At 45.9% G+C, this 61,590-nt stretch overlaps 1 protein-coding gene across 1 annotated transcript; it reads left to right on the top strand.

Annotated features, from left to right (window-relative positions):
- Nucleotides 1-29,845: 29,845 nt before the first annotated feature.
- On the top strand, nt 29,846-35,832 carry PTGS2 (prostaglandin-endoperoxide synthase 2; the record flags this gene model as incomplete). Its single annotated transcript, XM_084265943.1, has 10 exons — nt 29,846-29,897; nt 30,369-30,485; nt 30,597-30,740; nt 31,217-31,360; nt 31,726-31,907; nt 32,693-32,776; nt 32,964-33,210; nt 34,132-34,418; nt 34,582-34,729; nt 34,888-35,832. 10 exons carry the CDS (start codon nt 29,846-29,848, stop codon nt 35,292-35,294), a joined length of 1,812 nt encoding a protein of 603 aa, XP_084122069.1. The 3' UTR covers nt 35,295-35,832.
- Between the last annotated feature and the right edge of the window lie 25,758 nt (nt 35,833-61,590).

Genomic DNA, 61,590 nt, shown 5'->3' with positions numbered 1-61,590 from the left:
TAGATGTCCTACGATTTGCTCCCTCCCTTGAGTGCTCCTGTTAGACCCTGCATGCCTCTAAAACAATAGAATAAGTCAGTGTAAACAGAAAACCGCATGAAACACATTTTTTCTTTGAAATTCAAACTAAAAATCAGTAAGTAGCAAAGACTTTGTGATTTGAAAAAAATGCATCAAGCCAGGAATCAAAAGAAGTTAATCCAACCCTGCTACTAAATACCACAGTGGTTCAAAATACTCAAAGCCAAACATCCAGGTGTGTGGACGGGCACATTGGTGAAAGGCAGAGAAGTATGTGTTGGGACTGTCCTCTTCATCACAGCAATAACCAGAATAGGGTGTTCAGGGACGTCCTCATGTGTCATCCTCTACAGTTGTGTTCCTTCTGACCAACCTTGATTCGCAGATGCTGTTCATATAAAGATGCTGCTTCTCTTAGGAATACACATTTGCAGGGCTCACTGCTTATTCAGTTTTTGGAAGTGTTTCATGTGTAAAGAGAATGGTGGAAAATCTGCAGAAATAAAATAAATAAAAAAAAAAAGAAGGAAATTTTGGAAATAAATTTCCAACATTGACAGAATGGAGAGACCTGAACACTTGTGTGCTTGGGTACATAGTCCTGGAGAGGGCAAAGGCTTCCAGCTGGCAGATGGTGCTTTCCACAGAGAAGTCATGCTGGGATGGCAAGAAAATGGAAAGGAACCCCTAGGTGATATTTAGGAGGCACTCTTCAGAAGGCAAAACCTTTCTGCTGAAAACCTGAAGGTAGTGTTTGGACAACCTTGTTTGCCCTTTTGAGAATTATTGCATAATAAATGTTCTCTTGACACACTATTATTAACATCACGGGTCGCTGGTTCTCTGCATACTTCATTGAGGTTCTTCAAAGGCAGCACTCCAGTTAAAGGGTAACTTGGGTATTTCCTCTGCTAAATTAGTGTTTCTGTTACAATGCCCTTTTTCTTCCCCCTTTTCCTTTTTGTGATGGCAAATACTGTGTTATTTATGACAACATTCCCACTGCAGTAACATGTCACTGTAAGCAAATCTCCAGGGTTACTTCTTGGCATTAATTTTCCTTCTGAAGTAATTTTTTTAAAATGTTCCTTCTTTTGCAGTAAAATATCTGTTTCAGTTAAACATTTAAAATGCTCCAGAAATGCCTTTCTCATACAGATTAAGGGAAACGCCTTTCTTATACAGATTAGGGAAGGGTTAGATGAGATATTAGGGGGAAGTTCTTTCCAGAGAGAGTGGTGAGGGGCTGGAACAGGCTGCTCAGAGAGGGGGTGGATGTCCTGTCCTTGGGGGTATTCAAGGCCAGGTTGGCTGGGGCCCTGGGCAACCTTGTGTAGATCCAGGCCTGGAGGTTGTTGGCCCTGCCTGTGGCAGGGGGTTGGAGCTCTGTGATCCTTGGGGTCCCTTCTAACCCAATCTGTTATTCTATGATTCATACAGTTCTGTTTGTCATGGGGATGTGTGCTCGGGCAGTTAAGAACATCAAAATGTGTGACAAGAGGGCTAATCACCTTTTTCAGCTGCATCCTTGTCAATGAACATTTCAGCTCCAGTCTCCTCTGCTGTCTTTGATTCTAAGTCCAGATTTCCAATTTATCCTGCATGCTAAAATATTTATTTATGATTTTTTTTTCATAATGCCCGTTCCTCTTCTGCTTCTCCTTTGGCTAAAACCAATCTGAGCTTTGCTGTTGCCACAAGAAGAGACTCAACACCCGTATCAGAAGTTAAAATGAAGGCCTAGGAGTAGCCAAAAATCTCAGGTGCTACTTCCAAAGTGCTGCCTGCTGCTGAAGAGCTGAGAATTCTCCAGGGAGTGCTCACCACCCAGAAATCCAGGTGTGACAGACCAAGGTGAAGATGCTCTTGGGAAATGTGTTTGCTGAGTACTGCATCCTCTGCAGTGACAAATTCTGCTTTCAATTCCTTGGGTTATTTTGTCTTCATTTTCCTGAATGTTTCCTTATTAGACATTAAAAACCCTACATCAAAGACCAGGATGAGAAAGTGCACCAGGCAGGCAGAGAGGCAGTTTTATTTTTTAATGTGTTCTAATATTCAGGAAAGTTCCTAGATACCATTAAAGAGTCTCCAGCTGTCAGGAAACCTCATTCTCTAATGCCCTGAATCTCCTGTATTATTTGCACAAAAGCAAAACATATAAAACCTTCCCCTAACCACAGAGAAACACTCAATAAATCAAGTTAAACACAAAACAGGAAGCTGTGCCATCAGTAAGAGCTACGGGCCCACAGTCCTTTCCAGCTGGCAGGGGAACGAAGGCGTTTCGGTGTGCTGGGGCTGTATTTGCATGTTCAGTGTACTCTGAGAGCCACTGAACCTCCACGTACAAATGCTGCCTGGTCCCAAGAACCTCATCATCAAAACCAAGCCTTGCATGGAACGATCTCCCATGCTGCAGTTCTTTAAAGCTGTGGAAGGTCTGAGTCCAAATTTGCAACATGCACACAGAGTGAAACCACTTTTGTATCTGCAGTGTGAGAAAATTGTGTATTGTCCTGGCTTTGGTTTTGATTTGCGCTGCAGGGAATAGATCACCTGAAAGTAAAACGTGGCTCAAACTCTTGCATTAATATACAGAGAAACCCAAGAAAATCGGGAGCCAGCTGTTGCTCAGAGATCACAGAATCACAAGGTTGGAAAAGACCTTTAAAGATCATCAAGTCCAACCATTCCCATACTGAGCTAAACCATATCCCTAAGTACCTCATCTACCCTTTTTTAAAACACATCCAGGGAAGGTGACTCAGCCCCCTCCCTGGGCAGCCTGTACCGTGCCCCCGACAACTCTTTCAGAATTGTTTTTTTTCTAATATCCAATCTAAACCTGTCCTGGCACAGCTTGAGCCCATTCCCCCTTGTCCTGTCTCCTGTCCCCTGGCTGAAGAAACCATTGCCCACCTCTCTACACCCTCCTGTCACGTCAGTGTAGGTGCTGATAAGGTCTCCCCTCAGCCTCCTCTTCTCCAGGCTGAACACCCCCAGCTTCCTCAGTGGCTCCTCATAGGATTTGCCCTCCAGCCCCTTCCCCAGCCTGGTTGCCCTTCTCTGGACTCGTTCAAGCACCTCAATGTCCTTCTTGTAGTTGTGTCTTGAACTGAACCCAGCACTCAAGGTGCAGCCTCACCAATGCCAAGTGACAGGGGCACAGTCACTTCCCTGGACCAACTGGCCACACTATTTTTGATACAAAAACAGATTATGCCAACTTAACTCATGGTTCACCGAGAATTTATTCAATCCTTTCTTTATCTTCTAAGTGGTCAAAGGCACTCCTGCCTAAGAGTAAACCTGAAGACTGGCTATTTGAAAGCTGAATTTTTGAGTTGCTGTTACTTATCTCATTGATCTGGCAGTTAAGTGTATGGACTGTTAGGAACACTTCCGTTATTTATTTCTGAATGATTAAAGACATCTGCTCCCAGCAATTGCTGGAAGACATTAAGGCCACACAAGTATCACCAACACCACCCCACCCAGCAGCAATCTGTCACAGTCCTCAGAACAACAAAGTCATGGTCAATTTTGCAAATAGAAGTTCAGAAATAGAAGTAAAATGTGGAAATCTCCAAAGTAAGCAACGCAGGGAGCAACACAAAAGAGCTGATAAACACATGATGCATTCATAAATACTTCTTTACAATGCTGCAGACAAACCTGGGTGACCCAATAAGGGAAGAAGAAAAGTATTTATTTAATTTCTCAGAACCTGGGGCTTGGGAATACCTCGGATAGCTTCTTTGCACAACTCTGAGTTACAAATACACTCCGGGTAATTTTTCCTATACCTCCCCTCGCTTTCTTAAAGCTTTCAGTTAATGCTTTAACCCTAGAGATAATCTCTAAAGCAGGACCCTTGCCCCAGTCTCGCATCCCTAGTGCTGCTGCTCAGGTCCATATGAGACAAGAAAAGGCTTTCAGCCAGATGAACCCTGTCCTGCAGCTCTGAAGCTCCGAAGACACATGCTCTGTGCTGGGACACATGTCTGGGGGCATCTGTCGTAGCTAAATCAGTAAAGAACTAAAATCTCTGTGGTGGATGATTCCTAAAGCAAGGTGGGTTGTGCCAGTGGCTTCTCCCTCACCATGTCTCACAGTCCTGAACTACACCTGTTCAGAACCAGGTAGGCTTTGTCACATTAGCAGTCTGTGGAGATCCCTACCAGAATATACAGTAGAGGTCCAAAGCCTAAGTGAGCTCAGAGAAATGCATGAAGGAATGAAGGTTGCGCCCGTGTCCACCCATTACTTGCAATTCTACAGGCATCACCCTCACTCCAACAAGTTATTAAACCATTGCTTGCTCAGTCCTGGAAAGGGTCTTTGACCTTTTCAGATCTTCTCTTCTCCAGCATTCACCAACGACCAATGCCAGTGAGGCAGCAGTGAGCGAAGGCGCAACCATCTCATCGAGCACTGCTTCCTCCCACTCAGGCAGTGTCCCTGGGAGGGTCTCCCTCCCTAATCCTTCCTTTAAGCTGGAAGCCTCACTTTCCCATTGCCTCACAGGATAACCAAAAATCAGATTGCAGGAGACCAGAAAAATAGGTTTCTTGCCTGGAAAAGAACAGGTTGCAAACCCCCATTTGAGTAAATGCAGCCTGACTGTATCAAAGGATGGTGTTGCAATGTTTGAAATACCCTTTAGCTCCAGGCCTAATCTATTTGCCCCTTACAGCTACGGCTGTCTACTGGAAAAGAATTTACACTGATTTGCCAAGAAAAACAAACCTTACACGTGATTTAGTAGAGGATGTTATTATTGTTTGATAGACCATAATCCCTTTTATTAATGACTGAGTGGGTGCAACAGCTTTGTTCTCCGTGATTGTGCTGCTTCACATTCCTGGCTGTGCCCAAATTAAATTCTCTCAAGGGATGCAACTCCCTGTTCGCCACCGGTACAAACAGGGCTTGTTCCTGCCAAGTTCAACGGCTGAAGAAATTGAAATATAAACTAGATGTTTGTTAATGCATGATAGTGGAAGGTTTCACCAAAACAAACCAGCCCGTTTCTGCAGAAGGACATAGTCAGGATACTTGGAGGAGCAGCCATGGAAATTAAATAGCTAAGAAAAGCTGCAGATATCAGTGCATTCAGGAAGAACCCAGTGAGGAAATATTATGGTAGCAAGGAGCTCAAGCATGCAATTTATTATCAGGAGTAAAGAAAGAGAATACAAAAGAGAACAAAGGAGTTCTTATGCTTGAGACATTTCCAGAATTTATCTTTCCTTCGTTCTTCCTTTTATTTGATGGAGTTCTGCATAGCAGCACTTGTGAAAACAGCCCTGGCTGGAGCCAGGTGCCACAACTGCAGTTGCACTCTTCACTCCTGGGCTTACAGACCCCGACCCTTCTGCTTTTGTTCTGCTTCCTTTCCCTAAACTGCAGAAGCAGCATAAATCATTGCCAGCCTTCAGCAAGCATGGACAGTGCTCAGATCTCGGGAAGCAGAACTCTTCTTGCTCAACAACAGCAAACCGGATTTGACAGCAAGTTCAGCGCAGTTCCTATCAGCGCTCCCCTGATGCCAAGAACACAGAGCTCACTCCAGATTCCCGCTTATCAGAATAAAAAACGTGGTTTCCTTGCTGGCTCCCTCTTTCCCTTTTCATGTGGCAGGACACCACCTAATCTGACCAGTGTAACAACCGTCCCTGCTGTCACTCCCCTAATGAAACATCTTCTGTACATCCCCAAGGGAAGCGTCCCTGTGTGGAAAAGTGTGTGAAAACTATATTAAAAATTCAAAATAAATAATCCAGCTACTTCTGGTTCCAAATATTGCTGCATTTATATTCTTCTGGTCACATATTTGCCAGTAGAACTTTAATACCATACCCAAGGGCACTCGGGCTGTAAGGACTTCTGCTTCAGTCCAGTTTTAAATCCGCAAAAGCATGAGGTGATGGGAGATTCTCAGATCTGGACATCACTTAAGCCCTATTGAAGTCCTACTGACGTCAAAGCAATTTAAGCATGTGCTTTATTTTAATTGTACACTTACAGGCTGGTCTGAAATGGGTCACAGATGGCCACCTTCTACGTTCATTCAGAATCCTATGGGATCTTGCACTTCCCTCCGGGGAATTAATTCTTGTGTTCACACATTCATTTTTTCCAAGACAAAATCCTTTCTCCATTCTGCATGTGAAAACCATCCTAAGCCTAAATGGGAGGAATTTCCACAGCTTGAATAACAATTCATTAAAATACCACTATTCTTATAACAAACTGTCGAAAGCAAATCATTGTTGTAGTTAATGATTAATTTGCCACGTCTTTGGTCTTAAGCTTTGCCTAGGGCTCAAAACTTCTCTTTCAGGCTATTATTTTTTCAAAAAAGCAATTTCCTAGGTGTATTTCCTTTGAATCTATTATAACACCACCAGTTAGTAAAGATCACCAAATGAATCCTTCTCCTTTTTCCACTCACACTCCACTCCATCTCTCCAGTTCTGCTCTCAAGCCTTATGATCTCTTTTCTCTTAGCCCAGGAGGAACATAGCCCACCACTAAAGGACAGGCATGGAACATTTCCGAAATGACTACCTGATGAGTTACTGTCACTGTAGGCAAGGGGCACTTCTTGCTCTGACTACTCTGGCTGAGCATGCATCCCCTCTGGTCCCAGGCCAACCTTGAATTCAGGCCCTCTTAACATCACAAAGCTCCTTGTTACCGATCACTTGGAAAAAAAAAGGCAATTAATGTGTTGGCTGCTAACTAAAAATCTGCTGTCATTCATAGGGAATGTATGTTCTAAGCAGGACTGAATGAATTCTCAGCTGCTGAGATAAAATGTTCAAATAAGCTGGACCTGGTAGATGAAACCACCACTGCTCAGCAGAAGGGTTGACCTCTAGAAGTCAATTCCAGCGTACTAACGAGAGGACTGTCCAAGCATGGCTGGGAAGAGAACAGGACCCTTCTTTTCCCTCCTCCTCTCCTGTGCATGCCTGCTTTGCTTCTCACTACCAGGCCTCCCCCCACCCCTCCTCCGACTCCTGGTGCTGCTCAGCACCCTCCTACATCTCAAGCACTTCCCAGAAGGGAACGTGTCAGCCTGCAAGACATCATTGTTAAAGGATCCCCTCCCCTTTATCCAGATGGATGTTTCCTCCATTACTTTGCCTGCTATTTTTAAAGACACCTGAAACTCTTCTCTCAGCCTCCTGTATGAACCCTTCCAATGTCCATAGATAGTTAGCTGTCCAGGGAGTTGTCATTTAGCCAAGTTATGCAGTATATTTACCTACTTCAATATGCCCTCCTAACCCAAACCTTCCAGCCAATTACCTTTTATATTCCTGGGTTTGCTCTGAACTTCTTCCAGCTGTCTTCTGCTCAGAAGGGAATGCTGTGATCTAGGTGCTCTAAAAATCACTGCGTCCCATTCAGGCACATGATGGGACTAGCTTCAAAGTCATACTGGGTTGTTTGGGGATTCCTGAGAAGCTTGCTGTATATCATTATACCAGCATTCAGTTTTGGTTGGGGTTCTATTCTCTCTATATATATACACACCAGAATTGTATTTAAATTTATATATATATATGTGTACCCCAGAACAGTGTAATTGTTCCCTTATTTCTCTCTTTTACTCTATACTTTTCAGATTATTTTCTTTTGGCTGCAAATCTCTGAGGTTTCCATCCTGAATTTCATTTTGTGTGGGTTTTCCCTGATTTCTTCATTGCTGTTCATTACTGCATGTTCATTACATGCCTTCCTGTCCTCACGAGAATACTTCATTGTATGAAGCCACCACTGGCAATCAGTTTTCAGTTTAAAAACAATCATATTCCTCATCAAAACAGTTTAATCCTTGTGTTTTTTCCAAATGTCTGAAATGTAATTAGCATTCACTTGGATATAATAAACTAACTAATAACTGGCTGGGTAGTTACCTCTGTAAGTAAACTATCATCATTGATTATCTTTGATTTACTACTCATGAACCCGTTATCAGTCTACTGGAAATTTCAAGAAGTTTTATACTTGAGATGTCAGGATTTCATTTTTAAATTTCTTTTGACAATATTTTACTTGAACTTTGTTTTATAATATGCCATCACCTCCTCGTTTTGTAAAGCTCACTTAAGAGGGATTGTCAGTATTTTTGGAGGGGCAGGTTACTATTCCTGGGACTAAAGTGGGGTTGAACCAAACAACATGTGAAGTTTTGAAAATTTGATTCACTTTTTAAGTCTTAAAATATATATCTCAGATCCAGACCCTTTTTGCCCTGCACATTTTTCTCTTGAAATTATTCTTCTTCTGTGTGAAAACATCAAGATGTTTAACTCCTCCTAAGAAGCAAGGAAGAAAGTGAAGCTTGCAACTGTTACAGTTAAAACTCAGCATAGTTTATAAATCCAGGGCAACAGTCCTTGCTTTTCTTGTCAGAAAACGATGCTTGCCAAAATGAACCCACTCTTCCTGACACGCTTCCTGAGGCTTAGGAGAATCTTCAGTAAAAATAACTCCTACTGCCCACAAAGGCCCCTTATTTCCCCCTAGGAATACCAGTTATCAGTAGGGTTTTTACATACACAGTACATTTTATCCAGCTGCCTGGCACGTCTAATGACTCACAGAGAAAACACTGAGGAGTTCTGCAGACTCAGAAGGGTGTTAGCAAGAGAGATTAGGTAGAAGAACCCTAACTGCTTCTTTCCCAATAACTGAATGGAAAGGCTATTTCCAATTTAAATTTAGCAGAGAGGTAAAGGCTGGATAGAATTAAAAGACTCTCAGGGACACCATCCCCCTGTGTCTTAATAGGGAACTGTTTGTTCTAGCAGAGCACGCTGTTTCTCTTCGATGCCAACTCTGACAAGCCCAGAGCAGCTCTGTGTGTTTCTATCGCCGTTATGCAATGCCAGGGATTGCGCTGCCGAGCGCACGCTCCGAGGGACACGCACTGCTCTGCCGGGTTCTTCTAGGATCACAGGACCAGAGAATGGTCAGGGCTGGAAGGGACCTCAAAGATCATCAAGTTCTAAGCCCCCTGCCATGGGCAGGGATGCACCAGACCAGGCTGCTCAAGGCCCCATCCAACCTGGCCTTGAACATCTCCAGGGAAGGGGCAGCCATCACCTCCCTGGGCACCCTGTGCCAGTGTCTCACCTCCCTCATAGTGAAGAACTTCTTCCTAATACCCAATCTAAATCTACCCCCTTCCAATCTAAAACCATTCCCCCTCATCCTATCACTACCTGCCCTTCTAAAAAGTCCCTGCCCAGCTTTCTTATAGACCTTTTCAGGTACTGGAAGGCCGCTGTAAGATCTCTCCAGAGCCTTCTCTTCTCTGGGTGAACAACACCAACTCTCTCAGCCTGTCTTCATAGCAGAGGTGCTCCAGCCCTCCAGTCATTTTCATGGCCCTCTTCTGGATCTGGTCAAATAGTTCCATGTCCTTCTTATGTTGGGGACTCCAGAACTGGACACAGCACTCCAGGTGGGGCCTTACCAGTGCTGAGTCCAGGGGCACAATCCCTGCCCTGGCCCTTTTGGCCATGTTGGGTCTGACACAAGCCAGGATGCCATTGGCCTTCTTGGTCTCATGAGAGCAGAGCAGAGGGGAAGAATCACCTCCCTTGACCTGCTGGCCACACTGACTCCTTTTGATGCAGCCCAGGATGGGGTTGGTCTTCTGGGCTGTGAGCACACATTGTCAGCTCATGTCAAGCTTCTCGCCCACCAGCACCCCCAAGTCCTTCTCTGCAGGGCTGCTCTCTAGCACATCATCTCCCAGCCTGTATTGATGAGGAGGATTACTGCAATCCAGGTGCAGGACCTTGCACTTGTCCTTGTTGAACCTCAAAGGTTCACCTGGGCCCACTTCATCCACAGAATGAAGTGTTTGGATGAAAATTGGATGAGAAGGAAGGCCAGAAAATAGATCTGCCATCACTAATTTTACCCTCTTTCAGTGCAACAAGACCCTGGGGCAAATGGGATCCACAGATCACAGTGACCCTTGAAAGCATCAGCACAACACACAGCCTCTGCATTCACATGAATCACTTGGTCTATTAGCTTGAAATCATCTACATCTAAATTGAGATAACCACAAGTTCCAAAAATGCTTAGTAAAGATTTAATCTACATTTTATCTAAAATTTCATCTACAGCCAGAAATTAAAATACTATAGATTTCTTAGACTGGAATTAGGTCAGAGTTCCAGACACACTGGACTCTCAGAAAATCCTCTCACTCTCTCTGTATCTATGTAACTACATCTGTCCAGCATAGTATGAGCCAACTTGTCTTGACACCTGAGAGCTTCCTAGCTGTGACCCCATTCAGCCATTCCTTTGTCCCCCCCTTGCCTGGAGGACTGGGGAAATCTGGTGTTTCAGAGAGTGACAAGCACGGACAGGAGGGAAATGCCACAGGGCTGTGTTTTTCGCTTGAAGAGATACACCCAAAGCCGTTGCTGGAAGTGAGACAGACAGAAGTAGGTCGGTATTGCTGTCAGGATCATGGAAGCGTGCTGGCTCTGAACTGCAAAATCTCAGAGAGCACATGGGCAAGCAAACAGAGTCACCCTGGACAGGCATGTCATGTGGGTTTGTGTCTGAAAAAACATTGAGCTGGGGCTGAGAGCAGATGTCCTCCCTAAAATATGCCAGCACAACCCTTTCTTAGGTAGGGAACCTTACCATTAGTTTGAAAGACATTCTCAGATTCTTCAAGTGGCTTCAAATATTCAGGGCACAGGAGCTCCATGGTGTCCTCCTCAGGGGAGCTGCTTCAGCATCCACCGTTGGGTAAGTGCACACTACTAGACACACTTCTTGAAGTTTCCCACACAAGGTTTGGCCAAGGCTTTCAGTACTCAGAAGTCCATCTGCAGATTTACATTCAGCTTTAGATCCAGCTGACTTGAGTAACCCAGACAACTGCAGACTTGGGTCTTTGCCCCTCCGGATCAGACAGGTTGTTCACGAGCACTGAAGCATGCGGAGGTCTCCGTACACCTGGCTGGCAGTTGTTGGATGCACGCTGATCACCTTTTAGCACAGAGGCAGGGCAAGGGTGGGGTTTTCAGAGAGTTTCTCTGCAGGTTTCTCAGTGTCCACCATTCCAAACCAAAGATAAACACATCTGCACAAAGCTGGTTGGGCCACGAAGAAGTCTTTATAGCTAAACGAGCTACTTGATGGAAATGCAGAAGTCCATTTATTTTCAAGTATGCTACAGAATTACTACTAGTAAGCTAAGGTACAAGAAGACACACAAAAAACATCTTCCACCACAGTGGTAGTGTTGAGTTCAGGTCCCTCACTGATGCTTTTCCTCACTGGGATCTCACAGACCTGGTTGCACAGACCTGGCTGAAGATCTCTCTCTTCTCATCAAGGCCCACAGCATCCAAGCAACCCCAGAGACCACCAAGCCTTCCTCTTCCTTGTAAGTTATGAGAAGTAACAATGGCTGACCTTCCACATCAAGGCTTCTTATTGTTGGTTATGTGCACTTTACTCTCAGGTGATTTTTCATTTCAAGCCTGAGTAGAATTACCTGTGCTTGTAGGAAGGCAACAGGATAGAGCAGAAATAGATGGCAGGAGGCCTTGGAGCGTGAGCCACATTTCCAGTGGTGATCAAGGAGCAGTAAGCCCATCTCCAGAGGTGAGGTGCTCTGACCTGACCTTGTGTGCCACCTAGTGCTGCTATTAGAAAACAAATACCCCACATCAGGCAGAAAGCCAAGCTGTAAAATCACTCCCACGCCTGGCAAAGGTAGATACAACTGCCATGCATCAGGCACAGGACTCATCTGCATTTTAAATTTAGTCTGTCTGAGCACTTCCCCCCACAAAAACAATTCTCCCAGTAAAATGACTTTTGCAGAACCCTTCCCAGCACTCACAAAACTTTATCCTAATTGAAAATGTCTAGAGAGGGCAACTGCAATGAGCACGTCACCTCTTGTGCCTGGTGTTCACAATGATAAACCAACAATCTGTCTTGTCAGGGAGATTATTTGCCACTTGTAACATCAGACACTCCTGCTGATGCTGCCATCCAAGAATGTTGGCTTCTGTAGGAACTCAGGAGAGTGCCCCTGCCCAGAGGACAAGGCAAAGGTGACAAGTCCTGCTCTTCTGCTGTTACAATTAGGAATTTGGCACAGGAGCCTGAACAATTCTCCCTAGGTTACACATGAAACTAATGTCAAAACCCAAAATTTAATCTCCATGTCAGCCTTCTTCCTCCAGTTCTGGATGAACTGGTTCACTTATCCCGGTTGTGGCATTTCTTCAGTGATATCTTTGATAAGGCTTAACACTGTAACACAGTGCCTCCCATAAAAAGGCAGGCATGGCAATCTGTGGCAAGCTAGAAACACACGAAATAACTCCTCACTTCCTAATGCAAGGCTATCTTTTAAATCAAACCCTACTCTTTTTGTAATGTTCTGTCAGAATAAGTGAGACGCTTGGTCACAAATGACAGAAGCTCTGAGAGAATGTTGACACGACCCATATGTTCCTATGCTGTGAACAGAGAAGGGAGAAATGGCTTTAAATATCTGTGTAAATCTTGATGTATGGAAATACATAGATGGACCTTCACTTTTCTCTAAGCTAGTAATAGGTCATGGGTTGGAACAGCAGCAGAAGCATTGCACAACCCTGTAACGTAACATACGCTGCATCTCCTTTGCTCTGGAGTTTGAGCCGGTAGCTCCAAAAACCTGCAACAGCCTCCCATTCACTTTTCTCCAGGTTTAGCTATTCATACAGCTTTTCCAGTAGGATCCCAGTTGTATTAATTCCTATCTTGGTAATCCTTATGGAGCCACTTGGCTCTTTAGAGTATGTCAGCCCAAGTCAGCATTAATCAATCAGATTCAGTGAGGGGTGTTAAGTTCATGGACTAGACCTGACATACAGTACGCACAGACACAATGGCAAATTCATGACTGATCACTTGTCCTTGCCATAATTCTGTGTACTGAAGCCCAGGGTCATGACAATCTCTCAAAGCAGCTATTCACTGGATGTGTTTAAATCCAAGTCCTTTACAACATCAACCTTATCCGGCCCCCACTTTTCCCATTTTCAAGCTGCAGTGAGAACCACAACTTCACAGAAGCTTTTTGCAAGGCATTTAAAGGCTTAAATAAGTAAAATGAATAATAAATTTGCCACTGAAAAAATAGTACATGAAACATTTTTTTTTCTGACAAAGTTACAGCCCAACAAGGCCCAAGTTGTCTAAATAATATGTAGGGAAAACCACTGCTGCCTTTTGGAAAACAAAGTGTGGAGAAATTAACATCCCAATAACGATGGATCAAAGGTCAGTGTTAGGACCTGATGGAAGGGGAAGGTGACTTCGTTTTCCAGCAAAGCTGATTTCATTTGCTCACACTCATGCTTTCATACTCAGAGGACTGCAAGCACGGAGGGAGCTGGGGGTGTTCAGCCTGGAGAAGAAGAGGCTGAGGGGAGACCTTATCACTGCCTACACTGACCTGACAGGAGGGTGTAGAGAGGTGAGGGCTGGTCTTTTCAGGCAGGGGACAGGTGACAGGACGAGGAGGAATGGGCTCAAGCTGCACCAGGGCAGGGTCAGATCAGATGTGAGGGAAAAGTTCTTCCCAGAAAGGGCTGTCAGGCACTGGAACAGACTGCCCAGGGAGGGGGCTGAGTCACTGCCTCTGGGTGTGTTTAACAGATGGGTAGATGAGGTGCTCAGGGATATGGGTTAGCATAGGACAGGAATGGTTGGACTCCATGATCTGAAAGGTCTTTTCCAACCTTGTGATTCTGTGATATTCCCCAGCAAGATCTGTAATCTCTTTGGGAGCTATCAGCTCTGCAGATAACCTTTGTGTCCTCTCCCAAAATGTTAATTTGTTTGATATTATTTCTTGTTGATACTTTTTAAGATACAATTACTTTTAATTTCCAGTGTTTAGATATACTTTATTATGCCTTACATGTATTTATCTAGTTCAGTTCATAAAACATAAAATACTGGAAAATGTTGGGGTTAGAACCAGAGAGAGCATGTACACACCTTGCACACAGCCAGCTGGAGGAAACTTGCTGTGTATTTTCAGTTGGCAAATATTTTGTAAAGCAACATTTTCCCTTTTTGAAAAGGAAGTGGGAGGACAACAAGAGAAGAGTTTACAGACAGATGATGATTTTCAGCCTCACCAAATTTTCTCCTTTATTCTCTGGGTTGTCAAACAGACAAAAGAAGAACAGCAAGCCCCTAATTATCAACTTGACATACCCATTACCTATTAACTCCAGCCTCTGAACCAAGGACATTAACCCAGCTACACAGGAATGACCTGGTGTTACAGAGCTTGCAGCTCACCATAATCCCCAGCCTTTTCAAGAGGTGGGGTTTCTGACAACCTCTGTGAGCCGAACTGTTCTCGTAACAAGAGAAGGCAAACAATCCTCTCTCACACAACTCCCTGTACCATGTCAGGTCATATGGACAAAAGGAGGTGGTGTGAATTCAAAGAACAAAGGGGGCTATCACTACCACAGAATTTGTATGGATTATTTTGGGATGGATTCCCTGTACAATTTCTGCGTCAATTCAAATTTGTAATCTAATTTGCCTAATGGTACTTTATTCAGCAAGGAAACAAAACATGTATTTATGTTAGTGCTGTTTACCTTAATGTTAGCAAAATACAGTTTGTTTCCCCCTTAGCTGCAGTCCCCTGCAGGTATACCAGCTCTTTCCATCAGCAGAGGGGTGGCAGCAGGGACAGGGAGGGGATTGTCCCTCTCTGCTCTGCCCTCCCGAGGCCCCAGCTGGAGTCCTGTGTCCAGAGCTGGGGCCCCAATACAAGAAAGATGTGGGACTGGTGGAGAGGGTTCAGAGGAGGCCACAAAGATGATCAGAGGGCTGGAGCACCTCCCCTACGAAGAGAGGCTGAGGGAGCTGGGCTTGTCCAGCCTGGAGAAGAGAAGGCTGCAGGAGGACCTCATTGCAACCTTGCATTCCCTGAAAGGAGCAGAGACTGGCAGGACAAGGGGGAATGGATTAAAACTAAAGGAAAGAAGGTTTAAATTAGATATTAGGGAGAAGTTTTTTACAGAGAGAGTGGTGAGGGGCTGGAGCAGGCTGCCCAGAGAGGGGTTGGGTGCCCCATCCCTGGAGGTGTTCAGGGCCAGGTTGGCTGGGGCCCTGGGCACCCTTGTGTAGATCCAGGCCTGGAGGTTGGTGTCCCTGCCTGTGGCAGGGGGTTGGAGCTCTGTGATCCTTGGGGTCCCTTCTAACCCAGACCAGTCTGTGATTCTGTGATTCAATGATTCTCAAAACAAGCTTTTCCAGGTTTTCTTCTCTCTGGAAGAAAAGGAAGGTACAAGCTAGAAAGAGGGAGAAAAGGAGATTCTGGTTATCTGCTCCTTTTTGTACCGAGGTCAATGAGATGATAATGCCTGTTCTCAAATTAGCAGGAACAGAGAGTTACTTGAGGAATGATACTTAATACAGCAAACAAATCAGCCAGTGAAATCCATCACAGTAATATCAGACCCACCACTGGCAGCTTCTTGTCCCAGAACTTGATTGAGCACAAGAGGAGTCCCTCAAACCCTCCATCCTGTGCAAGACATGATGAAATGCTTCATGTGGGTCCTCACCTAAATCCATGAAAGCCAGTTTGGAAGTTCTTCAGCCCCAGTTCATCTTGCATCTGGAAAGCCATGCTGCAGTACATAGAGTGATGACTCTCCTGCTCTAGATGTGCTCCTGGGCACAACATAACAGCAAGCTTCCTCCCAGGTTCTTCTAGCTGCCCGTTGCCTTCCAGCATCTACTCAAACAACTGAAAACTCACAAGCTGTGCTCATAAAAACCCCTCTGGGATCCACGCTCCTGATCTGTGGCAGATGCATAGAATGAGCAGAGGGGCCGGTCTGTATGCCAGGCTGGGGTAAAATACTTTTGGCTCTTGCCAAAACACAGCACTTCTGTGCACTGCTTTGTTTCACTCAGGAAAAAGGCATTGTTCTGTATTTTAAACAGAATTTGTATGAATTTGGAATACCCTTTCAGACCTGGATACAAATACGGATACAGCATAGTTCTCTGTATTTAGAGACACTTTCTGCAGCTTTCCTAGAAGTGCTCCTGCTCGTGAATGCCTGACCTTGGGCACAGCTAGGATTAGAGCTCAGGGCTGAGCAACCCATCCCAAAATCAGGACTGATACCACTACTGACCCCAGGCACTGGTAGTTAAAACAGATGGTTAAAATGGCTGTATGTTCAAAGTGAGAGAAAAAGATTGATCTAAAGAGAAGGGCATAGCTATGCTGGGTGGAAAAGCCTGGTATTAAATCACAGGAGGTTAACAGTTTGTTAATATTTTAGTTAAGATTCTGAGGAAAAAGGAATGATTTGGCTAGAAGACAATTAAATCTACCTTCCTAATTAAGCTGTAATCAGAACACCCTAGGAAGTAGAGGCTTTGAGACTTTCACCTGGATGAAGTCCAAACAGGCTTAGGGTATAAAATGAAAAGCGTTATCCGAAGCAACACTATTTTTCATGACTGCAAGCCCAAAGTCATAGCTTTTGCATAGGAACTGGATCCCAAGTTACACAGTCAGATAAGTCTCCCCCAGCTGACAGGCTAGTGGCAGCATAAGGGACCTTTCGGATTTGATCTGAAGATCCTGCACACAGGCTTGTTTCACTCCTCTTTGGCACAACATTTCCACTGTCCAGAATTTGATGTTGTGCACAAGTTCTTTATTTCATATGGATTTCATACTGCCAGGTAACTGGCAAGCACTAAAATAGTCCATCCCCAGGATAATCCTCGTAGAGTATCCAGAACATTGCAGCGTAAATCTCCATGGAGCCACAGAGACTTCCTTGGGAGCAGGTAACAAATCAATGGATATCGTAGTACCGTGTGTGAGGCACAGCAAACAGAAGGAGGATGTTTCCTGGGCTACCTGGTTATTCTTGCTGTGCAAAGTGCTTTGCATTTGCTGGGGGTTTCTTCCTTCCCCATTCAGTACTGCTCACAGTGTGACAATAATACCCAGCTTCTCACAGTACTGCCTTTATGTGATTTACATTCATTAGTGCTAAAGAGCAGGGGATAAGGAGCCTGGGGCAAAGAGGCTAATTGCTCTTACCACCCAGGTGAAACGACAAAATGTTCTACACATAAATATTTCTCCTCTTTCCTACCCTCTGGAAAGTCTATAAACATTTCACCATCCCCAAGAGCCAAGTTACACCTAAGAACTGCTCTGGGTGAAACACTCCGTATTTAATTGATACGGGCAGGAGTGCCAGCCATTTCAAATGGGTTCACTGAGAGGAAGTTTGCACGGTCTGGCACTTCCATTAACACCTACCCCAAGGTGCCCACGGCCTGACCCGGAATCATCAGAGTTCACCGAGTCCAGGTGAGAAAGTGGAGGAGTCTTCTGGGAGCTGTGCTTGTGTCAGAGCGAGCCGGGGAGCTGCCTTCTGCCCAGGAGCCACGGCCCTTCCCTGCAGCACCAGGAGGAAAGATGGACGCTGCAGAGAGCCGGGCACAGGGTTGGGTTTTTCCCCAGCAAGAGCTGAAGCTCTTCAAGGGCTGCAGGCAAAGAAGCAAAGCTCACCATGAGCCATCAGGGAATGGCAATGCCCACCAGCCCTGCCACCATCTGCTGCCCCAGACGCCACTGAAGCCTGTGAGGACATTGTGGTAGGCCTTGCAATGGCTCTGCAAAGGCATTGACACTACCTCAGAGCAGCATCAGCTCCTCAGAGGCACTGGCACAACCCGAGCTCCCCAGCCAGGGCTCCGTGCTGGCAAACACATCCCATTCCTGCCCTGCCAGCCTGGACTGCACTCAGAGCTGGGCGCTGGCTCGCCCCAGGTGTCCAACATCTCTCTCCAAAACAATCCCAGGAAACACTGCCACGCAAAATGAAAACCCCAAACAGTGTGCCTTGCTAGAACACGTTGCAAAGCACTCATTTACTTAATGAACTACCTGTAATGAGCACACAGCCAGGCGCAGAGTGGCACCACTGCTGGTGGAAACAAGCTGCAATGTTTTCAACGGGGTTTGTGTGAGTTATCCTCTCTTCTCTGAGGGTTAGGATGAGGAATAAATCTCAAAATATTTTTAGAGACCATCTCCAGGTAAATGGAAAAATACTGGAAGAGTCACATCAACAATAAACCAAATTTACAATTGCTCTGCAAAGAAACACCATCAAAATGAAGATCATGATATATATCATGAATCGTATGGAGTACCATGAGATGTTCAGCTAGATGCCAGTTACTCCTTCCCCCAGACAGGTCGGTATCGGGAACAGAGACATACCCTTTCCTGAGAAACACCCTCTCGGGACGTATTCCCTCATCTTCTCTTTGGAAAGGGGTGTTGCTGCAGGCAAAAGGTGCCGTGCAGCGATGCAGTTCCATGGGTTGGGTTTCACCAACATAGAAACATGGAATCATAGAGTGGCATGGATTGGAAGGGACCTCAAAGATCACAGAGTTCCAACCCCCCTGCCACAGGCATGCACACCAACCTCCAGGCCTGGATCTACACAAGGGTGCCCAGGGCCCCAGCCAACCTGGCCTTGAACACCCCCAGGGATGGGGCACCCACTACCACTTTAGAAAGCCTGTTCCAGAACATCACCACTCTCTCTGGAAAAAACTTCCCCTTGATATCTCATCTAACCCTTCCCTCCTTCAGCTTCACTCCATCACTCTTGTCCTGCCAGTCTCTGCCCTTTGAACAAGCTGATTCCCTCCTGTGTCTCTGCTCCCTTCAGGGACTGCAAGGCTGCAATGAGGTCCCCCTGCAGCCTTCTCTTCTCCAGGCTGGACAAGCCCACCCAGCTCCCTCAGCCTCTCTTTGTAGGGGAGGTGCACCAGCCCTCTGATCATCTTTGTGGCCTCCTCTGAACCCTCTCCATCAGTCCCGCATCTTTCTTGTACTGGGGGCCCCAGCTCTGTACACAGGACTCCAGCTGGGGCCTCAGGAGGGCAGAGCAGAGAGGGACAATCCCCTCCCTGTCCCTGCTGCCACCCCTCTGGTGATGGAAATCTATGCAGGGGACGACAAGCCAATTCCTGTCGCAGCACATGGACTGAAACCTGTAACACAGCTCCAGCACCAAGAGCAAATGCCAGCTGGTTTCCATGGCAGATCCTAAACTCCATGGGCTGTGGGTGTGGTCTCTGGCATCCACTGCCGTGCATGTATCTCCTTAATTATTTTCTATTGTTATATTTTTAATCGCTATGCATTTTCCTTGATTGAAAATTCTAGGGAAATGAAATTAAACCCTGCAAGATTTTATTTCCTGATGAGTATCTCAATGGTATTGCTTCCCTCAGAGGCTTGCTTTTGAGCCCAGTGAGCCAAACAGGGTTTTTTTTTAATGCCATTACATAATTGGCTGTCTCAGACAGCAGAAAAGCATTTGAACAATTTCTAAATTATTTGCCTTTGCTTAGAGTCATATGTCTTGGCAAGACATAACATGATGTGATGTCTCCTTCACAATCATCTAATTTCACTTTGCATAAAGCAGAAGTTTCTCCAGATTTTCTCTCTTGAGATGCAGGGGCGTTTGGCATAATCTTGACAGATTTTAACTCTTGTTCTGACCTAAATAGCTTAAAAATATTTTTTAAAGTGCCTTCAATTCCTACCAGTGACTACAAATGCTTACAGCAAGTTATCCCGCTTGCTTGAACTTCTAAAGGCCTTCTAAGGAAAAGGATCACAAGGAATAGTTTTTACCTGGTTTGCAAGTCCTCTTCGCCCACCAGCTCATTTAATAACATTTCAGTCCCTTGATTTTTGAGTTTCTTCCTATTTTCAGTAACTGCAAGAGCATGTTGGCAGCAAGGCAAAGCGACAAGCCATTACAAGAAGATTGGAAAACGTTCCTGATTTAATTCTGGAAATGGAGATGACTGGAGAGGAAAGTCGGGCATTTGGGTAGCCTGCTCTGAGTACAACCTGCTCCAGGAACCTCCACACCCCAGTGCAAACCATTACTATAACTTGTGCGGGCAGGGTCCGCTGTCCATCCCACAGAGCTGCCCTGGGATTTGTGTCATGGAAGGTTTTTGCTTGCCTGACACCAGGTGACTCCTCCAGCCACCCAGCTGCGAAGAGCAAGAGTCAGTTCTACTGAAACCAATGCCTTTGTATCAGTGTTTCAATCCCTATCTAATCCTCAGTGAAAAGTACACCTTGATGGGGTCTCCTTCTCTGGGGGCTGAGAGAAGGCTCACAAGGAGAGCTGCAGACTCAGTGCACTCAATGCCATTACTGAAAAGGCTTTGCTGGTTCATGCTACAACCCCCAGCAGAGTTACTTTAATATACTGATCACAGCAACCAACACAGCAATCTTTGCAATACTTGGAAAGCCACGCTTGAAAAACAGAGGACAAGTTGAGGACAGTTCACCCTTCCACAGCCCAGCTCGGGGGTCCCCAACATAAGAAGGGCATGGAGCGGGTGCAGAGGAGCCCATGGAGATGATCTGAGGGCTGAAGCACCTCTGCTCTGGAGACAGGCTGGGAGAGCTGGGCTGGCTCAGCCTGGAGAAGACTCCAGGGAGAGCTCCAAGCCCCTTCCAGTCCCCCAAGGAGAGGGGCTGGTGCCAAGGGCAGGGAGGGACAGGCCCAGGGGAATGGCCTTCAGCTGCAGGAGGGCAGCTGAAGATGAGCTGGGAGGCAGAAATCCTTCCTGGGGAGGGGTGAGGCCCTGGCACACAGCGCCCAGAGAAGCTGGGGCTGCCCTGGGATCCCTGGCAGGGTTCAAGGCCAGGTTGGATGGGGCTTTGGGCACCCTGGGCTGGTGGGGGGTGTCCCTGCCCATGGCAGGTGATAGGAGTTGTGGGGCTCTGAGGTCCCTTCCCACCCAAAGAAATCTGGGATTCATTTTTTGATTCCATGACTTGCACTGAAATAAACCTGCACTGAATGTTATTCTACACACTGTGGGTGCACCCACCTCATGAGATCACAGAATCACAAGGCTGGAAAATACCTTTAAGATCATCAAGTCCAACCATTCCTGTCCTGCTGTCAATCACCAAAGCACCACCATGTACTGAAGATGTAAAAGCCCTAACAAATTTGTCTTACTGTACACATAAGCTTTCCCAATTATTATTCACAAGAGCTTCTCCTACAGGAAATTCATAGTGATACATTGTCCCTGATGAAAACTCATCAGCGGAAAATCAGGACGAGAATTACTGGAGACTGTAAGGATACCCCAACACTTTTATTAAGCATTGCTTTAAGGACAGAAGTTTGCAGGGAACAAATCCAACTCTGCCCAGTCCCAGGCACTCACATACCTTCATAGGCTGCGAGTGCCCACAGAACTGCATCGCTCTGCAGAGCCTCGTGCATCATAGGAAACACACTGCGCCCCATCAGACAAATGCTCACATTAGAAGAAATACATTAGTTGTGCTTAGGCAGCACTGATTTTCACAGAATTTTACAGATTCACAGAACTGTAGGGGTTGGAAGGGAGCTCTAGAGATCATTTGGTTCAACCCCTGCCAAAGCAGGGTCCCTAGGACAGGTCACACAGGGAGGTGTCCAGACAGATCTGGAATCTCTCCAGAGAAGGAGACTCCACACACCCCTGGGCAGCCTGTCCCAGGGCTCCCTCACCCTCACTGTGTAAAAGTTCTTCCCATATTGGTGCAGAACTCCCTGTGCTCCAGCTTGAGTCCATCACCCCTTGTCCTGTCCCCACAGACACTGAGAAGAGGCTGGCCATTTCCCTCTCTGTCCCACCCTTCAGATATTGATAAACACTGATCAGATCCCCTCTCAGGCTTCTATTCTCCAGGCTGAAGAGCCCCAGGCCTTTCCTCACAGGCCCTTAATCTTCATAGCCTCCGCTGGACTCTCTCACGGAGATCCCTGGAATGGCAGTTCTTACACTGCTGTAAATTGACCTGGTAAATACTCTTGGAGAAAAAAAATCATCTCTTCTTTGCAGAAATAATGTTTACTCTCTGTAAACAGAATGAGGAAAAGGGATTAATGAATAAAACTAAATAAACTTTATTACCCAAAGAGATGCTGTATGCAAAAAAGCATCACATGGAGACACTTTTCTACGCAGTGGAACTGACTAGTTTCCTTTATCCAGTTTAATGTCAGAGCACTGGAAAGGGATGGAAAATTACAAAGTATGCTGTGTGCTGCGTAACCAGCTTCCAGCCGCACAACAAAAGAGCATGAGACTGGGGGAAAGAATTTGCTAAAACTTAAGCAGGAAGTAGTTAAAAAGAAAAAATTCCAGCATTGGCAATGAGGAACGTAGTATTTGCAAATCTGTGCTCGATGGACGGATTTTCTGCCGAGGTTTTCCTCAGAAAGGTAATCTTCTGATCATTGGGACAATGGCATGGCAGAAGCAATTACCCTAATACAGGTTTTCAGCCGTTTTGTGACAGGCTAAAAAGCAGCTAAAATTTCAGCTGACATTCCTTTATGTAAGAGAGTTACAAAATCTGTCGGTGTTAATTTTCTAGGGCTAACTTTGATGGGATGTCTACCTAGGAAACACAAACTATATCGAGGCCACGTGGAATAAAAAAAACAGGGGCTCTGCTAAACAAACAAACAAACAAACAAACAAACAACCTCAGGGAACATCATTACAGTAGCAGAGAAGCTCAAGGTTTAAGTTTGGCAACCAACTGCCAGTATAGAAAGCTTGGGTTTTCTTCATTCACGTAATAACACAAAATTCTAATTCCATTCCAAGAGGTCAAAGAGGAAGAAAATCCCATAGGTGAGTGTATCATAGAATCATAGGGGTTGGAAAGGACCTCAAGAGATCATCGGGTCCAACCCCCCTGCCAAAGCAGCTCCCCAGCTCATATTGCACAGGTCTGTCACCCTATCCAAACAAGGTCTCTGAAAAAATTAATTTAAAAAAAAAAATAATAAAATAAAAAAGCATAGATCTGACCCAGAGCATACCTGGCAAAAAATAATACCCTACATTTATGGCCTTTTCATTTAAATTCACTGTAACAAGGAATTAAATGTCTTGCTACCTAAAAAAAGTGGGACAGAATGTAGCTAGGAAGAAATTTTCAGTCATCCCTCTGCCTCAAACTATTATATGGGATACAAATGTTGTGCTTCATGCTCCATTCATCTACACTCCTTGGAAAAAGTTCGTCCCGCGGTGCTCCGAGCTGAGTTTAAGTCATTTAGGGCTTGTTTTTCAGGAACGAGTCAGGCAGGGCTGAATCTGTGACTACCAAGTTTGCAAATGAGGAAAGGAGTAATATCATCTAATCTGAGAAACAGAACACACAGCCCTAGAAGCCATTCTGTTGAGGCTTCATCCATTAACTTTCATTTGAAACAGCGTGAATTCAGTGCCTGGTCACCTCCCAAAGCAAAGAGCTCAACCTTGCTTTGGATAAGGCGGAGATTTGCACTTTAGCTGTTATTTTAATGAGCAATTCTTGTGGCTTTGTTCTCTCCAGTTTTGTGACAAGCTGGTGTTTACTGTGTACTGAGAGGCGTGCAGATGCCCTACAACCACGTTATAACTAGCAAACAGGCCTACCTGGGAGAAACCTGGCCATGATGCAGAACAATGACGTGTACAGGTGCCTCACATCTCACCTCCCTAGTTAAATTTGACGTGAATTCACTCGTCACTTTAGTTTCAGTCTAGCCTTTGGGTCTTCACTGAATCTGTCGAGAATGTTGGAGGATTCAAACAAGAACTCAGAGACATTAAGAAAAACAGCAGCATAGAAAGTTACTTGAATGGGGCGTAACCTAAGCAGCTGTTAACGATGGAAACTGCAGCCTTCCATATTGGAAAGCATCCCCCAAAACTCACTGTTACCTTCCAAATAAAAAATGAGTGGTGGAATTACACTGCTTCTTCCATAACTGAAGTGCAAAGTTAAGCTTCTTTGAAAAGAGGGAAAAAAAATCATAATCAGGGTCTAAACTTGCTTAGATCTTGCCTGGAACAGGGATGGCATTTTGTGTCATCTGCCTGTTTTTTCTACACCATTTTTGAGGGACAATTCCATGAGGAAAAGAAAAAAAAAACAACAACCCAAACTGGTACACACTCCAGTTTTCCTAAGCACTTATCAATGCCCACAGTTACCTGATTTAACAGACCTCCCACCTCAGCCTCATGCTCCTTGTCCCTCTGAACCAGGTCTGCACGGCAGCGGGGGCCCGGTGCACAAGTGTTTATTGCCAATCACTGTCCATGGTATTACTGCTGAGCGCAAGGCAGTCCCGCTCCTGCTTCCTGCACACTCCACATTCATACATAGTTTTGCCCTGAACAAGTCTCTTTCGTGTCCCAGACAATGACACCAAAATAGCAGTAGCCTAGAAAATCCACAAATGAGGCACATTTTTTTACGGCAATTTTCCTGGAAAAATAAACAGACCTCCCTTGTTTTAATGCCAGGGAATGGAGTATTTTTGTTTTCCAGCAGAAGCCAAGGTTGCCAGTGAAACTGGGACCGAATGACCAGAGGACAGTGGAACAAAGAGGCAGGGAACTGGGCAGACCTGTTTCCTGGTCAGACATGAAAGCTTAAAGCTCTCACCACATAATCAAACACTCCTGTTAGCACCTTTCTGATTAGCAGAAGGCAGCAAAAAGGAGTTTGAAGGCATCAGCTTCCTCCTGAGGCCCTTAGATCTTCAAGGACACTTTCCCCACATCCCGAATGTTGTGGTATCTCTGTACCCATCAGCCTCAGAGCGTGCTTTCGCTTCCGACACGAGGTATTAAAACTCCCTGTGATGGCAACTCTTTGGACCGAGTGTGTTTTGCAATAAAAGAGCAGAAAAGTACAGACTGAAGAAATAAAACCAGCTCGCCTGCCAGGAAATTACCACGCTGCTAAACATGACAACGAGATTCCCACAATCACAAGGGAAGGGAAAACATTCGGAACATATTAAAAAGGCTCGAGGACAAATTCGCTGCTAGTTTAAGGGCAAAGAGCCACACCGAGTTGAATTCCACTTTCTCCTCTGAAGCAGCTGATATGAGGAGTCTTTTTCACCCATGTTCTTTCCACCTAACACAGAGATACTACACAATCTATGTTACACAACCAATGGCTCAATGTCCAGATGGAATGTGGTGACAAGGGGTCTGTGCTGGGACCAGTGTTGTTTATTATCTTTATTAATGATACTGACAATAGGAATGAGCACATCCTCAGCAAATTTGCTGATGACACAAGCTGGGTGGTGAGGTCAATGTGTCAGAGGGGCATGATGCCATCCAGAGGGGCCTGGACAGGCTGGAGAAGTGGGCCCAGGGGAACCTCATGAGGTTCAACAAAGCCAAGTGCAGGGTCCTGCACCTGGGTCGTGAAAATCCCCATTATCCATACTTTCTCCCTTTATCATTTTATGTTCAAGTTGCTTAAAATTACTTTCTTCCCCCCCCCCCCTTTTATTTAATGATTTCTAATGACAATTTAACCTTGCAAAGTTCAGTTACAAACCAGTGCTTTATTGGATCATAAATGACTGAAACTTATTCTATATAAGGTGTCGCAGTTTTGCATAGCTGGGTACTGGTGGAGAATGGGGGTGGGGGGCAAAAGGGAGCAAGTGGGGAAAGAAGGGAGCAAAATCCTGACTAAAATGAAGTCTGCTAAAAAGGGAGGGGTGGGGGTAGGTGCTTTAATATCTGGTTGCCCTTCTCATCACCCGACTCTGGTGTCACTGGGGGAGCAGGGCAGGGCCATCAATTCGAGAGTTTTCTGTCCTTTATTCCCTGTTGAGTCTGTTCTGCCCGTGACGCTGGTTGCAGAATGATCTCTCACTGGCCTTATCTCCACTCCTGAGCCTCTCAATATCTATTTTCTCCCCTGTCCAGCTTAAAAGGGGAGTGACAGAGCAGCTTTGGTGGGTGTCTGGCCTCCAGCCAGGCCTAAACAACCACAGAGAGTGCAAATGAGCTCTCCTTCATGATTTATCCATCATCTATCATCATGTCATATGCTACGAAACAAAGATCCAGCAAAAGAGGGCAGCAATACTCAGTGAATCCTTCTGCCTTCACATACTCTACTTCCTTAAAAGTTGCCCAAACCAGCTCATGCAGGGTCCTACCTACAAATGGGGGAAAAAAACCAACCCTGTATTACTTTCTATTCCATTATGGATAGAGTTATGACTTAATTTCCATGTGCAGCTGTTAAGAAACATCCCAGAATGGCAGAGCCAAGTGTCATTTCAGGGGTACAAAGATTCCCAAAGTGAAGACTTTGCTACTCTTTCCCACTGACAGAGCCACAAAGAGAATGAAAGCAGCGGGGGAAAAGGCACATCTGCTGGAAGGATTTTGTTGCTTTGAAATCTGTGCTTAAAGGCTGGAGGCTCTTTGCATGGAAGGCACACGACGGGCTGTGCAAAGCCTCACTCTCCCTTCCACAGAAACGCCGTGTCAGAAAAAGCATTATTGCTATTGTAACAATTATTGCCTTGGATCTTCAGGAGCCAGAGTAAAAATCCAGCAGCACCAGTTACAGGGAGGGCAACAATTTCCCTGCTGCCACTCTGCCTCCCCTTCTTTTCGCAGCATTAGTGAAGTGTCTCTATGGATTGCTGTGTCTTCTCCCAATCCTGTCCTGAAACCCCACCCTTTTGGGAAACAGCAACCTGACCCCCATGAAGAGGTGTGAACTCGATGTATATTCTACACATAACCTTTCATATGTGGTTAAACCTAAAATAGACACAGGAGCAAAGAGCTTTCAGGGAATTGCCTCCTCCAAAAACTTTGGCCCACACAAAAATGTTCAAGAAGCTACTGTGTTCCCCAGCATGCTCTCCTCTGGACTGAAGGGGACTTAGAATAACTAGTGCAGACACAAAAATAATACTGACTTTTGACAAAGGCTTCAGTTTAGATGCTGAAGAAAATAAGAAGGGCACTAGTTGGCCCATAAAATCTCCACCTGGTGGTGGGTCCTGCCACAGCTTTTATTTTTAAGAGAAGTTCCCCTTCCAACACATCATCAGTTACTCTTCCTCCCAGACAGTCCCTAAACAACAGGTGGGGAAGGGCAGCCTTCAGAAAAATGGCACTATCATACCTCCCCGATTCCCATCGTCCTGGAACGCTGAAGAATCCTCCCAGTTATGCTGCAGCTGTCAGTTGCACATGAGTGACCTTCCCCAGATGAAAAACAGACTTGAGGGGAGCCCATAAGTAGGGAGGTGAGAGAGTGCTCACTGGTCCTGCAGTTGCAACAACCACCCCTTCCTAAGGAGAAGCATCCTCTGCCAACAAGGCTCAGGTTCTTGCTTGGTTTGCATGTTATTTCTCTATAATAATCCACAACCTTAAGTTCCCCAAATCACAGCATCGTTAGCTTTGTATTTCATCTCAGGGATATAAATCTCTAGCTGCACACAGTTCAGTTTTGCCATCAATGCTGCCGGTTCGACACCCTAGAAATATTTTCTGGGTTTACTTTTTCCTATGTATCGTATTAAAATGTAACATCTCATTGCCTGGCGTTTTCAGTAAACTCTTAGTACCTAACAGCTCCAATAAAAGCTTTGTAAGACAGAGTAAAATTGGTGCAAAACAGGCATGACAAATCCAGAAAGCCAGACCTTTGACCTACACCCCTGTGCACACCATGCATCCCTTTCCGTACACCATTCCAGCTGCTGTCACCAGTGTCTCGTAATTAGTCAGTTTGGCTCATGACACCTCGTAACATGCAACAAAGCATCCCCTCACTCTTGGTAAGACTGAGCCACAGACTTGCACGGAGCCACAACCTGCAGCAACCTACGGCTGGCACAGGAACAGGATCCCAGGAACAAGCTCCAGACAGCCATCCTCTGCTCCAAGTGTGTGACCATCTCTGGAGATATTCCAGACCCATCCGGACGCCTGTATGTGCAATATGTGCTAGGGAGCTGCTTTGGCAGGGGGGTTGGACCCGATGATCTCTCGAGGTCCCTTCCAACCTCTGTGATTCTGTGACCAAGGCCAGTACATCGTGTTTTGTTTTGGGTTGGCTTTATTTTAAACCTATGCATGTAAACATATAAATATATAATAGATGCCTGAAGCCAGAAGAATTGTGGCCTTACAGACTTCCGTGCACCGCTCTCTAAACCACCTCCGATGACCTACTGCTGATGTATACAAATTATTCACTGACAAGAGCACAACTCTTCGGGGCCAAAAATAAGATTTTGTTTAAATTGTTACCAAATCTGCGTGTAAAGTCACCGATTTGCAATTTAAATGCAATCAGAGTCGAACCTCAAAAGATATATATACAGAAAGAGATCCGGATTTTTTTGCCCTTCGGTGTTCGATGGTGTCATCGGGGCGAAAGTGTGAGAGATGGGATGGCTGCTGCAGCCCCCGGCACTGCGCTGAAGGGCATTACACAACCCGGCACATCCGACTTGTTTCACATGACGTTTTCCGCGCGCAGGGAAGGTTAAAAATAGCAGCAGAGCTTACTGCTTGAAAAAAAAAATAGTAATAATCCACCACCACTTCAGTAAAGCATCCCCAGCTGCCCATGCCTGCGGTGCGTGCGAAGGAGGCGAGCAAGGGTTTGTTCAGCGCATGGAGCAGCGGCGGTGCCTGCAACCCGAAGCGCTGGGGGAAATCACGCCGAGGTGCCCAGAAACAGGGTCCGGTCCCCGAACGAAACACACGTACAAATGAAAATTAACTGGTGTCTTCCCCTTCCCCCCCTGCCGCCCGCGGGACCCCTCTGCCGCCCGCGGGGTCACTCTGCCGCCTGCTGGGCCCCTCTGCGGCCGCGGGCTGCCCTGTGACTGCCGCGGAGCCCCTCTGCCGCCCGCGGGCCCGACCGCCGCAACACCACCTCTCCAGGGCGCTGCGCGGCGGCCAGGCGGCCAGCCCCCGCCGCCGGCCGGCCGGGGGCTGACGGCTCCGTGCCGGGCCCCCGCCTCAGTCCCAGCAGATCCCACTGCACTTTTTCAGTCAGAAAAGCCGTTTTCTCCCGCGGGCGCGGGGCAGGGCGGGCGGCGGAGCCTCAGGACGGGCAGGTGCGGTACCGACCCGCGCTTTGAGAGGGCCACTCAGGAAAGGGGCGGGGGTAAGGCAGAAAAACGGGGGGGCTGGGGAGGAACTCCGGGCCCCCTTGGAGCCCATGCATCCGGGCGCTTCGGCTGCGCGCCAGCCGCCGCGGAGCGCCGGGAGACCCGGGGGAGGCTGCCCCGCCGCCCTGCCCCGCGGAGACGCCGAGGGGGATAGGACAAGCCCGGGCAATGAGGAGCCGCCTCCGCGAAAGCGCCTCCTCATCCTCTTCCCCGATGTCCCCGGGGGACTCAGAAGGGGCAGGGGGCCCCGGCCCCCCCCCCCCCCATCCCTCCCCATCCCTTAGGTGGGTGTTCCCCCCGCCCACCGGGGGCTCCCGTCGCAGCGGAGCCGGGGCTGAGGTATGGCGTGTCCCCCGCCACCTCGGCGGCCCCTCTGCGGCGTGGCAACCCCCAGGAGCGGGCGATTGGGGTGGGCGGGGAGGAGGGGGAACCCCGGCCACAGCAGGTGGGACCGGACAGCGGCTACGGCAGCGGCGAAATTCCCCCTCTCGAGAGGGTTTCCGGCCAGCGGGCGGGGGAGGAGTAGTAGTGATGACTCACTAGTTCTGCGGGGATAAATAGGCGCGTGTACCTGGGAGAGGCACTGGTTCTCGGCGCTGAGCACCCGCGGAGCCCGGACAGCAGCAAGAGTCCCGCCACAGCCTCGCCGAGACATGATCCTGCCCTGCGCCCTGCTGGCCGCGCTCCTGGCTGCCGGCCGCGCAGGTGAGACCGTCCGTCTGTCCGTCCGTCCCCTCGGGGGCAGGAGCGGGCCCTGCCGCGTGTGAATCCCGGCTCGAAGCGCGCACGGGGATCTCTTTGCTGTGCTTTTCAGCTGCGGGCGGGCTCAAAGATGTGCTTACCGCCCTGCGCGCTTTGGCCGCCTCTTGCCTACTCCGTGCACGGCGGAAGTACGGGTGCCGGGACTCCCTGGGCTGGTGCGGAGCAACCCAGCCCTTCCGAGGGGGTCTGTTGCCGTCGGGGAGGCAGAGGGTCTCTGTGCTGCTGTCCATAGCTGCCTATGTGGTTCACATGTCTAGTTCCTAGCTACCTGTGGTAGCCTAAAGGCTCCTGTGAATGGATGCTCGGTTTCCAGTCTTCCTGATGGGCATTGAACTCCAGGGCCTGACAGCTTAGCAGAGAGTAGCAGGGTACCGGTATAAGGATGCTAACTGGAGTATTGGGGTTTCATTCCAGCCAACCCTTGCTGCTCAAACCCCTGCCAGAACAGAGGAGTGTGCATGACAACGGGGTTCGATCGATATGAATGTGACTGTACCAGGACAGGCTACTACGGGGAAAACTGCACGACCCGTGAGTATTTTAAATCTCTTTTCATGGAAATGATGTTTGGGGCTCTGGCGGTGGGGTGGCAGGTGGTTCTCACCAGCCCACTTACGATGCTCTTTCCATCGATGCTCGCAGCGGAATTCTTCACGTGGCTGAGGGTGACACTGAAACCCTCGCCGAACACTGTCCACTACATCCTCACCCACTTCAGAGGAGCCTGGAATATCATCAACAACATCCCTTTCTTACGAGATACTATCATGAGATACGTATTGACGTGTGAGTATGAGTTCTGTCTTCCAGTCCTCTTTAACTGGCCGAAGTTCCTCGTAGGACTCCAGAATACTCTGGTCAGTTGTGTATACAGTTAGCAAGCTAAAATGCACTAAGGTAGAAGCGCTCCCACTGAAATTTAGGATTTTGGCAAGATGCATCCTTTTAGGAAATGCTTTGAAATGAAAATGCATTTTGCTTTAATCTCCAGCAGAATCCAGGACTTTGCTTGCATAAACTTTGTGCTAAGATGCTCATGCTAACTAACAGTTGGATCCAGCTGATAACCCACGACTCGGTCCTGTTATTCAGTAACTGTAATCCCAATTTAACACCGGTAACTGGGGTGTGTGGAATTTGTTAGTGTAACAGCTGCCAAAACATATAGAAAAGATCTGGCCTTGCGATCGAATGTTTGAGACTAAAATGTATCATTTAAAAATATTATAATATTATTAAAAACAATATGCTTTCTTTTCCAGCAAGATCACACTTGATTGACAGCCCACCAACTTACAATAGTGATTACAACTACAAAAGCTGGGAAGCCTATTCCAATCTTTCCTATTACACCAGAAGCCTTCCACCAGTAGGACTTGACTGTCCAACACCAATGGGTGTTAAAGGTAAGGAATAAACTGGATGTGTAATGCTCACTCCTGGAAATTTCTAGTTACCCCCTTGGAAAATACCATGTGACCCACTTGTCTAGAAACGTCTTTCAGCACAGTTGACTTTAAGAATGTTTTAGATACACCATGTAAAGATGTAACTCCTTTGGTTCTTACTATTGAGTTACACGCTAGAAACAGGGAATTTAGAAGTTTCTAATAACATCAAGGAAGAGAATGTAGAAAAACAGATAATTCCCCTTGTTTGTGTGCTGCTGTCCATCAATAACACTTTGAAAGTCTCAGGACTTTTTTTCCTTGGGAATAAAATGTGTTGCATAAACCCAGTTATGTTCAATATCTCACTCTTTCTCTTGCAGGTAAGAAAGAGCTCCCAGATTCAAAGCTGATCGTGGAGAAGTTTTTACTAAGGAAAAAATTTATCCCTGACCCACAAGGCACAAACGTGATGTTCACGTTCTTCGCCCAACACTTCACCCACCAGTTCTTTAAGACGGACCACAAGAAAGGACCTGGCTTCACCAAAGCCCTCGGCCACGGGGTATGATCACAGCTCTTTTGACTGTAACACAGCACTTAGTTCTTGGGGGCTGCTGGGCAGCTAGAATGGTGCCTTGGGGGTGATTGCACGTTGCCGCAGACCGTTGGGGCTTACCCCTCTGTAGGCAGAATTCCAGCCCTCAGTAGCACTTCTTCCAGGGTCAGAACTGTGTATGCAAAGCGTGTGGTTCTGTGTTAAAATACCTGCACGGTGACCTGCAGCACTCTCTTTAGGTTCTTCCCAAGAATGTGCTTTCACCTAAAGCAGAGCTCTGGATGCTCCCTAACTCTGGACTCTTTCTGTCCATTGTGGAGAGCACAGTAAATTATCTTTCGTGCTGCTAATTGAAGAAACTTAGTTTTAAAAGAAGATGAGAAGCAGGCTTGGATTTAGGATCCCAGGTTAGCCACAAAACAGGAAGCCTTTAACAAAGAGTTCTTCAATATAACGTGCGGTGTGTATGGCTGAAACAGCCATAAAATATGTGTGTATATGCAAAAAGCTGTCTGCATAATGGAAAGCTGCTGACACTTTAAACAGAGTCCTTCTTAAATTACCAGCCAACTTAAAAACTTGCTCTTATGCAGAGGTGGCTCCAGTTGCCAGGAAATAATTTGGCTTCGTCTTTAATATCATTTCATGATACTTATAAGGTAGCAATAATATAATTAAAAGGTAAACACCTAAGGGATGAGCTCCTGTTGGCATCTGTAGAAGTGGGACCTATCCTAAAATAGCAAAAAAGTGCAGCTTGGCTTCATGTTCCAAATGCTTTTGTTTTATAGGTTGACTTGAACCATATTTATGGAGAGACTCTGGAGAGGCAACTTAAACTGAGACTCCTGAAGGATGGGAAGCTAAAATACCAGGTATGTCTTATCCCAAAATTCCTCCCACCTTACTGGATGGCATATTTCCTAAACTAGCACTCTGTGCAAGGTACAGTTGTTCTAAAGCATGAGCCTAAAGTCAGTACTACTGGAGTTGACGCTGATGAACTCAGAAGCATCATGGCTTATGACTCTTGTCTTGTTTCTTTCTTCCTCCCCCTGGCAGATGATTGATGGAGAAATGTATCCACCAACAGTGAAGGACACTCAGGCAGAGATGATCTACCCGCCCCACATACCTGAACACTTGCAGTTCTCTGTGGGGCAGGAGGTGTTCGGTTTGGTCCCAGGCTTGATGATGTATGCTACAATATGGCTGAGGGAACACAACCGGGTCTGTGACATCCTGAAACAGGAGCATCCAGAGTGGGACGATGAGCAGCTTTTCCAAACAACTAGGCTCATCCTGATTGGTGAGTGTCACTTGTACCACACAGGGCTAACCTTCTCTTGAGTGTGACGCTCCACCCATTACTTCCTCCAGCTGCAGTAGATGTAGTAAGAGGAAGAGCTATTGCTTAGACTGCTGTGTGAAGGCAGGCATCCCAGCCTTCGTGACCCGTTACTGGGATTGTTTTAAGGTACAGCTTCTTCCCAGCTAAGGTAAAGATGGGATTGAAGAAAACTGAGCTAAGTGATTCTCAATTCCCTTACTGAAGGGAAACAGAGCTGAAAGCAGTGGAAAGGCAGGAAGCTAATGCTAATTTCTCAGAGAGAAAGTATGTGAGGCTCAGTGACCTCAATCTCAGATGCTGTGGGTTTTTTTCCCCTGGGGTTGGGTCAGTTCAGGTATGCTTTAGGCTTAATCACAGCCTTTCTTTTAAAGTTCAGGATGTTACATAAAACGTAATTCTACAGACTTCCTCTGTCTAACTGTGTTCAGTGGTAGCTTGTCTTATGTAAATGGTGATGGACACCGAGCTTGAAATGATCTTGCCTGAACTGACTGAAGCAGTAGCCCAGGGCAATTGTATTGAGCAGCTTTCAGATACCAGCTTGCTTCATTTTTCCCTGCCTCTGTCCTCGGGAGTATTGTCTAACTGAACACAGTGTAGATGCTCTTCTCTAGAATGCACAAGGAAGTGTATCTTGGGGGTTAAGCAGGGCTATAGAAAAGATTTCTCTCTACCACAGCCAAAACCCCTTGGGATCTGAAGTGCTGTTCCACCCCTTAGTCACATAGAAAGTGATTCATGTGTTTTATAGGAGATATTCTGATCACTATAGCTTGGGGATTTTTTAGCAGTGGTACTTCCTCCCAGAGCAGGGTAACTGCCTAAAGTTTCTCAGGGAACCAGTACCAATATTCTCTTGTGGTTTTCGCTGTCCAACAGGAGAGACAATCAAGATCGTTATTGAGGACTATGTGCAACACTTGAGTGGCTACCACTTCAAACTCAAGTTCGATCCTGAGCTGCTGTTCAACCAGCGGTTTCAGTACCAGAACCGAATTGCCGCCGAATTCAACACCCTCTACCACTGGCACCCGCTCCTGCCTGACACCTTCCAGATACATGACCAGGAGTACACTTTCCAGCAGTTCCTCTACAACAACTCTATCATGTTGGAACATGGCCTTTCCCATATGGTGAAATCTTTCTCCAAGCAAAGTGCTGGCAGGGTAGGTACTTTCTCAAGCTCCCAGTGAACCAACAGAGGCATAAACTGAGGGTGGGATCACGGGGCAGAACAAGGCCATCCAGAACTAATGGGACTATAAAGGCACAACTTCCTCATGACTCTTTATCAGGAGATCTTAACTACTTTTCATCCTCATTAAATAGGTTGCTGGTGGGAAGAATGTTCCTGCTGCAGTACAGAAAGTAGCAAAGGCTTCAATTGACCAGAGCAGACAAATGAGATACCAGTCCTTGAACGAGTACAGGAAACGCTTCATGTTGAAACCGTTCAAGTCATTTGAAGAACTTACAGGTAACAGTTTTCAACTTTTCTAACAAACCAAGGCCCTTAATCCTTAAAATGGCCAACAGAATCCCACAGTGCTAGTACTGGATGGGAACAGGGTAGGCTGGCAATGAAAATAAGGGGTTTCCACTCAACATTTTTTTTTTTCTCATCAACAATTACAGGAGAAAAAGAAATGGCAGCTGAACTGGAAGAGCTTTATGGAGACATTGATGCTATGGAGTTGTATCCGGGCCTCCTCGTAGAGAAGCCACGACCAGGTGCCATCTTTGGTGAAACAATGGTGGAGATTGGAGCTCCGTTCTCCCTGAAGGGACTGATGGGAAATGCAATCTGCTCCCCTGAGTACTGGAAGCCTAGCACCTTTGGTGGAAAAGTGGGCTTTGAAATAATTAATACTGCCTCCTTACAGAAGCTCATCTGCAACAATGTGAAAGGCTGTCCTTTCACTGCATTCCACGTCTTAAATCCTGAACCCACAGAGGCGACTATTAATGTCAGTACCTCAAAAACAGCAATCGAAGACATCAACCCCACACTACTACTGAAAGAGCGATCTGCTGAGCTGTAAAAACCCATCTATTTATTTATTTAAATGCATAATTTATTCTATTTATGGCTTGAAGTATTAAAAAACAAACCAAAAAAAACCAAAAAAAAAAAAGAGGAAAAAAACCCGAACTTGAACATCTTCACTGTGGGGGTTGCCCTAGCTTCCTTACTCAGGTAAGGCTTCCATTTACAAAAGGGATTTTCTGTGTTTGAGCTCTACAGCAGCAAATCCCTTGGTTTAAAGTCTTCTGTAACAGAACTACGTATTCCAAAGTGGACCAAAGTTCCAACTTTTATTTTTCATGTTGTTTTAATACTTGACAAAGGGTATCTGTGGGATTTTTATTTTTATTAATTTTGTTTGCCTTTTCACTTGATAGGTCACATAACACTAAATTTGCTGAGGCAGTTAAGTTGCCTTTGTAAACTTGAAAATGAGCCATTGAACTAAAAGTGTAAGAAAATTTGACTTAATGAAAACTGCCATAAAAAAAAAGTTAGGAATTAGATATGAGCACTCCAGGATGAACAAAATCCCCCCCCAAAAAACCTATAAAACCCCCAAAACATATACTTGAGATTTGCTTATTTATGCAAAGCCAGAAAATGCATTACGTTTATCGTTGATACTACCTCTCCCTCGTTGCAAACAAGGCACTTTCTACAGTAACTTGTATGTCTGGTTTCATGTGTAAATGTACTTTTGTATGTCATTATGCTTCCTTTAATTTAATTTTTCAGAGAAAATAGAACTCTTGGCTACTGCTTGTTTTTGAAGCCTAGATCATAGAAGCATCTGTGTGAGAGGATGATGAGGTGGTACTGAGCTTAGAACTAACTGACTTTCAGGCTGCAGTACAGGGCTGCTTGTGTTTTGATACAGATGTTTTGATATGCAAGTTTTGGGCCGACCTTAAACTTAGTCAAAAGGGGTTGGTGTTCCCTCTGTCACTGTAGTTCTGTGTCCTGTTTGGGAGTGGTTTTAATCCCTGTCACTTTCAGGACAGATGGACAGTGTTGCTTCAGTTAAGGGTACGACTGTAGTATAGCTTTGTGTTCACAAAACAGGGAGATTACTGGGGAATAGTTAAAGGTTGAGCAGCTATGTGAATAAGCAGAGTGGGAAAATGAATGCAAAGTAGATCTAGCAAAACTTTGAGGCACCGAGACTTGAAGGTAGCTTATGTCTATGTGCATAAGGCATACTCTTAACTTATAGTTCTATTTATTGGGGGGGTGGGAGAAGATTAATGGGTGTTTTTTTTAATAATTTATAAACAGAGGCATTTTAAGTAAGTGGCTTAAGCTTAAATAAAGCTGGCTAGCTAGCACAAAATCTCCTAGACATATTTGTCCTGATCCACCACAAAAATATCTAGTCTCATCCGGACACATCAGCAGTTATGCAGGACCTTGTACCAGCACCTCAACCTCTGCATACGAGGGCATCTCTCTGTAGGTTCTGTAGAGGAAGGGCAGAGGATGAGCTTCCTATGAAAACAGCTGGGGAGCTGCAGGGAAAAAGCCGCTTCCAGCTGGATCAGAGCAACCTGGCGTTGCGTGCCCCTTCCCAGAATCCCTTGCTTGCTGAAGAGGGCTTTTGCTTGGGACTGCGTCTCTCCAACGGCTGTAGCAGCTCGCGAGGGACACGCAAGTGGTTTGGCTGTGACATCTGCTCCTGCTGATGTGTGTGGAGACACCGGAGCTCCTACCGCCATCGGTACCAGTGACTTGGCGTGAGGTGGGCTTGGGCCTGAATGCTTCGGGAGGAAGAAGGGCAGTGGTTTTCCATCTTCTGTTTCAAGGGTTGGGAAGGGAAAACCTTCAGTAACCTTGCAGCAGAAGGTGGTTGGTACTGTCCATGCTGATAAGTGAGAACTGCCTGGGTGCTCGCTAAGTGTGTAACTGTCACTGGGATCCATCCGAGCTCCCTTCTGCCATTAGCAAGGAACAGCTTTGGCTAAGAGTCTGAGGGAGACAAGTCTGGACAGATCTAATTATCTTGGGGTAGGTGAAGGGGAATTCCTCAGAGGGTGTCGTTTGGGTTCAGCAGTAAGCCACTTCAGCAAGCAGTTGTGTTCGCTCTGCGTCTTATACTCTGCAGCCACATTTCAACAGTCACCTAGGTGTGACCCAGCCTGCTGGGTTTGGCTGGGGTTGAGTTGCTCATAACAGAATGCGTGTGTTTGAGATTATTTATTTTAAATTCTGTGAATTGTTTTTCACTTTATTTTTGTAGGAGAAGAATGTTTTTAAAATGCAGTTGTTTATATAAATAAACTTAAAACATTACCTCTCTGGGCTCACGTGCCTGTGATTTCCTTCATCTTACCTGCCACTCACAATTAAATTAAGAATTCCAGGGAATTAAGGATGCCTGGCAACAAAGACAGTATCAAATTATCTCATATTCCAAAATCAAGTTGCCTGTAACTTCAGTCATCCACATAACATTATTTTTTCTCTATAACAACCAGCAAAAAGGGATTTCACAGTGCAATCCCTGGAGAAGCCAGGCTCCTGGGCCTTCTCATTCAGGCTGATCCAGCCCCAGAAGGGGAAACTGTTGTGGGACACAGCCTGCCACTAGACAAGGTCTTTGCACTTGGGCATGTATTCAGTGGTGGTAGCTGGTCCTGGTCTATCCCAGATTCTAAAGCTGTGTCAGCCCCTTCTTTGCTGAGGCTGTGCACTGCCTTCCCTCTACACAAGGGTCCCACTTTCTTTATCACAGTTAGTGAGTAACTGTGAAGAGTGATGCAAGCTGGGCAGTGGGGCTGGGACAGGACCCAGCGTGTGCTTAATAAAAGCAGAGGCAGGAATCACATGGGCTGGTGCGGCATGTTCCTGTCTTGTAAAGAGCACCTGGTAGGCTGCTCAGTCTCTTCCCTACATTTTCATCTCTAATAGGAAATGAGGGGAAGCTGGGAAGGGTACAGCCAAGAGCATTGTGCACCTTGTTCTGCCTCAGTTGACTCTGACCACCTCCATCCAGCCCATGGCCAAGTGTAGCCTCCAGCACCCTTTTGTGTTCAGCCCCCCACTATCACCTCAGAACTGGCAGTCCTTGATACTCCCCCATCCCACTATTGGTGCCTTATCCTCTCACAGCCTCTTCCAAGTGACCAACCCCGCAGCCCCAGTCCTTCACCCAGAGTCACCTTCCTCCCAACCATCCCAAATCTTGGTCCAAGGCTTGTCCCAGTGACCCACAGCTCTATGCTCCCAAGAGCCTCCAGTCAGACGAAGATGATGGTCCTCCTGCCTCTGCTCTATAGATCCTTTCCACCTCCACCAGTGTATAGTTCCCTTGTATTCCTACTGTACCCAGGCACCTAAACACCTCCAGCAACTCTCATCAACCTAAAACTCAGTCCACAGGACTTTAGTGACCCCTTTCAGTACCAACGAAACAACATCCTTCCAAGACCATCAGTCGAGTCCCTCTCCTAGCTGCACAGAGAGCTGTGGGTGAACGGAGGCATGTGCAGACCATATATATATAAGCAATGTGGAGTTTCTTTCTTCAATAGCCACTCAATTAAATCACTTCCAGCATTTTCTGTTTTGGGGGATGTTGGGTGAGGGAGCACACAAAGACGAGGCCGGCCACTTCACCAGGAGAACAGGCTTGGCCACTGCCTCCAGGATGGTGGGGTGCTGCATGGGGAGGCACGGCAGTGGGAAGGCAGCAGCAAGGTCATCTGTGGAGAAGGTGTTTCGGGTGACTGCTGCCCTAATTAGGGAAGGGCCAGTCTGGATGGATTCAGTGCATGATGGATGAGATAGCTCAATCACCGAGGAGCTCCTCCTTCCCTCTGAGCAGGGGCATGTCCTGATGATACAAAAGGCAAGAATGTTCCTCAGAGGAAGCCTGTCCTGCAAAATACTTGTTCTCCAGCCGTGGTTGAGGTAACTGTTTCACCCAAGGCAACATGGTAAAGGAGGGGGGGCTCAGTGTTTCAGTCATATCCTTGGAGGCAAGTCCATCAGGGAGCATAAGAGCAGCGTGCTTTGGGAGCAGGTCACCATATGCCATCACCTTTACCAAGGGCTCTTGCCATACGTCACTTGCTTGCTTGCACACTGTGTAAGAGGTCTTTACGGGCACTGAGTCGGAGCCCTGTGGGCATCTGACCAGGTTTATTACTTCTGATACACTCGCTGGAGGTGCACTGACCTTTTGCTGGAGCACTAATGCTCCCCAGGCTTTGCCCAGGTTGCAGCAGGCTTTTTGCATCACAAGCAGTCCCTGCTTTGCAAGAAATTACCCCTTTGGCTTTCAGCACCTCTCCGGAAAAGCCAACAGGTAGTTTGGCCAGACTGCAGGAAGGGTGGGAAGGAGAGAGAGAGAGAGAGGACCTGGGTAGAGGGGCACAGACACATCACTGGTTCCTTGTCTGCTGAAAGCTGCTGAAATAGGTGAACAGCCCTGGAAAAGCTTATTGCAAAGATGTGTTGTTTCCTTTGGAAAACCAGAAAGGAAAAATACATATATATAGGACAGAACAGGGCCAGCCATAGCTGTATATTCTAAATATGGAAAAAGAGGTGAATGGAGAGATCCTAGCCATGAAAAGAGCCACACAGGGCAGAAAGGCAGGAGAACCAGCATATGGAAAAAAACCCTCTCCTTGGAAAGAGCTGAGTGCTGCTCTTCCATTAAGCTGGAGTTTCAATTTGGAAACAGCATTATTCTGAGAGGCAACATGATTGGTTTCAATTTGTACATTTTTCCCTCTGATGCTTTTTTGTCTAAATGGGTATAAACCCCCCTGTGACTCTTGTTCTTATCTACTTGGGGAGTCCAGACATTCTCATTGGTTGGATCCGATGATCACTCAAGGTCCCTTCCAACCCCTACGACTCTGTGATTCTGTGATTAATACTGCCAACAGGCCAATCACAACCAAAAAAAAAAGCCCCCAGTGACTGCATTCCTCCTCTGCTGCTCAGGAGTGAGGCAAACATGAAAGTGAGAAGAGACAAGGTATCACCAGACAATTACTAAAATTTCCTTTCTGGGATTTTCCTGAGGCCAGACTGAGAAACCTCAGCATTCATGGACAGCCACGGTACAACTCGAGAAACCGGAGAGCCAGAGGCAGCCTGGGCACGTCAGGAGCTGAGCACCATCAGTGGAGGGAAGATATTAAGGCTTGTGAGGTCTCACCAGCTTACCATTGGGAGAGGGCAGGGTACCAAGCACTTGAGATCTGACTCATGCTGGTTGCTTGCCCTCAGTTCTAGGCAAGGCAGGCCTTTTTATCAGGCAGAAACCAAAACCCCCATATTTGTGGGAGGAAAGCATACAATCTTCAAAGCATCTACTTTGAGGCCAACCCACTGCATACCAGCTGAGGTTCTAGCCCATCACAGGGCTGTGGAAAGTTGAAAATGCCTTGCATCTTCTGACCAACGTAATCCTAATGTATTTTTTTTTCCCCTATTAATTAGGAGCTGTTAGCAGAAAGGCACTGGGAAAATACCAAGTGTCACATAATTTGGGATCATCCTCCTTTTAAGTGTGTCAGACCTTTACTCAATATGGTGGCAAAGTGCTAGTTCATGCTCCTGTCTAAGGATGGAACCAGAAAGACTCACAAAACCCAAAGGAGGACCCAGTGGAAAATGCCTTCTTGCTCCACACTATTTTTTGGCGGTAGCCAGGTGTAGCACATTACTTCAGGCTTACACAGTGGTGGATAAAGGTGTGTGCAAGCATCCCTGTTCAAACCTGCCCTGCTGACAGGTCATTTTAACACCCCTTCATTTTCTGCAAAAAAAGGACTGCATTTATGGTTGGTTTTTCTGTGAGGGCACATGAAGCTTTTTTAAGCACACACAGCCCTAAATTGGGCAAAAAAATGGAAGTGACACCCATCACACTGAGCAGCTGGGTGGCAGTTGGAGAAGGCATCCTGCTCCCCAAATCGGCATGACGTCTCCTCTTGCTTTCCCCTCCTTTCAGTTGTGGCTTCCGAGCCTGTTGCCTAGGCAATATTAATTAATCCTGCCTAACAAATAATGGCAAAGTTGCTAAGTAGCAGTCACAGGTATATAATTAAAGCAAAACCACGTTGAGCTTGCTCAGCTGTGAAATACTAGTTCTTACATAAGCCCGGGATGTAACACGAGGTGATCCAATCACATAAGAGAGAAGCTGTTGAAAAGGTCCTGTGCCCAATGAGGCGGGGAGGTAGACACCATGACGACCTGAAATTTTTTCATAGCCCAAAGAATTTCATGGAAAGCAGGAAAAAAAAACCCAATGCATCCCTAAATTGGAAAGGGACTGACTTCTCTTGAGGCCCCAGCTGGAGTCCTGTGTCCAAATCTGGAGCCCACAATACAAGAAAGATGTGGGACTGTTGGAGAGGGTTCAGAGGAGGCTACAAAGATGATCAGAGGGCTGGAGCACCTCCCCTACAAAGACAGATTGAGGGAGCTGGTCTTGTCCAGCCTGGAGAAGAGAAGGCTGTGGGGGGACCTCATTGCAGCCTTCCAGTCCCTGAAAGGGGCAGAGAAACAGGAGGGGAATCAACCTTTTTAAAAGGGCAGAGACTGGCAAAACAAGGGGAAATGGATTAAAGCTAAAGGGGGGAAGATTTAAATTAGATATTATGGGGAAGGTTTTTCCAGAGAAAGTGGTGAGGGGCTGGAACAGGCTGCCCAGAGAGGGGATGGATGTCCTGTGTCTGGGGGTGTTCAAGGCCAGGTTGGATGGGGCCCTGGGCGCCCTTGTGTAGCTCCAGGCCTGGAGGTTGGTGGCCCTGCCTGTGGCAGGGTGGTTGGAACTCTATGATCCTTGGGGTCCCTTCCAATTCAGACCATTCTATGATTCTATGATTCTCTCAGCATCTGATAAATCCACAAGTTCAGGATGCGTTCTTAGCTGTGGGACCATAAACCAAGCTTCTTTCCACTGCTTGCTAGGTGAGATGTTTCAGTGCTTGTCATCATAACTGACCCCATCTGAATGGTAAACAAAAGATTTCCCAACCTGACCATGGAATGAAAGGTGTTTTAGGGATCAAACAGAATATATAAAACAATCCAAAAAGCAAGGTGGCATGTTCTCAGTGATCTCCACTCTGTATCAGGTATGTTTTTCATTCAGTTACAGAAGCTCTCCGAGAGGGAGATGAATAAAACACTGCACTGAAGTTTCCACTCATTCTTCCTTAATCTGAAGAAAGAACGCTCACCTTGCTCTGAGGAAAATTTAAGGAGCGTATGAGCACCCCCTCCATGAAGAACAAGGTAGTGTCTCCCAAAACTACAAAACATTTAACAAGAGACTCTGAAATGTGGCCCTGCCTTAGTGATTTCTTAGTGGTGTTGTGGTTTCTGCAACTCTTTGGCACTTCTGCAAGCCTCTCTGGAGACTTTCTCCTTGATATTGAAGTCTGGGGGTCCCCCAGAGAGAAAGCAAGGTCTCTGAATCCCTTCAGACGTAGATGCCAAAGGCTCTTCAGTTAAAATATCATTTTAAATAGGGTATAGACAAAATAAAAGCAGGCAGTGCTTCACCAGTAACCCAAGATCAATAGTGTTACACAGAATAGGGAGCAGCAACAGAAATAAAATCAACCAAGCCACCCATTTCTCAAAGGAAGACTTCATGGATAGAGAATTAAAATCATTCTGGTTCTTGTTCCATAGGAAGATGATTTCCACTTTAAAGTCACTTCCTCGGTCACCCTGCATGCCAAATTTTTCTCCTTCAAGCATTCTATGCAAATAAGTGAACATTTACCATCATCTTCTTAAATATTTGCTTATTCAATAGTTAGGTCTGCAGTGACTCCAGCCATCACATCAAATTTGGCATCAGTGAGGCTAATTTGAATAACATCACTCTGCTGCAAACACTGCAAAGCTTATGTCCTTTCCTAGGAACAACCAACAGCTATTTTAGCAGGACTTTCCAATCTCCATCTTCAGTGGGATGTAATGGAAAGGCGGGTACAGAGCCATTTCCCTGCATAACTTGTTGGGGCGCTGAAAAATCCGCAGGCATCCTCAAACAAAAACCAGCACCTTGGGATGGTGAGTTCTGTGAAACAAGTTGAAAAAAACCCCTTCTGTAACTGCATATCAGATCCAGAACTGAGTTCTGAAAAAACCAAATTGCTTATCTGCATCTCCTGACTGTGCAAAACGGACAGGGAAGCTCGCTGGAGAAGGTTCCCATGAGATTTCTCCCACTTCTGCTTTCAGAGGGACTACAAGAGCAGACTCTAAGAAAACAGTTTTAGGGTTGGGGTTTTTTTTAGTTTGGTTATTTGTTTTTTTTTCATCTTTATTGACATACAAGGAACCAGAAGACGGACTGAGGAACTAGTGGACTTACCACTTTCATAATGGTTGGTCTGAGAAAAAAATCAGAGAGAAGGATGTAGGAACTACTCCCTATCACGTTAAATCTGCTTGCTTGTGTTCAATAACTATAAAATTTACTGGGAGAACTGGAAGTCAGAAGACATAAATTTGCTTGTGTGACTAATAAAATTTTTATTTATTTGCCTCTAGGTCCATTTTCACAGGAAGGACCTTCCTTTAGAAAATAAGTTACATGACTTATGATTCAGGACATGAATGGGTAGGCAATGGGAGATTATGAATAAGATCCTTTATTATTAAACGGCCATAAATGCACCCACTTGAATAAAGCTTTGAAAGAGTAATCCATCATCAGATTTTAGGCTAGTCTAGATTTGCATGGCCTGCACAAAGCCAGCTCCACCTTCCGGTTCACCGTCATGCTCAGTTCTTCTCAGATAGGTCAAGTTCTCCTTAGTCAATTATTGATGTTGAATGAAACAGAATTTAATCATAGAGTCATAGAACCATTTAGGTTGGAAAAGAACCTTAAGGGGTCCAACTGCTAAACCGTGTCCCTAAGCAACACATCTACATGTCTTTTAAGTACCCCCAGGGATGGTGACTCCTCTCTGGGCAGTCTGTTCCAGTCCTTGACAACCTTCTTGGTGAATAATTTTTCCCTGATCTCCAATTTAAACCTCCCCTAGTGCAACCTGAGGTTATTTCTGCTGCTTGTTACTTGGGGAAAGAAACCAAACCCCACCTCACCATAACCTGCTTTCAGGTAACTGTAGGTGGTGATAAGGTCTTCCCCCAGCCTCCTCTTCTCCAGGCTGAACACCCCCAGCTCCCTCAGCTGCTCCTTGGAAGGTTTGCTCTCCAGCCCCTTCCCCAGCCTGGTTGCCCTTCTCTGGACATGCTCCAGGGCCTCAATGTCTTTCTTGTAGTGAGGGACCCAAAACTGGTCCCAGTACCCAATGTACAGTCTCACCAGTGCTGAGAACAGGGGACGGTCACTGCCCTGGTCATGCTGGCCACACTATTGCTGACACAGGCCACCTAGGCCCCCTGGGCACACTGCCAGCTCCTATTCACATGATTACATGGATGCTTTCAGTTCTGCAATAAAACCTCCTCCTCGTTCCCTCCTGCACTACCTGTTTCTCATAACACTTAGGGCACAGACTCTGAGATGATAAGAAATAAAGTGCATCGACTTGAAAAACGAGAGAAATAAAAGTAGGGATTTTTCCTTAGCATTTTGCTGCTTATCTTACTTCATTCTACCAGTGTTTACCAGTCTCAATCTAGCTAGTAACCCATAATTTCTGCTTTTTGCTGCAGTCCATAGCTGTTCCAGTTTTTTTTTTTCTACTGGGAGGAGACAATCTATAGAAGTTTGACAACCAGGCCAGGACGGAAGCCGAGGCTCAGCACAGGCTCGTGTCCAGCACTGTCCCACTGATATAAGCTTGCTGCTTGATTGTATGCAATGTGGAAAGTTGGATCTGGATTGGTCTAACAATGTCTAGGTCTGGGTCATGTTTATTAACAGAAGGTGAAGGTGATCTGTTGGATCCCTCTGTGGGGATTCAGGCTTTGGGCTTGTTACTTCCATCTCAGAGCACAGCATGGAAGACCTTGGGGTCAGTTGGGCAGAGGGACCATGATGGGTTTCCCACAGTAGTAGAGAAGTAGAAAAATGAAGATTTTTTTTTTCTTCTTTAATCCTACCTGAGTAATGGAAAGCTGCCTAGCAGCTAATACCCATGCAGCACCCTCCTTACATACAGCACACCATTGCTATTTAGAAGGTATGAATTTTGCATGTGCCTGACTGCAATAAAAAAACCACACTAATGTTCACTTAGAGCAGAGTAACTGCTTCAATGTCATGTACCAGATTAATTAATCATGTACCAATGCTATCAGATTATTTTTGCAGTAGGTGGGTGTTGCAGCTCACAGCAACTTGGGCAAACGCCTTATGTGTGATTTGCAATACTACAGGCAATGAACACAACTAGCAGTGGTAGAATCAGAGGATGACTCGGGCTGGAAGGGGCCTTGGAGCTGTATAGTCCAGCTTCTGGCACAAAGTGTGGGCAGCTCTGGGGCCAGACAGTAGATTGCTAGATGAGGTACTTAGGCATATGGTTTAGCTTAGGACAAGAATGGTTGGACTTGATGATCTTAAAAGTCTTTTCAACCTTGTGATTCTGTGATCTTCAGTCTATGACCTGTTTGACCATGGTGTGGTTTTTTCTCATCATTATGGGTACCTTCTTTTCCACTAGAAAACTACCCCCCTGCCCCAAAGGTAGTTATTGACTTCAGACATATCATCAAGAGGGAACTTGATGACTGTTCCCAATGGAAACGGAGAAGACAAGAAAAAAACCCTTCTGGGTTTAATGCAAAGCTACAAAAAACTACCTCTGTAAAAGCTGCCCAATGACCCAGAGCTCCTCAGCAGATGGTGCCAACAATAATGTATCTACATGTCCATGGTCACAGGTGTCCATACCTGCATGCTACAGACATGTTATCCCACTGGCAGGAGTGTACATTCACGTTCAGGGAATGCAGCGACGCACTGCAGACAAGCAGCAGAAGAAAACAGTTGGGTTTTTATGCAAAGCACTTTGGCTTTTTATGCTCTATTTAGTGCTGCTTCAGTGACCTGGCAAAACAAAAATCGGTTACAAAACCAGTTTTTTTGCCCTGTGAGGTAAAAAGTAGTGGACAGAGATGTTTGTTATAATAAGCATCTTCCAAGTTTTAGTCTTCAGTCTTTATTCTATACCCCAGAGCAGCACATGGTAAGATTTATTTTAAGCTCCTTTTTTAGTATTTACTCAAGAATATATTATAAGAAAAGGAAGTATTTTAATTAAGGATAGCGTATAACATAGGAATGTTGCAATTAATAAAGGTAAAGTTAATGTTTAAAGGAAATATAAACCTATTTATTAAGATAACAGGATGCATATTAGGCAATAAAATGGCGTCAGTGATATCAGAAGTTAAAACAGGTGAAATGAAATCAATTTAAAAATAAATATATTAAAGATAGCAGGGGCCTACAAGAGGAAAAATCCATGAAAGGGCAGAGCCAAGGTTCTCTTGGTTGAGTTTGGAATACAGATAAGAAACCTGGTACTCTTGATTCTTTTTTTTTTTCATTTTTATTAACATATTTCCAACCTACTTATAAAATCCTTACATCACCAGCCAGTTTCTAACCCTCCCATCAAAATAGCCCTTAAACAAAAAAGTACTGTTGATAGACACAATAATAAATTAGCTCTTTTCAGACATCATGGGCTGCAGCCAGTGCTACAGAAACTCACTCACAACCTTTCTGAAGCTGGGTCCTGAGATCATACAAAAGCATCTTTAACAGGAAGTTTATTTTGCTTAATAACGTTAATCGCGTTGAGTGGACTCACGATGAGTAAGGAGTGGACATGTGGACCCACATTCATTGGGAACCAGGAGACACTTCCCCCATCACCACCACCACCACCCCCATAGAAAATATGAGGTTGTTTTCACCTCTTTCACATTCTGGGAAGAGAGGAAACGTCTCCGCTTGAGACCGGCGGAAATTTTTGGACAAATCTGTCTTTTGTCGGAATGTAATACTTTTATGGAAACATGCCAAATTCAACTAAACTGTTCTTGGGAAATATTTTTCAGGTCTAGCAAGGAATTTCTTGGTCAAAAACGCAGCTGAGGCCTTCCCCCTCCCCTCTGTTTAACAGATAACACAGAGGTTTACCCTCTCACAGAGGCTCTCAGACAAGCGCTTGGGATAAGCTTTTGCAGTGCCTTAATCCTCCAGGTAAGTACATTGACTCCCAGCAAGTTCACTTTTGCAGGATCACTGTTGCCCAACCAATTCCTTCCTTGGTTTTTCATTTTTAAAGAAGCACAACTTCTCTTCCATCATAAACCAGGAGAATTTTTGTAGGATGACAGATCTTTTCCTGCTAGTCCATACAAGTGTTTTCTCACTTCATAGGCAGCCTCAGACTTCACAGAAAGGAATTTGTCTGCAAAAGCAACTGTTCTGGACAAGCAAAATATATATATATATATAACGACTTTAAGCACCAAGGCAGAATTTTGGATCAGAAAGTTAGTGAGACATTGAAGTTATGGAAAAGATGTGATGATTGACCACTTGTTCCTTGCTCTGGAAAGTCTCAGGTTCTTGCTGAACTTCTCACAATACCTCCATGTTCAAAATTATAACATGGTTGTTTGCTAACTAGGTCCAGAATATAGCAGGCAAGTAGCCAAACATTGCTTTTATACTTCTGGTGACCAGACTTGCTTTTCTCATGCCAGTACTTAATGGTTCTAAGTATTATTGAGCCTTTCCTTCCGAGACAGAACTACCCCATCTTGTAGGTCTTCAAGAAGCACCTGCAGTTCCTTGCCTTTCCCATCCCTTTCCTGCCCTTCATGGTCTGCTGGAGGGTAGGAGGGAGCAGGGGAATTTGGCAGGTTGCTAAACCTACCTTGCCCACCTCCCATGGGGAAACTCACCTGTTGAACAGAAGACGATGACTCCACTCCATGGAAGAGTGGAGAACAGAGCGAAGCAATGGTCGCCACGGTTTTGCAGGAAGCTGGAAACATTTTTTTGGCAACAAAAATAGCTATGGATGTCCTACAAGGAGATTCTGTAATAGAAGTATCAGGACCAGTTGGATAGCAGTTTGTCTTGATGACAGGACAGTGTGCTCCCAGGCCCATTATGATGTAAAAAGCAAACCCCTGGCCAAAATAAGATTGCATGGCTTGGATGATGTTTCTTCAATCAGTACAGAAAAAAAGATGTTTAAGATGGTATGTATAAGGTGTTTGGGTGGTGGAAAGGCTGGAGATACTTTATACTGCTCTTGAGTGAATAGGGAGGAGAAGAAAGGTTTTAAAATTCACACTATATGCAAAATAAAGTCATTGTCAAGCATGGAAAGTCATGCTGGCGGCACAGCGACTGTGCCTCTGGGAAGCAAAACAAATATATTTAAATTGGCTAGGGAAAAAAAAAGCTTCTATTTATTTGTTCTAGTCTATTGTGCTAGCCTTTCTTATGTAGGCTTGTGAAGATAGAGTAACAAATCAGTCAGCTGTTTGTACCAAACCCATTTTAGCCATATGTGATGTATCTGATGCATTTCAGGGTGCTCTGGAGCAGGTTGGAAGGAGCGCGCGCTTTGGAGCTCACATCTCCCTCCTCCCCCTCATTCCCAGAAACCAGTGGAAAACAGCACTGATGTGCTGAGGTTCAGGTCAGTCATGGATCCAAACTGTGTGGTCACCGAGCAAAGTTCATCTGCGGAGTGTCCCCCGTGCAGTGAACAAGACAGCCTTTTGTTTGACCGAAAATGTAGACTCAGGCTGACTGCATAGTTAAAAATAATCCAGAGTTACAATAAACTTGGGAATATAGACCAGACAAAAACCTTTATGTGATGCCATGGTCACTGGGGCTACCACCACAGAGCAACATTGACGCCGCAGTGTCGGTGAGGGGAACAGCATTTGTGAAAGGGTGCTGTAATGCCCCAAGGGTCAGGAAGTCCCCAGCATCTTCTGTGCACCTCTCAGGACATCCATACGGGACACCAAGCTAAGCACACCAGCCAAGGGTAAGCTGGTGGGCATGTGGGTATCAGGAAAGATGGGCAGAACCAGAAATAAGAGACTTGCTGCTGCCTGATAGCAGTGGAGACAATCTGGGATGTCACGTGTACCGACAGCCTTACTGTGCAGTTGTCCTGGTTTTGGCAGGGATAGAGTTAGTTTTCTTCCTATCAGCTGATTAGTGCTGTGTGTGGATTTAAGATGAGGAAAACACTGATAACACACTGATGTTTTAGCTGTTGCCAAGCAGTCAAGGACATTTTAGCATCTCACTCACAAGGACATTGCAGCATCTCCCTGCCAATGAGGAGGCAGGGGGTATTCAAGGAGCTGGGAGGGGACATGGCCAGGACAGCTCACCCCAGTGATCAAATGGATGTTCCATACCATATATATACGTATGTTTCATTATATATATATAATAATATATTATATATATATTATAATATATTTTAATAATATAATTATTATAATATATTATAATATATATATATATGGTCTGTATATAACTGGGGGGTACACTGGTAGATGGTGTGCTCAGGAACTAGCTCAGAATCAGGTCTGGCTGGTAAGCAACTGTGTTGTGCATCACTTGTTTTGCATATTCTATTATTATTATTGTCTTTCTTTTCTGTCCTTTTAAACTTCCTTTATCTCTACCCATGAGTTTTCCCCTTTTTTTCCCCTTCTCAATTCTCTCCCCACCCCCTGCCCCTGGCAGAGGAGCATGTGAAGGGCTGTATGGTTACTTCAGCTGGGTTACACCACAACTGTGCCGATTTAAATGAAAAGCATTGCATTTCCACCACTGCCCTAGCAGCCACTAGCACAACCAGTGATGCATCTGATGTCACTGCAGTATGCCAGAGGAGACCCTGAAACACCTCTGTTCAAGGGGGGATGTTTTGGGAAAAAAAAGGATATGGGGAAGGGTATTGCACTGTGAGCTTGTTCGTCACATACTGCCATCGGATGTGTGTTCATACCCTGCTGTATGCAAAAGCAGCTGACCCTCCCAGCTGATGTTTACTTTGGCCAACGGCAATCGCACAGACCTTACAAGGACCTGGCCTAAGGTGTTCATTACCATCCGGGGCTATAGTTCATTAAACTGGCTTATGCAGAGATTGTTGCCATATTTAAATGCCTGTAGCTCTGTGCCTTACTTGTTAATGGGTAACTCCTGGGTTAACACCAGTCTGAAGCGGTAAGCGCTTCCGCAGCTGCAGGGAAAACATCTCAGCAGCTTCTCACTAACAGCCACATATGTTCCCAAATGTCAGCCCCGTGTCATCAGTTCTCCCACCTCTTCCATACGTGCAGCGCTTGTATCACTATTTATATCATCATGGTGCCTGAGGGCCTCCATGAGGAGCAACTTTTGTGGTCCAGAAACAGAGGAAAACAATACAGAGCCTCATGTGAAGGGCCTCCTCTTTCATAAAGGCACAATGGGGCAGAGGAACAGAGAGCCAGCAGCCTGGGGTATCACTCTCCTTGTGCAGGGAAAAAATATTGAGGGAGGCAGAGCGGAAGATGGAGTAAAGAAAGGCAGTGGGGTAATGGGAGGAAGAGGAGAAAGGGAGGGATGAAGAGGCTGCACAGGGAGAGGAGAAAAAGGAAGGTGATGAGAGCAAAGGAAGGTTGGCAATGGAAGGGTCTGGGAAGAGGAGAAACAGAGGAGATGTAGTGTGAGGTTGGGCAAACAAGCACGGACATGATCAGCTGTCAGTAGACAGCACTCGGTGTCCAGACTCCCAGCTGTGCAAGGAGCCTGACATCATCCTCATCTGGGGGCAGGAAGGGGCAGGAGATATGACGTGGACCTCTGGCTGGATGTGAGGACAGCCCCCAAGGGCAGGCGTGCCTGCCCGGCACATCTGTGGGGCCACCGAGGGACCATGCTCCCCACCCTTCCTCCACTGCCTCTGCCTTCCAGATCTGTTCCCTGCTTTTTATTTCCCCTTTACTGCAGAGCCTGGTGTTTTGGTCACTTGACCAAAGAGATTCCTCCCCTGAAGGTGACAGCTTGGATCTGACCAGGAAAGCTGGATGGCAATGAGATTTAGAAATGTATCTCTCAACAGTGTGGGGGGGGAAAACACCACAAATGACATGTTTTAAGTTTGAATCCTGGAGCTGCCTACAGTGCTCCACAGAGCCATTTGGAGATGTGTGGGACTTGCCCACTTCCAAGCCCATGACCGAGATTGCCCGAGGACTCGAAGACAAAGGTCAGCTCATCATTTGAACAGATGCACTTGTGTACCAGGTTAACCAAATCTCTTTCAGATAAAAACCACGTGATGAGGGGACCTGAGTATTGCAGTCACTTGCCTATGAGCGCAACAGATCTTCCAGCTGCAGAGAACATCTGGAACAGCCCTTCATCCCACCAGGGACTGGGAGCTCCCCACCTCTGTCAGAAGGAGTTCTTCTCTTCGCAACTCACTAGCAAAACAGCTGAGTGAGACGTGCTTGAAGAGCTCTGTAAGAACACCCACGATTTTGGCTGTGCTGTGCTCCAAGATAGTGCAGGAGGGGAGGCTGAGGAATAGAAAAAGTTTTGTAGAGAGGCTGGTGTGAGATGTCTGTTAGGATCTGAGCTCTGGAACAAGTTGGAAGCATTACATGCAGGGGCTGCAAAAGTACACAGAAGAATTAATTACTGGTTACTGGTGGGAAACCACGATGGGCCGGGGGGAAGTGGCTTGTGCTGTTCTTCCCCAGGCACCACTGAGGAGGTGGGTGCAGGGTTGGAAGGACCCTTGGTCTGAAAGAATGTGTCCATCCTTGATGGGTTGTGAGACCCTCTACTGATCGTTAGCGACCACGTCCTGCACGAGAAGGATTTTGTGTTATGAGACCTGCTTGGGGCTGCTTCATGCTGCGGGATGCTGAGGTCCCACACGACGTCAGGGCCAGCGGGGCAACTTTTGATAAACACCAGGAATTTTTCCTCCCCAAGGAGGCAGGCAAACCCATGGTCCCCCTCCCGTCTGGTCCTCCTCCTCCTGCTTTAGCAATCTAAAGGAGATGTGTGACTCAGAAGACCCAAAAAAGAACCTTTTCTCCCCAATGCACCTACCAAGGATGATTCAGAGCATCTCAGATGTCTAAAACCCTTTGATTTTTGGAAAATACTCCTAAATAGTCTGAAATCGTAAAGATTCCTATGGCTGCATAAATTACCGATGACTTATGTTAGGGCATAAGAGGGAGAAATAGGGACTGGGTCTCTTGGTAGTGACAGAAAAGGGTGGAAATTTCAGGATTCCTCCTCACATAATGTAGATTAGCAAATTTTCTGGCTTTTAGAGGGATCTGAATGTATAGAAAAGGCAAAAAAGATAAAACTTGCAGAGGAAGAAATCATTTATGTCCTGACAGACATTAAAGCTGTCACTCAAGCAAAAAGAAACTACCCAGAGCAAAGCATTTTATAACGAGAATAGTGTAATCACATCATCACAGTCCAGAAGAACTACAGGAGCTCTAACAAAGTGAGATGGCTTTGGTCAGCAGCCAGAACTCTGCAGAGCGGAGGCTAGTGAGACGTTACCATGCTTGAAAAGCTATTTGCAGCCACATCCCCCCTTTGTCTGGTCCTTGAGCTGTGGCGTAACACCGCACTTGTTCCAGTGCTCCAGAGCAGAAGGAATGGTTTATTATTTCTTTTTTTTAATCTTTTTTACTTTTTTTTTTTTTTTTCCTAAATTCTTGGACTCTGACATCGCCTGTCGATTCCTGGTAAAAACGTAGGACTTCCAGAAAAATGCAGCTCTACAGACTAATTATTTTTCCATTTATTTTTCCCCCTTGCCCGTTGAGACGCAGCGTTAGCAGAGCAGCACCCAGACCCAGCTGAGACCGCGGGCGCTGCTTTAGGGCAAAGCAGCATTTTTTCCTTCAGGTCCATGAAAAAGAAGGCCTTGAGTAGCCTGGACTAATTGTAGCTGTCTGGCTTGATGCAATCGATCTGTCACACCGTTTCAACGGGCAGCACTGTGTTGCAGTATGTATCACAAAGGGAATAGACTAAACAGACATTCATACGGGCACTGAAGGACTCCTGAGACGTTGCTGAAGAGCTTTGCATAGTGGATTATGTATGTGATGTAATGTAATTGCATATGTAAATGTAATCCACTGTTCCTGGTCCATTGCATGCATTGAAGTCTGAATTAAAAGAAACTTGAACTTTCACAGCTGATTCATCTGCCTTCTGCAAATGATTAATCCTGAATCTGTTTCTTTTTGTAACCTTATTAATGTTTATAAATCTGTGAAGGGTGAGAGTCAAGAAGACAGAGCCAGGCTCTTCTCAGGGATGGCAGCGACAGGACAAGGGGCAGGCAGTGCAGCTGGAGCAGAGGAAGTTCCATGGGAATGTAAGGAGGAACTTTTTCCCTGTGATAAAGTAATACAAGCAACTGAGAACATTATACTTTTTTTTTTTACCAGTTCCCCTCCCATCATGAAAAGGATTGGGGGAAAAAAAAAAGGGAAAGGCAGAAAGACAAGGATGACAAAAAGTACAGAACAGCTGCTACAGAAGGAGAGATATGAGATGTGAGATATGACATACATGGGATACGAGACATGAGATATGAGATAGATATGAGATGTGAGATGGAGGGAAAATAAAATAAAATAAAATAAAATAAAATAAAATAAAATAAAATAAAATAAAATAAAATAAAATAAAATACTCTTTGCAAGATAGCTGGGTGGTGGGAGAAATAAGCTTATAGGATAGCTCAGGAGGCCTCTGTTTCAACCTCCAGCTTGAAGCAGGTGAGCTCTGGGGTCAGACTAGGTTGCCTGGGCTTGATACATGACACAGATGTGACCAGGTGGCATTTGGAAGGTGAGTAGCACTGGAGTAGTCACTGTTCCTCACTACCCAGCTTGAGAGGTATTCAAATGACCTGATGCAATTTTAAAACAAAAGGATGATTTTTTTTCACACAACTTATAAAACGACAAAATATTTGCCACAGTATCCTGGCAAAGCCAAAACTATAAATAGATTTAATGATCAGTCAGACTAATGGAAGGAGGATCATTCATTGGCTAGTAACCATAAATAGATGCGAGTCAATATGGTCACCCTTATACTATGGCGCCCTGATAGCGTATCCCTCGATGTGTCAGCAAAGCCAGTCACACAAAGGACTGAAAAATATCAGCCCTGGAATGTGAACAAGAGAAAAAAAACCTTCTGACTAGGATTTCTTGCAGAGGAGGCTGAGGGGAGACCTATCACCGCCTACAACTACCTGAAGGGACGGTGCAGAGAGGTGGGCGATGGTCTCTTCAGCCAGGTGACAGGAGATAGGAGAAGGAGAAATGGCCTCAAGCTGCACCAGGTCAGGGTCAGATCAGACATTAGGAAAATTTTTTTTACTGAGAGAGTTGTCAGGGCCTGGAACAGGCTGCCTAGGGAGGGGGCTGAGTCACCTTCCCTGGATGTGTTTAAAAATAATGTAGATCAGGTGCTCAGAGATATGGTTTAGCACAGGACAGGAACGGTTGGCCTTGATGATCTTAAAGGTCTTTTCCAACCTCGTGATTGTGTGATTTCTGGCACAGGTAAAGAATGAAGAAGTGTAAGTGTCTGCAACATCAGCTGTTCTGATCTCCTCCAAGCTGTTTTCAAGGCAGAGAAGCGAGTGCTGGTGCGATCCCCATATCTGCCCTGTACAGGGGTTCCATTCCGCAAGGATGCTTCTCTGCTTGCCTACAGCCCCTCCCTGGATGAGCACCGCCTCCAGCGCCATACCCCAGGGAAAGTCCGTTCTGTGCCCCCAAGCTTATTACAGAGCTCATATTAGCTCACACATTAGCTCACACATTAGCTCACACCACTTGAACAAACACATATTGTTGAGGGCTGAACGCATTCGCAGCAGCATTTTTTATGGTGACGGGCTCTAAAGCTGTGCAATAACCTGCCAAGGGAAATTTCCCAAACATTCTCAGAGTCCTCTCCATCAAGATCGTGAAATGAAGCCTTTGAAATGAATTCCTGGTTTCTGGGATGGAAAATAGCAGCCAACACCCTGCCACACGCACGCACAACAACAGACAGAGGAGGTCTTTCCCATCACTTGCTATTGTTTTTCTGTCGTTGTGACAGAACGGCACTGTTGACTCACCTTCTTGTATGGCCAAGAGAAAAGGCTGCCACATACAGCAGGTCAAAACTCAGCATTTCCAATTTGCAGAGAATTTCAACATTTTCAGCTTGGGTTTGTTGCAATTCAAAGAGGAATAGGCTTTCTGATTTCCCAAAGAGTAGAAATTCTGTAAGAAGTGCTGTCAGAAATGCCACCGTCAGGAATAGTAGAAAATATAATAGTGGCCGGGACCAGTAGATGTTGAAAGAAGTATTTCATCATCTTGTTGTTATGGTCATGCAGCAATGATGCAACTCTACACTGTCTCATAAGGAGACTTGCTACAAAAACAACTGTTGAATTTAAATTCCTTTTCAAATTCATGTGTCCAGCTAGAACTCACAGGGACAAAGTGAGATTTGGGAAGCTGTTCTATCATTGATCAAGAAACTGTGTTTTTACATAAAATTTAATGTTACACACTATCTGTACCTCACAGATCTCCTGATTAGAATCACAAAATCACACAATCACACAGGGCCCCAGACTGGTCAGGGTTGGCAGAGACCTCTGCAGATCATTTAGTCCAACATCCTGCTAAAGCAGGATCACCTCAAGCAGGTCACACAGGGTGGCATCCAGGTGGGTTTGAGATCTCCCTACAGAAGGAGATTCCCCAGCCTCTCTGGGCAGCCTGTCCCAGGGCTTGGGCACCCACAAAGAGAAGTTTTTCCTTTTGTTCAGATGGACCTTCCTGTGTTATAGTTCATGCCCGTTGCTCCTTGTCCTGTCACCGGGCACCACTGAGAAGAGTCTGACCCCTTCCTCTTGATACCCACCTTTTTAGATACTGATCAGTGTGGATGAGATGCCCTCTCAGTCTTCTCCAGGATAAACAGCCACAGCTCTCTCAGCCTTTCCTCACACCAGAGATGCTCCAGGCCTCTCATCATCCTCATACCCTCCACTGGACTGTCTCTAGTAGCTGCTTGTCTGTCTTGAATTGGGGAGCCTGGCACTGGACACACAACTCCAGCTGTGGCCTCAGCAGGGCAGAGCAGAGGGGGGGGGGAGAGCAGAACCTCCTTTGACTTGCTGGCCATGCTCTTCTCAACACCCCCAAATCCCATCAGCCTCTTGGCCACGAGGGCACAGCGCTGGTCATGAGAGCTTGTTGTCCTCTGGCACTCCCAGTTCCTTCTCCACTGCGCTGTTTCCCAGCAGGTCACCCCCTGACCTGTGGTGGTGCTGGGGGTTATTCCTCCCTAGGGCAAGACCCTGCACTTGCCCTTGCTGAACTTCATTTGGTTCCTCTCTGCCCAGCTCTCCAGCCTGTCCAGGTCTCACTGAATGGCAGTGAAGCCTTCTGGTGTGTCAGCCAGTCCTCCCAGTTTGGTATTGTCAGCCAACTGTCCAGGTCAGTGATGAACATGTTGAAGAATACCATCCCCAGCACTGACCTTGGGGCTCACCACTGGCCACAGGCCTCTAGATGAGCTCTGTGCTTCTGAGCACAACCTTCAAAGGGCTCTGCCCTTTGACCGGTTTCCACCCATCTCATGAATACATAGAGTATATTTCAAGTTAGCCATCTTAATAGTCCCCTTCCCTGACAGGAAATACCCAATTTCCAGTATTTACACGGTTAACTGTGCACATGGAAGTAAATTCAACTCTGCACATCTGAGAATCTAGAAGAACAAAATTCCTAGAAGCGTATGAAAGCATGTGAATTGTCTGTCTGAGCATCACATACCCAAAACCTCAGAGAAATTAAAGAAAATGTTTATAGGAAGTCACTCCCCCAAGGTATGGAAGGTAACAAAGCACAGAAAATCCTTTAATCCTTTAATCTGTTCAGTGCTTGAGCACGTCCTCCCTGAATATACCTTCTTTCAGTACAATGGAAATGAAAATATCACACACCGAGTAGCAGCACAGGACTGTTTACCTTGAAAAGGAACTTTGCAAGCCATGAACTATTATCTTCTCAGATTTTTGGCACTTATCTAGTGACTCACAGATTATGTATGTAAACATGGATTAATCCATTATATCAGAGTGTATGCAAATAATGTCTCTTTTTTCCCTAATTTGCCATTAAACATGACATGGAAAGGTCACCACGGCCCCAGAGAAAATGTCCAGGGATCTGCCCAGGCCTACAGAATATCAACAACATCATGTAATCATATCAGACTTAAACCCTGCCTTCTAGAATAAACACTTTTAACAACTTTTCTTTCATGTGTAAGCAAAGTTTCCTATGTTTCTTCACTTTTATAAACACCGATGGCAGCTATAAATACTCTCTCCTTGGCAACCCATGATTCAGTAGCAGTGCTTACAAGTGAACACTCATCCAATGACCATCTGAAATATTTGACAGGGTTAATAGCCAGGTAAGAAGCTGAAGACACTGTGCTTTCCCAGCATGAGAAAGCAGAAATCCAGGAGTCACAGTGTGCTTGTAGATGCAAATGCAGGAGGAAACCCCTGCCTTATAAACTTCTGCTCCGTTCAAAACTGAAAGTGAACTCTGGCAAAAATGGGAAGTGTGGTTTGGGGATGGGGTAATTCATGGCAGACAAGAAGGCAGAGTATGGAGCCAGGACTGGGGTCAGACTGCAAGGGACAGACTTGCAAATACGACCCAGGAGTGCAGGGATGGCATCAGGGTGGCCACAGCTCACCTCAAGCTGAGGCTTGCAAGGGTGACCAAGGGCAGCGAGAAGAGTTTCTGCTCCTACACAGGCAGTACAAGGCTGAACAGGGAAAATGTGGACCCACTGCTGAGACAGGTAGATGGTTTAGTGACTGTTAACCCACAAAACGGAAGAGGAATAAAAGCAGACAAAGAAGAAATGCAAAACACTTAGCAGTGCACACAGCCTGTGAACAAACAGCCCACACCAAAGCTCTGACAGCACAAAGCTGAAGAAAAAGTCTGAACCCTTTAGCACACTGCAGAGAGTATTACACTTCCATGGAGCTGCCTCTCCAGCTCTTTGACCAGAAGTAGACCCACTGTGTTCAAAAGAATTTTTGTTTGCTTGCATGTAATTAGGCACAAAGGATTAAAGTCATTTCTGCCATTTCCATCATTCTAACAGGAATCCTTGCAGATGAGCAATTTGCTGGAGGGCCACTGAAGAAGCTCTAAGTGGCACTGAAGTGTCATTGACAGCTTGGCTGACATGCCAGCACCAGAGCGATTTGTTCATCATGGCACTTCTGCAAAGTGCTATTTTATCAGTTATGGCTGGGAATTAAATTAATTATTTTAGGTGGAGAGTAAATGGAAAGAGCTAAGACACCTTACTTTGGTTTATTTGAAAAGCTTTACAGCTCAAGAGTAAGCCTGGATGCCTCATATATCTAAAACAACCTGAAATACAAAATCTACCCAGATTTAGGAGCAGCCATGGGGAGTCTGGACAGGCAAAAATAATCCATTCAAGGGAGGCAGCAAGGTCCACAGAGCATCCCCACTGACCAGGGTGCTATCCCATTACACCTGAGCCATGCTCGAGCCCCGCCTGGAGATCAGCAGACAAGCTGGTAGAAATGGGGAAGGCTGGGACAAGCAGATGATGGTGATGAGGGTGGTCCTTGTAGGACCAAACATGGGGGCCTGAGCTGAAGTTGAACTCTCTAGCAGAGGTGGAAGAACATCCCACTTCTCCCAGCTTTCTCCCACATCTGCCACCACCATGCTCTGGTCCACATGCTTGCCCTATATCAGAGCTGACTCCAACACAAGCAACATGACCCCTTGAGTGGGGGAAACATTCCACTGAATGTCCTGAAAACTGAGCCTGTCCAGGCTGATTCCTGGAATGCCTGTCCTTGAGTGGCAGCAGGAGGCAGGAAGAGAGATGAGAGCACTGACTCCTCAATCTCCAACTCTGTTCTGCTGCAAAACTGGTCCACTGATTTGCATGGGTCAGGAATGCATCCGTGAATAACCTAGCTGTTCGTGACTCCCAAGTAGGCTCAGCTTGCAGTTCAGAAGTGAATATTCAAGTTCTTGCAGTCTACTTCCAGAACTCATATCAAATGTCTTCAGCCAAAACACCTCAGGGACTTTAACCACTCGTCCCTACGCTGGGCACTCAACGCATGCTGGATTTCCCTGTGTGCCATCATGAGAGTTACTCCTTTTTATTTTAAAGAACAGAAAGTCCTAAGGTTGAACATTTCGGGTCCAAAGTGTTTCAATCCAACTCACTCATGCTGACATTAAACCTGACAAATGCTTTTCAGATTGGCCTGAAACTTTTTTCCAGCTTTTAAGAAATCCATACACCTCACAGGTATGCTGATCATAGATAGAATCATAGAATGGTCTGGGTTGGAAGGGACCCCAAGGATCATACAGTTCCAAACCCCTGACACAGGCAGGGCCACCAACCTCCAGGACTGGATCTACAGCCAACCTGGCCTTCAACACCTCCAGGGATGGGGCATCCACCCCCTCTCTGGGGAGCCTGTTCCAGCCCATCACCACTCTCTCTGTAAAAAACTTCCCAATAATATCTAATTTAAACCTTCCTTCCTTTAGCTTTAATTCATTCCCCCTTGTCTTGCCATTGCCTCCCTTTCAAAAAGTTGATTCCCCTCCTGTTTGTATGCTCCCTTCAGATACATGTTGTCCATAGCAACACCCTCAGGCCTCTGAAAGACCCGTGTTAGCAAAGGTTCCCAGCAGCCCCTTTCTTAAACATTACTCCTCCAAAAAGACTTATTTAAACAAAATACAGACTTCTCCTGACTGTGCAATTTCAAATACATACCTCAAATGACTGAGTTATAGAATCATAGAGTTATAGAATCATAGGGGTTGGAATGGACCTCGAGAGATCATTGGATCCAACCCCCCTGCCAAAGCAGCTCCCCAGCTCATATTGCACAGATGGGTGTCCAGATGGGTCTTGAATATCTCCAGAGGAGACTCCACACCCCCCTGGGCAGCCTGTCCCAGGGCTCTATCACCCTCACTGTGAAAAAGTTCTTCCCCATGTTGGTGCGGAACTCCCTGTGCTCCAACTTGAAGCCACTGCCCCTTGTCCTGTCTCCACAGAGCACTGAAAAGGGGCTGGCCATTTCCCCCTGCATCCCATACTTAAGATATTTATAAACATTAATAAGGTCCCCCCTTAGCCTTCTTTTCTTTTAGCTGAATTTAAAAAAAGGATTCAAATGGACCAGAACTGTCACCAGCTCTTTCACAACTGGCTTAAGCAACATGCCAGCATTCAAAAAAGAAGTTCCAAACAGAAGAATGAATTTTACATTAATTTTGTCGCCTTGAGCATTATGTTGCAACGGGCTTCACTCTGTAACACTTCCTGTTACAGAAGCTGGTGCAAATCACTCCGTTTTTGTTTATGCTGAGCATAACCAACTTTTTTTCATGCATAATAGTTCTACAAATGATGTCGGGAACAGGTAGATTTCCATTTATTCCTTGAACACTTACTGGCAACGATAAAACTGACCAGAAGAAAGGGGAAATAAAAATGCTTTTATCACCTCCATGGTGTTGGGGAATCTCTTCTTCCTTTACATCTTGCCTGGGGCAGGGGTGGGGGTGAAGATTCTATTCAAGTGATGTTCCTTGAAGACTTTATCAAGGACAATAGGAATAATATGAAGCAGTTATGGACAAACTAGGTCCATACAGAGAAGAGCCTGATCTTGGAAAGCTGCTCAGGAGATAAGAAAGCACTGTCGTGAGAAGTGCTATTGCCTGGGACAGAGCAAAGCCCACCTCCACAAAGCAGATGTCAGCATGCTTCCCACCCCTCCTACCAACTGTCGGTGCTCTCACCAGGAACTGGCTCTCGGATTATCTCATGGGGGTGGGTTCTTCATATTACCATACAAAACACATTTTCAGAACGTTTTACTACTTAAGTTTATAATTCTAAGAATCTACTTCACCAACAGAGCAATGACAGTGGATTTGGGGCCAAAATACATAATTTTCCCAATCTGAGCAAGTATTAACAGCAAAGGAATTGATTTTAGAAATTGTCCAGAGAGGTCCATTGTCCATCTCCATCCTTGGAGGTTCTCAAGACCCAACTGCATCAACTTCTGGGCACCTTGTTGTGCCCTAGAGCTGACCTGCTTTGAGAAGGAGGTTGGACAGGGACTTCCTGAGGTCCCTTCCAGCCTGAATTATCCTGTGACCTTATG

Source organism: Gallinula chloropus, assembly GCF_964237585.1.
Source record: "Gallinula chloropus genome assembly, chromosome: 6".
Lineage (NCBI taxonomy): Eukaryota > Metazoa > Chordata > Aves > Gruiformes > Rallidae > Gallinula > Gallinula chloropus.
Note: the sequence above shows the minus strand (reverse complement) of the source record. Positions and strands in the feature narration are given on the sequence as shown.